Source organism: Paramacrobiotus metropolitanus, unplaced genomic scaffold (assembly GCF_019649055.1).
Source record: "Paramacrobiotus metropolitanus isolate TYO unplaced genomic scaffold, Prichtersi_v1.0 Parri_scaffold0000170, whole genome shotgun sequence".
NCBI classification, from domain to species: Eukaryota; Metazoa; Tardigrada; class Eutardigrada; order Parachela; family Macrobiotidae; genus Paramacrobiotus; species Paramacrobiotus metropolitanus.
In genome coordinates this window covers 113,401-182,593 of record NW_026570390.1, presented here as the reverse complement: position 1 = coordinate 182,593, position 69,193 = coordinate 113,401, and the positions used below count along the sequence as shown (strand labels likewise).

The following is a 69,193-nucleotide window of genomic DNA, read 5'->3' as shown; positions in this document are numbered from 1 at the left end:
TCTGGATGTGGATTCGCAATTTCGGACGAGTAGGCAAGTCGCTGCAGTCCTGTTTTATTGAGTTACTGTAATTGAAATCCATTTAGGGTTGTTTTGTGTGCAGTTTGCGTCCGTTCTGAATCCCTGGATAATGAAATCTCTCAAAGCTAGAGCTTTAGGAAATAAGGTAGTCTTTTCTTTGGCCATCAGGCTTTTTTACTATCTGATCAAAACCGCGAAAATTGACCAAAATGCCTGGGAAGGAGGGGTGGAAAATTTTACAATTTTTCTGAATTCTTTCGATTCAAACTATTATCTTTTCGAATCTCTTCCCATCCTACAATTCCTTATGCCGGCTTAGAATGAAATTTATGTTTCCTAGAGTCTGTGCGTTATGGAGTTTGATTTCTCGCGAATCCATAAACCACCGGCATATACTGTTCGATTTGTGCACAAACTGCGACCGACAACCAGAAGACTTGCCAGAACGGCATGCAAATGACGTTGTGGATACAAGCGTAAGAGGGGAATACGAGGAGTATCTCGCGTACAAACTGGTAGCCGCGCTAGACCGAGCAATCTCGGCACAAACGCAGACGCTGGCGTTGAGAGATGACGGGGATCACTGCCACGAGTTCGATCTCGCCTCAAGAATGAAAACCACCGCAGCTGTGCTAGCCAGCAAAGGTGTCCGTCTGCGTAAAATCATGCTTAAAAATGCTGCTCTGGGGTCGCGCTCCCACTTTCTGGAGGTCGATCGTTTTTTTGACAGTTTTGACGATGCCAATAAACTGATAGAATGCGACGGGTTGTCGGAGGTGATGGCGGTGTGTGAGCAGCTGGTGCTGGTCAACTGTACATTCAGCCATTTTATCCGACGCACAGTGATGAAGTTAGTGGGACGCGCTATACCACGTTTGCCCGATTCCGAGGTTGAACTAATGCGCTGGAATGAACCGGATATTGATCCCAATCCAATTACCGTCCCGTGTCTACGCTTTCTCTCCGTAGAAACAGCCACCCAGTATGCCGATATACGCATCATTCTAGCGGCGATCAACGACCATTGCCCCGTCGTCAGTCAGCGGGTGTTCGAAAAGGTCAAAGCCATATATGCGCGCTGGGTAGAAACGGTACCCTATGAAAACGATCGATGGGATAGCATCGACATTTTCCTGTACTTGTACGTGTAGTAGCTGCGTAGGACCTCCGATCCTTAAAACAGATTAGGTAGATAATTTCAGTATGATTAGTATAACTCCGAGTAGTCTAACTTGATTTGATAATTTGGCACTGTTGTTTTAATTTTAGCTGCCTTTAATTGACAAAAGGGTCTTTTTTGCTTTTGAATATTCGCTGCCCAGTGATGCATGACGTAAAAAGAAGCGTATGCTAGGAGGTGCGGACTTACTGTTGAGTCGTGTTACACTCCCCTGTTCTCATTCCTTGTTCCTTTTCTTTCGGTGTGTTTGGCAGGTTCAGGAAAACGTGCTTTTGTGTCGTACTTTGAATCGGTTGAATCATTTTTTTGGATACCTGTTTTTGTTGCGAACTCGAACACTCGAAACCGAGTGTTGCCTCAGTTACTGTCAGACCCGAAACCGAGGTGTTTCCATGCCCATCAGCATCGCTATCGCTTAACGTACTGTTTTTTTTATTTTCATTAGTGTGCCTACACAAGAAGGGATAAGTTTACTATAAGCGAACAATATCCGTACGAGTATACCAAGTCAGGTTCATACCTGTCCAGCCGCCAGCTATTTGGTTTACCTATTTGGTTACACGCCGTAAAACTTGCTTATTAGGTTCAATTATCTTCGCCCCGGTGACGCGCCAAAGGACTGGGATACAATGGATCTGCGCCAGCTGGACGTCGCTACGTGGACTCCTATCACCTTCGCAGCTCTGGATGAATGCTACAAAGACCAGCTAGAGTAGGATTTAGAAAAAATAGATTTCTGGAGTTTTTCACTGCATTAGTTGTTGTAATTCTGCCATATATAGATGCGGATGTATTTGAAATAAAGGGTGATCCGAAAAGATAAATCTTTGGGCCTTTTTTCCCTCGTAATAGTTAGTTGTTTATATTTTGCCATAATAATAAAGAATTTACAGTACTGTCTTCGAGCGAGGGCCGTGCCCCTTCACAGAGTGGACAGTAAAATAAATACATACTAAATATAACATGATGGAATGTGAACACAAATACAGACAACAGCACAAAACGAAACTGGCAAACACGCTTGTTGAATGAGGTGTAGTGCTATGCTGGATGAAGTGCTAAGCAGTTAGTAGCGAGTGTAACGATTTTGTAATGACTGTGTGAAACTTAAGGGAGGGATGGTTAAAGGCGATCGTACCGCTGCCTTTGCATGAAACCAAAATCCCAGTTAAAAGTTTAAAAAATTTCAAAAATTGACGAATTTATTCGTTTCAAGAGTTCAATAGCAAAGTGTTCTGTCTTGAGTGGAAGGAAGTGTTGTTCACTACAATACTTGCAGCAATTGCTTCGAGCACGGAGTTGTTGCTACTCGTACCCATTATAATTTATCGTAATTTGTTATCGTAATTTTTCCATTTCAAGCGGTCATAATGAATTTGCAGTTGTGTTCGACAAACACAGCTGGTTCTTAACGTTAAAGATTGGTCAGCGGCGATACGTGCAGTATTTGTGCTTAATACTGATAGCGTAAACTGAAAAAGAAGTACGAGAAGTGCAGATTCACTCAGAAAAAGTAAGTTAACTCACTATCACCTACAAACCAGCACGAGAAATGAGAAATGCGGGGATGGAACCCTTCGAGCCGCTCCCACCAAAATCGTTAGTGCTCAAGATGAGACGGTATTCACGGCAAAAACAAACTGGGCACCTAAGAAAAGCTTGGAAATTCTAAAAAATCCGAGAAAAATTAATAAGAATGATAATAATAAAAAGTAAAAAAAGCCGTGTATTAGCCGACCGAAGCTCAAATTGTGACAAAAACGAAGAGGATATTGTGACCCAGTGTGCGGTTAAATAGTGAAAGGCTATTTTGCGGCAAAATAGCCATCGTCCATATTGCCGTAATGGGTATGCCCTAAGCGGAACTGGCTCCTTCCGTAAAACCCTGTTTCCGGACCGATTTCCAGGCGCATCAGCCGCTGCACATGGATCTATGTTTTAGTAAAACTCGGACGTGTGTTCTGACGTGCAACCGAAGGTCACAAAAAGATAACATGTTTAAAGATGTTTATTTCTAATTCGTTTTCTCCAAATTATTTTAGAAGTTCTATAAGAAAGTGCTTCTTCAGCTACCTCCTCCTCTTAGCAATAAAACAGTAGATTACTGCTTATTTTAGAAACTAACGACACGAGCATAAGTATCGGAAATGCTTTAGTTTAAAATGGTGCTGTATGTTCTGCACATTGATCCCAAAGCCCATGACGACACGGCTGAGTGGTAGAACAAGGAAATCGATCCTTGTACATCTGTGGTGAATGAGTAATGAGATGAAAGTGCAGTCGCGCGCGTGGATGTGGACATGCTGCGCTATATAAGTACTGTAAATGCTGTGTACACTCCCTGTGTGGCAAAATGCTTACAGCCCATCCACCATCCTGCTTGGCTCCCTGAATTTTGCCATGCTGGATGGAGTTTCGATTTTTCCGGGAATATCGCCTGGATGTTTTATCGTGTTCATGCTTGCCATATATCCGCCCGTCTTGTTTTCGGATAATCGGCTTTATTCCGTCACAGGATACTATGCATTAAAATCGCATTTATTTGTGTGATCTTTTGATTTACTCGCCAACTTCAGTGAAGTGTGGATAAATACTTTTGGCTATTTTACATCATGAATGCGACATCACGGTACTTTCGCAAGTTGTTCACGGGTTTGCCTGAGTTGAACTACGGGAACACGGTGCTGGTACAGCGTGATAACGACCAGTGGTGGTTAGGATACGTTCAAGACATTGACGGTCCTAACTTCTACGTTGACTTCGATGCCAGCAGCATCAGCGCTCAGTGGATCCATTCCAGTCATCTTTGGCCGCATCATTTTTTACAGCCACCTCTTCAAAGCTCGTCGGTGCACATAGCGCTGCGGAGGACTAATGCTGACCCAATGGTTTTCTGGCCAGGGACTCTCGTGGACACTTATATTATCAGTCCTTTCCATTGTGTACTTTTGACTGGTAACATTCCTGACGGGATGCATGGTCAGCATATCGTGCATTGGAACCATTGCACCGAAAAGCTGCCGATTCATAAGAAAAGTTTCTTCGAACTAACAGTGGGATTTTTGTACAGCAAGCTCTTCATGCCGGAAGAGGAGAAAAGTTTCTTTGAACGAAGAGCGGCATTCTTGTACAAAAAACATGTTATCCGCTTTCCCAAAGCACAAGTGCTACCAGATGTTGATTTCATTCCCCAATTATTAGCCCGTAGTTGCCGATGGGTGCTTCCTCGTGCCCGCGGTAATCATCTTTGTGACGGGAACTGTTCCTCCGTTCGACTCATTTCAATGGACGAGATGCTCCATTACTGCAATGCTGACCTTAAGACGGAATGTGCCATCGGGGTCGGGTGTCGAATGTTCGTGCGAGTGGGATTGGATGACATCACATTTATCTGCGCCGAAATGAAGGATTATAAAGACGATTTCAGAAAGAGAATTACTTCAATCTTTTGGGATGAAGAATCACTGAGACAAGCTTGCGATGACTATCTCACCCTGAAGCTGAAAACACATCCAGTTGATACGCACACGACTTCCGGGTACGCGCTTAACGAAGGTCAGTGTAACAGTGTTCCCATCAATGGCCATGCGCTAATTTAAACTTGATAGTATTTCAAGGTTTATCTTGCTTTTTGGCAGGATGTATATAAATTTTGCAGATTTTGAAGAAATGTCCATCAGTGAACTTGCACATCCGATCGTGGCTTCTGTACACTCCTATTTGGATGTGGAATCACAATTTTGGGCGCGCAGGCAAGTCGTTGCTGTCGTGTTCTATCGAAATAATCTACCTGGAATCTTATTTACGCTTGTTCTGCGTCCAGTTTGTCCTTTCTGAAGCTTTGCATAATGAAATCTCTCGACAATACAATTTCGACCGGTATGGTGGTATTTTCTCCTGGCCGTCAGGCCATGAAACCTTCTGACCCAAAATGAATTATTTTTACTTTTTTCTGAATCTTTTTATTCAGAACTCTATCTAAGTATTTCCCTCATCTAGAAATTCTTTGTTCCGGTCTTGAGTGACACGTGCATTTTAATTTTTATAGAGTATGCGCCCTGTGGAGTTTGCTTTCTTGCGAGCACGCAAACGACCGACACATCCTGTTCGATCTTTGTACCAACTGCGAACGACAGCCACAAGACCTGCCAAAAGGGAATGCAAAAGACGTTCTCGATGCTAGCGTAAGATCAGAATATGCTGAGTATCTCGCGTACAAACTGGTAACGACACTAGACCGCGTAATCTCGGTGCGCACGCAGACACTGGCGTTGACAGAGGATGGGAACCATCTCCACGACGGATTCGATCTCGATGAACGGATGAGGCTGACCGCAGCTGTATTAGCCATCAAAGGTGTTCGCCCGCGTGCAATCTTTATTAAGAATGGCATTGGCCGGAATACACTTTCGAAGCTCTATCCGTTCCTGGACATCCTCTGCAGTAATCGCAGAGGAATATTAGAGTGCAACGGGTTGTATGACCTGATGGCGGTGTGTGAACAGCTGGTGCTAATCAACTTCAAGTTTTCCGATTTTATCAGGCGGGCAGCGGTGGAACTGTTAGGATGGGGTGGTCATCCGTTTTTGCCCCTTTCGGAGAGCAAATTGCTGCGCAGGCATGATCCGGATATTGATCCTAGTCCAGTTATCATTCCGTGTCTACGTTTTCACTCCGTAGAAACTGCCACCCAACATGCGGATATTCGCATCGTTCTAGCGGCGCTCAATGTCCACTGTCCGGCCGTTAGTCAGCGGGTGTTCGAAAAGGTCACAAACATTCAGGCGCGCTGGGTACGAACGGTAGCCTATCCGGACCAGTGGAACAGCATTGGCATCTTTCTGTACCTGTACGTACTAGCTGCGTAAGACCAAAAACCCGATTAGTTAAGTTCGAATCGTTTTTAGTAACAGCACGCGAATGCACCCTAAAACAATTTTTTTTACTTCTGTTATTTCGTTTTTAGTTGTCTTGGACTGTCTAGAGGTTTGCTTTTATTTGAATCTACAGTATCTTCCTCGTATAATGTCAATGAAACGGCATGGTAAGAGGTAGGGATTCAGCGACAACTAGTGGGTTATGAGAACACCTGGTCTTTTCGAATTCCTTGTCACATTTTCTTCCAGTGTTCTTTACCAGTTAAGGATTCTACTCTTTTTTTAAGTTTGAATTCATTAAGCATTTTTTTGGATATTTGCGTCGTAGAAAACAGTGACACTGCAGTCACGCCGCGTGAGCCACTGCACTTGATTAAACTAATTTCATTTTTGCCCTTCTCGGCGCGACAGTATCCTGCACTTGCAGACGCTTGCAGCCGCAAATGTGTACTGGTGACTGTTGCTACGTGGTTTGGTAGTGTTGGATTTTCACAGCGCTTATACCACGGTAATTAATTTTTTAAAGTACGACAAAAAGAGCTTGGTCTTCCTGGGCACTGCAAAAAAAAATTAACACAGTTTTATTACCCGTCCGGCCGTATTCTATCTGTGCAACCACAGCAGGTGTAATAAGCAAAGGTCGGTATGATATTCGTGTTACTGTGTAATGTGTACCAACTTAAGAAAACTGTACCAAGTTCGTTATTATTTTTTGTACTGATTTTCTAATTTTTTCCATGTTTATTTTCTGCATATGTTCTGTACCTTGTGCAGAATAATCATTGGGACTACGAAGTACGAAATTATGTTATAGTTAAGAAAACCATTAAGTACTTACATAACCCCGTCCGCCAGCTACTTGCTTCCTAATATAACTACAAACATTTAACCTTGTTTTGCAGGTTCAACCATCTGCGCCCTGGTGATGCGCCTAAGGAATGGGATACGATGGATCTTCGCCAGCTGGACATCGCTGCACTGAGTCCTATCACCTTCGCAGCTTTGGATGCATGCTACAAGGATAACGACGATAATGATGACGTCAATGGCGATGAGTAAAGCAGGATAGAAGACAGGCTTTCCGATTTTCCATTAGTGGTTTCTTAGTTAGTTGGTTTTCTTAGGTTTTCTCCCGTTTAACTATGCCTACTGCGACACTGTCATAGCCCAGTGTCTGAATACACAGATTCCGGTAAAAAGCATTGTCAACATTCACAAAATTTCAATACATTGTCAACATTCACAAAATTTTTAAATAGTAATTTTCAATGCTTTACGACTCGTAGACTCCATAGACTGCTACTGTAAACGGATCAGTATACGAGTATTCGCCCTTATTGCGCTAATAGCTGATGAAGTTACAATTACACAGTTTTGTATTCTGCAGTATTGCAAGTGTTGCTTAATAAAAAGCGGAAGTTCCGTCCGATGGGAGGATGATTTATACATGAAGAAAGGCAGCGAGGTTTCTAAGGCCATTAGACGCTGCTGTTAAAATCACAATCAGGTATTCTTAGGACAACGAACGTTACACAATTGTGTTAGAGTATACATTGTCAGTATTTACTAAACATTTTCGTCAGAAAATATACAAATAGCCATGCCCGGATGAAGAGGTAAACCTAAATCACGAAGTATCTGTAAGTCAAAAGTAAAAGATTTTTGCTCGGCCGCTGCAGCTTCTTCGAACGAAAGGCGGGATTTATATACAGAAACACGTCATCCGCTTTCCAAAAGCATATGCGCTACCAGATGTTGATTTTATTCATCATTTATTAGCCCATACTTACCGATGCGATTTACGTCCCGCCCGCGATAATAATGTTTTTGAAAGGAGCTTTCCCTTCGTTCGATTTGTTTCGGTTAACGAGATGCTGTACTATTGCATTTCTGACCATAAGACGCAATAATTATGTCATCTGGGTCGGCTGTCAGATGTTTGTGCGATTTGGAGTGCATCAGGTGGCTTTTATCTGCGCCGAAATAAAAAGTTTAAGCAGACGGTAAAGTAGCGAGCGCACGAAGTCGACCGGCACGAGGGTGACAGCTAAGAACGTTCTTGGTCCGCAGTTTCTTTTTCGATGTTTTGGCTTTCGATGTGGCTGAATTACATTCTCCTGGCCGGTTTTGCAACTACTCTTGCGAATGCGACGCACTCTGAATTTGCGTGCGCTGTAGGTGTGGATGTTGATTTTTCGCAAATACATTTTACCGTATACCTGGGATTTCTACACAATGTGCGAAAGAAAACCATTCCATTGTTGATTTTTGGAAACATTCCTACGATGTCCGGTGATGATTTCTCAACGACAACCCCTTACCAAGTTGGCGAACTCTGGCACTTCTTTTGATGTCTGCAGTTTGAATATCTTCTTATCGGCTTTAATGGTTGCTGTCTTAGCGAGTTTTTGTTGTATGGATGACAATGGACAATTTAATACCAGTCTGTCAATGGGTCCTGCACTTTTGGTTGTATGCATAGAAGTATTTTAAGCCTTTAGCTGTCACCAGACAGTCTACAATTTGGAATTAAACCTAGCGCTAATGCGCTATTGCCACTGTAATGTTAATGGTTGCTACTGTAATATTAATGGTTGCTGTAACGAATAGATACCGATGTACTTTGGCCATAATAACATTTATCCATCAAGTTTTGAGTTGTTTTGATCACTGGCAAAGTGATTGGCAATATGAAAGCACTTGAAATAGGCACATGTTCCATAAATGCCACGCTGCGCACAACCCAGCCCGAATGCTGGAAATTATGAGCGCAGTTCGGGAAAAAATGCAATCAGCCACTTGAAACGTGTACCATGTGCAGTTCAGCGAAATGCCAATATTTTACCGTCTAGCGGGATAACCGGAAGACTGGCCGCGATATGAATTGGCTGGCTGCTGAATCGGTATCCGGCTAACTATCTTACACGATGATTCAGGCTTCATACATATCGATGCCAAGTTTAAACTGCACTACCGTAAGTTGACGTTGTAGAGAGGAACCCAGTTTTCATGCCCACCACGTTTTCTGCTAAAACAGTCTCACGCATAACATTATCCCTAAAAATTCAAAGCTGGAGAGTAACAAATTAGGTATAATATCATATTAAGTATAATACTGTAAGAATACCGTAACAACAGTAAGAATTACAGTAAAAATAGCTTTGGAGCAAGGTGCAAGAAAGTGCATCAGGTATAGGTAAATCATACGTAAATCTGTTGTAAAATCATAGGTAAAATTATACGTAAATCAGGTATAGCACTAGCAGTTGTGCAGGGGATTTTGCTTGATTCGTGCAATTCATTAACTCATTTAACAGATTTACTGTAGTTGTTTTTTAATATTCAGATCTTAACTATGAAGTACAGAGAGTGTGGCCGAGCTTGCAACTTTTTTATTATTTTAATGACCATTACCTGTTAAAAGATTCACTAACAGAAAAACTGGGCAGAATCAGTCTCTCTTCTGATCGTGTTTGCCCATGACTGCCTTTTTTTGCTGACTCAGATGAACGATGCTGAATAAAACAAAGTTAAACTAGTAGACCCGCGCAAACTGCGCGGCATAAACCGACAGTAGCCAGTAGACCATCCACAGCCAAATTACTTTAAGTAAAACCTTTAAGTTACGGCCACGGATAGGTTTCTAGTGTGAGACGTGTACTGTGTAGCTTAACGCTAAATTCACTTCACCAAAATAATAAGACAAGCAGCTAAAAGACCGGTCTGCAAAATGAGCAGTACATAATCCCCGGCGTGCGCTTGTGTTTCTCGATATAAATCTTTCTCTCATACTGAATTTAGAGTAGTCTGACGTACGTTATCAAAGTACGTAGTACAGACAGTTAGAGACGTCAAACGTATTCACGACCCAGTTGGAGGCCATTTCCGCCAGGAAGGGCAGATCATTTCTACCGCATAAAGAGTCAATAACCAAGTTGTATGAATGTTTTCCCGTCGAGTAAACATAACACAGAAATTATGAAATTGTTTTTGCCGGAAACGAGGCATTTTTATCTGCAGTTTTGGAACTTCTGCTTCATTTCTCTAAATAACCATCACAGTAATCAAACTAAATTCTTTTAGATGCAGAACCGCAATCTGCAGCGCTGCAGTTACTACAATACTTCTTCAGAATTTTTTTTACCTTGTTATCGACCGAAGCGAAGCGAAGGTCCTCTATGTTCAAGAAAAACAGAAATTTTGTCGGTCACGTCGGTCATGTCGGTCACGCCTCCGGCTTCAATAATTTTAACTAAAATACGGACAAGCACACCGAAAAATACGGAATAAAAAAATATTTTTTAAATATAAAATTGTTTTTAAAACAGTTTTAAAACAAACTCAGCAAACAGTTTATTAACCTTGGTTTCCCGCTTCGCTTCGGTCTTTTAGTGCAAGCCAACAGCGGTGCACTTTCCTAGTTTCTATTTTTCTTTCGCTATGTGGCATTTTAAACATCGCTCTATACTTTTTCAGCTTTACTCTTTCTATCTACCCATCTTTTTTAAACACCACGCTATCATTAATCTATCACCTTCTTTGTAAAATCTGCGGAGCCGAGCATTGGTGTTGCCGATGTCACTGCGTATCAATCGGTCATAGAATGTCCAAGTTAGGACATTAGTGGTTCTATGGGAATGAACCTATAGGCCAGGACACGAGTGGTTCATTTGGTTTTGAACCAATAGAACCAAGTAAACAAAAACTCCAACGTTAAATAGATTCACGTGAACCTATAGAACCACACAGAACGACCATAGAACCACTACAGAACCACAACTGAACCACATATACAGCAATTATCCTATGGGGTGACAGCACGCCGCTGTCATAAATACAATAATTATAGCTCCTGCTCAGTGAACATACAGAGTCTTTAAATACTGCAACACCTGCTGATCTAAAGTAATTTTGTGTAACGTAATACTGAATACTTCGACATATCACAAGTTCAGGCTTTCTTTGCAAATCGGTTACTTGTCTCGGCTTCCGGCTACATCAAAATGATCTCTTATTTGGATTTACTAACATACACAGTACACAACACACCGCTAGCACAGCCACGGCGGCGCAATTACTAAAATCGGCGCGTAATTACGTCTTGAACGGAAAGCTTGTATGAATACAAGGTATGCCCTACAAGGGCCCTACACGCAGTACCCTCTTGGACGGCTACTATGATTTGACTCCCCACGGTTTTTTTAACTTCCTGTGACCACTGCCTACTTTTTAACTTTTATCATTAAATAAACAACTTTTTGGCGTTATACCGTAGGACTGCACAGCACGAAGTATATTTAAACCTTGCGCAACGATCATACATACAGGGCCATGACAGGCTACAGCTCGATGGTTAGAGTAATTTTTTACTTTACTAAAAGGTACCGTGCGGCTGAACAAAATAGCGGTTTGTTTTACCAGAGTGCGCTGAGTCTGTCTGATGCCTCACTGACATCGTTTCAGCTTCGTTCGAAAGAGCAATGTTTTCGGCATATCAAAGTCAAATTTAACGGGCGTTACGCAAAGGTCTGACGTTTTTAAAAATTGTTTTGCAAAAGTAGGTGGGATTACGGTTGGCCTGGGACAGAAACTTTGAGTTCACCAATTTTCAAACAAACAATTGCCGCTTCTCACTTAAGGATATTCAGGTTGCTTCCTGTAACGTGGGGCCTAATGGGCGCCCACGTACCTTCGACGGCGAATCGGGCGAAACAGCGGCGAACCCGGACTGAGGCTTTAATGCCAAAATCTAACTCGCGCACCGTGGCGCAGCAAGCACCAGACTAATCAGGAAGGATTCTGCAGTCAGTACAACTGTGCTGCAGATCCGTAAAAACACGGAAGAAATGTATGGGGTAGAAATCCCCAGAACAGCAAAACACAACGGCGAATGGCCAATCCTGAAGGCGGAGCTATCGGCTTTCACATTCCGTTACTATTTCGAATAGAAGGCTTGTTTTTGAGCTTTTTACCGTAGGGAACTGCAACATTTTAGCAACCGTGTTTGGCCAATACAGGGAATAACCGAGAGTCCCCCCGAGTAATTCTTGTGAAATCCGCAAGCAGAATTCATTGTTTTTCTGACCAATGTTTTATTCATATCCCATTCACGCGTCCGATCACTTCGGCCAACGTTCATTTCGGCCGAGGTTCACTTGGGCCAGCACTCATTTCGGCCACCGCTCAATCGGCAATAGGACATTTGGCCATATTAAATTCCTTAAGTTTTTCTAGTTTTCAGTTTTTTTATTTTTTTCAGTTTTCAGTTTTTTTTATTATGTTGTTTCAGTTTTCTTAGGTTATTCAGTTATTCTTAGGCTATTTAGGTTTTCTTCTTAGGTTTCTTGGGTTATTTTTAGGCTATTTAGGTTTTCCTAGTTTTCTTAGGTTTCTTAGGTTGTTTTCGGTCTATTGGCTTTCGTGGGTTTCTTATGGTTTATTTAGTTTTGTTAGGTTTTTTAGGGTATTTTTGGGTTATTCTTAGGTTTTCTTACGTTTTCTTAGGTTTTTCTTAGATTAATCTCTAGTTATTCTTAGGTTATTCGAAAGATTATGGTACTGTACCATCGAAACGTAGTTTCTTCGAAAGTAACGTTTTCTTGCCCATGTGAGACCAAAATAAGCGTCGGCCGAAAGGAACTGCGGCCAAAGTGATCGGCGGCTGAAGTGAATGCCGTCCGAAAAAGTTTGGCCGAAATGAATACGGCCGAAATGAAAACGGCCGAAGTGATCGGTAGCCTCCAATTCCGCGTCAGTCTTATTTCTGCAAGGGAAATGTATTAGCTACATATAAACTTAACCCGTCATTTTTTGCTGCGACCTGTCATGCGGCCAAAAATTTTATCAAGAAATGCTGATACAAGTCAAACAAAAGTCGGCATTTTTTTGAAATGTCAAAACGTGCGCTAGCGAATAACTCGTCCAGCGCATGCAGCATGTCGAAAACGTTTTTTACTATTGAAAGAAGATGTGTTTTTCTAGACGAAACAGTTGAAATATACAAAAGTCTCTGACTCTCTACCGGAAAGAAATGCCCCAAGATTCTAAGTTTTGCGAGTTGGCCAAAATATATTTCGACACACTTTGGTAGCCACCAGTTAAAAGGAATACTTCGCATGGGGCCTTAAGTTTTCCCCACCTACAGTACGGGAAATTTCGTTTTCCCCCGCACATGGGCCGCTTAGTCGCTTACGACTGCAGTTTAAAGCCGCGTGAGCTGCGGCAACACGTTTGCCGTTATCTGAGCTTTCTCTTCTCTGTTGTTCTGTTGCGCAACCGGATATGCCGAGTTGGCCAGAAACCGGTTTTTAGCTGCAGCCAACTTTAGGCTGCATTCGTAGCTTTAAGCGTGTAAGCAAGCGACTAAGCAGCACATATGTGCGGGGGAAAACAAAATTTCCCGTACTGTATGAGAGGAAAAATTAAGGCCCCATGCGAAGTACTGCTAATTTTTTTTAAAACGTTTTGCTGTTTCTGTTAGTCAGTTTGATTGTCTGTCCCAACGAGCCTACGCAGTATCACGGTGGGGCAAACAGTTTACGAAATATGGACTAAAAGCGGAAACCGCCCTTTTGTTCACCCACCCGTTACGTACTGTAAAATTTAAAGATTCTGCAACAACTCTGTATCCATTTAAGGTCGTCTATAAACTTCACGCTGACATTATCGCAGAAACATTTATCTGTCCCACGTGTGAACCCACACTCGGTATTTATTTATCTTGCTCCATACATTTTCCTATAATTAGGACCCGGAACAACAATGTGTTTGGAAGTGCGCGAAAGTTTAAGTTTTTGTGTATGTACAGGAATTTGGTACCATGTGCCGGCCCAGTCCCTTAATACTTCTACAGCGTCAAGATATAACGTGGTCGTCAATTTAAATTTGCTGATTGAGACAGCCAATCTCGCCGCATTGTGAACGTTTGTCACCTTAAAAGTAGCCTCGATCTGGAGTAGATTATCTCCCGCAAACCCTGCATTTTAACTTTTCGGCAAAACGTTAAAAGCACGAGTACCCATGTAATAGTTCATGTCTAAACGTTCTCGCGCAATGAAATATAGTGCCCTTGCTGCCAGTGCTACAGCTGCCGGATGATGGCAATGACATAATTTTACAGTCGGTCAAAACCATGACTTCAAGCGATAATCACAGATCTAGGAGAGAACAGGATATACTCCGGATATGAGAAACTAGGGATTATCATTTATGTATAGCTTTATTTAAGTAAAAGGTGCGTGACCCCGAAACTGGAACAAGCTATCTTCTCCCTGACTGCGCATACTCCCAATGATTCTAATTCTTGATCTTCTGAGTCTTTGAGCAACAGCAAAAGATCTTGCTAGTCATTTCCGGAAACAACCAGTCATGCTAAATTTTAGGTGCCTATTAAGGGTTATTACAATTCCGAGTAGTTTAATGTACAATGCATTCTTTGCCATGTGTACGCTACGAAAAACTAAGGAGTCGAGTTTTAAGACGAGCTGTAACGTAATACTCGTATTTTGTTTAGCGGCAGAATTTTGTTTACCCTCCCATCGAGCGGCATTTCCGCTTCTTATTTAGTAACGCTTGTAATACAGAGTACAAACGCTCCCAATGTCTAATACAAAATCATGTAATTTCCTTTTCATTAGATATCAAAGTTAGACAGATGGGCGAACACTTGTACAGTCAATGCTACGTATACTAACAAGTAAGAAGGGAAGCGCTCCGCTTTATGCTACCACTAGAATACTGAAGCGAAGCTAAGAAGCATTTGCCAATTTACAGTGATCACCTGTTTAAATCACCTTTCACCACCGTACAGTATTATGATATCCTAAATAAAAGTTAAACCACCTCTACCACGCCTTAATCCAAGGGTTCATCGGGGATCCCAGCGAACAGTTGTAAGCTGAACTGAAATCCACGTTATTCATGTACGGTCCCATCACCCGGTATCTGTTTGGTGCGTGCATTGTGCCAAGCGATGTTGGATGACGGGAGCAATATGTCTAAAAATAAATCCCGCTGTAACAATGTCCTGTTCTAACCGCCAACAAATGTCACCTGAGCTCCTATTAACCAGAACAGTTGCTCCTCGTTGATGGATTCCAAACCCGGCAGTTTGATGTGGAATCTCGTGCGACGCATAAAATTATGAAAAGCCTGCAGAATAATCATTTTTTGAACACCATAAATCAATATTAAATTAATAAATTATTAGTAGACCAAGTAAGCAGCGCGGTATCCGCCGTTGTCGGCAATATTTTCGTCGAGAGTTTGCAGTCCATCGACACTGTCCGTCTTCGTGCTCATATTGTTGTAGAAATTCACTAAAGTGTGCTTCCTTGTATTGTAATTGTTCTGTGTCACATTAGTCCACCAGCTAAACGGTTTGCCATCATTGCCAAATTCTTTCCCTAAACATAACATGTATTTGGAGAAAATGTTTTCTGTGAAGAGAAATCATACTCGCCTACGATATCAAAACCATGGGTGAATTCGTGCCCAATGATATAGCCCAAGCGAGCGTAGTTAATAATGTCCATGTCGCTCGCGTAAAACATTGGTGGCTGCAAATATGCCGCCGGAATCACTGCAAAGCCAACCAGCGATAATATTGAAGTGCTTATCTACCGACTACCGGTATTGACTAAATTCAAAACGAGAAACTAAAACCTGTAACAGACAAAAGGAAAATAATAAAAAAGCACACATACAAAATTAAAAAAAGTTGTAAGATATTTGATCAGAAGCAAAAATGTAAGATTAAAAATGAATGGATCATAATTAAAAAGAAGGATTTTAATCTTCTCTTGATGGATCTCAATAAAAATGTATAATATTTATTCAGAAGGCTGCATTAATTATCGTTTACTCATTTTTGAACGGCAAAGTCTGTGAAACAGCAGTTAACGTATCGAAAACAAGCAACTATATCAAGGGTAGTTATAATAAAACAACAGTCAGAAATAAACCAGCTTACTAGTTACCAATACGATTGAACTCTGGTAGCATCTCGGCGCTTAGCAAGGTCACATCGGTCGGATAAAACGGATCATCGCGAGCGGCTGTGTGGGAGAGTTTTCGCAGGTTAATCCAACCGTTGCTTCGATCGATAGTACGCAGTGTGCCGAACAATGATACTTCCACTTGAACCTGCAAACTGGATAAGGTTCGCACCGGTTGATTATATGACCGTCGTTATACTCATCGATGACCGTGCGCTTCTACTAATGATCCCAAGCCATACCAAAGCACAGATTTTACTGAGGAGATTTCAGCTTACTTTTTTGCAATACTCCACCCTTTAAAGTATTTATAAGCAATTACCAGTACACCATGCAAGTTTGACTAGCCTTTGCATAGAGTTCATCAATGAGTGTCGAATTGTGCAAGAACTCTTCGGGGTAACCGATCATCCGCAGTGTATGATTTAGCTTATCCAGGGCGGCATTCTGCGTTGCCCGGTCCATCCAGGCCGCTTTGAGAAGGACAGCGTCGCGAACTCCGTTAGCAATTTCGGATGTCAGCACTTTTGCCTGTTGGACGCAAAAAGCCGTTAATTACTTCTTCATCTGGCTTTTTGCCTTGACTCCATATTCTGCACAAAAAATTTCTGGAGAAGTTTGTTTCGTAATAAAAACCCGTATGTGCTTGACCTTTTCAACGGCGTTGCTCGGTATATATGTCTTGAAGAACATTCTCGACACGGCCAGCGGCATGGCCGCTTTTACCAACCGCACGCAGGTGCCCTTCCCTCGGTATGAAAGGTGATAGTGATAAACGGCAGTCCACCACAGCCAGTCAGCCAGTGCCGTCTGTCCGGCATCCCCGTCCCATTCCAGCTGCGACATCATCTGATCCAACGTCATAAGATACTCCAAGCCGGGGGCGCCAAACGTCGTGGTAGGAGTGGCTTGAAACTTCACTGAAGATGCTTTGAGCATGGTGTTAAACAGCGACAAAAAGGACGCTAGGAACTGCGAACGGTATGGTGGTCTAGACAAGTCACCGAACGTTAAGCGCTTTTGAAGGTCTTTATAAGTCCAAACTGTACCAATCTAGAAAAACGAAACAAGCATGGAAGAAACGAAAATGCTGACGAAATATGTAAAAAAAACAAAAAATAAATAATGTTAAACAAATACGAAATTGAAAATAAAGCAAAGCAATAACTTACAGAAAATTTAAATGCAATTAAAAGGAAAAATATTGGAAAAAATAAAATACAACGGAGAAAAAGAATGAGAAATATTTAAATATTTTTCCAAAATATTACTGTCAAAGAAAGACCGGAACGCATTTTTTGACAATAGGTACCAAAATATCCGTTAAAGATTCAATAGATTTTTGTAACACACCTCAATCCGCCCCACAGCCAGCCTGACATCCAGTCTAATAGCTTTCTCCAGTCGATTTTTTACAGTTGACCAGTTTGCACTTGCATTGGTAGCTTTCAGTAAACGTTGCACGATCGGCGTCCATTTGTTCATCAGCTGCGCAGTTAAATTGCTTACAGTGAGGTTGCCATGTCCATTGATCAATGCATCCATTTCCCACAGCCACTTGAGGCGGTAAGGCTTCGAAAAAAACAGGATATTCTCGTTTCCGGATAGAACGTTTCGGGATACGGAAAGAGAGCCGAAAGTCACAATGTTGTTCAGCTGCAACCGAACGAGAGCGTCGTCCAAGCGAAATGCGGACACACTGCGGTGGCGTTTCAATAGCGACCATCCACCTAACAACGCGTCAATAGCGCGCACAAGACTGCGGTCATCGAATGGTCGGTCTATTAACAAAATCGGAAGATGGTGGACATTCTGTGTTTTTGGCAATAGGAAGCTTTTGCTCGACTCATATGCAGATCCTTGTTTCACAATTATTTTCTTACCAATGTGCTACTTAATTCTAATGCGAGAAACAGGAAAGCATACTTTGCAGCTATGATTATGCGAAGTAAAACGAAGTTAGCCTCAAATACCATCAGCTTGGCGGATGCACTGCTTGTATATATTTGTGGCTTTTTTCTCGGTGGGATTGGTGTAATTTCCATTGTCAAACAGTTCTAAAAGACACAAAAATGCGAACGACATACGGGCACGGATCACAAAATGCAGCTCTGCATCCGTGGTGTGTAGGCGGCTAAATTTCTGTCTAAGATTAACGATTGAAGTTGTAAGAGCACATGGACTGATGCTTCACCTCCGTCACCCGTGACAGCCCGATTTGCCGCGGGACATTCCGTCGTGGGACATTTCGTCTCACTTATTCCGTAGCACAGTAACAATTTGTTTTGGGGCAACTCGTCGCGCAGCCGTTTCGGAACGTGACATTTGGCTGCCCGCTTTTTGGGAGTCAAAATATTCTGACACGGTTTATGACAATGAACATTCATATCGCCATTTGCCACAAAAAACCATATGTTTTACGCAATGTCCGTAAAACACAGTGTCCTGTTGCTAACTGTCTCACGTCTAATAGTCCTCGTGGCCGATTATTTATGACGAATTATCCCAGTACCAAATGTTCCGCGGCAACCTGTCGCGCAGCCCAAAGTTGCGCGAAAAACGCGCCAGACACCAAGGGCGGAAAGTGGAAAATTTCGGTTAGTAGCGTTAACGAGTGACTGGGTGCCCGAAATCCAATCAGCGAATGCTTTTGGCACATACCTGGAAGCTGCACGGAAATCTTGGCTTTCAAGACGCCAGCCTGACCCTGATCGCTGACGTTCCAACGGCCACATGCGTAAGCGTAGAAATCCGTGCAGGGATCGATGGTGTCATCCATGTTGGAGACGATGTCATGGGCTAAGAAAATCATCACACTAAATCCCTGAAAAACGTCCTATCGGTGTTTTATAGGGCCAGCTGGCACAGAGCTCACAACTGTGACCGGCAAAAATGTCCGGGGGGCATTTTTGCCGTGTTCCCACCATCGCCAAAACGGTAACTCTTTGGCCAGAATAGTGATATGGGGGACTAACAACGGAAAGCTAATTTTCAGGTCGATCGGTGACCTCGTTTCAAAAACTGCTACCAGCATTGCCGGAGCGTTACCCCGTAAAATCAACTCGGAAAACCAGTAACAATAAGGATGTCATAAGCGAAATCTATTTAGATATATCAGGATATTTCAGACGTCAAACAAACTAAGTAGTCAGTACATCTAGCGTTGCAGACAGCGGGAACTGCTTTTCCGCTTTTACCTTTTTTCACGTGATCGCTGAAAAGCGGTGGCAGCTGGTCTGTTGACAACCACTAAATCCAGTTTATTGCGTAGTTTTTTTCAGCTATCTTCGATAAAGTATTTTTCCGTACATATGATAAATTAATCTCATATTCAGTCAAATTCAGTTCAGCACTGATCTACGTACCAACGCTTTGGCATAAATCGGATCTGCAGACTGGCGTTGATAAAAGCTGCCTGCCGGTAATTTGAGCTAGGCTAGCAGCACTAGCAGTAAGCATAAGTCTAACTGCATCCATGAGAAACATTGCTGGCTTAGTTCCTCGTAAAGGCAAAAAGTATCCTCACCAGACCGTTCTAACTGCCTTCGAAAATTATTGTTTTAAGACCACCAGTTTTTAAGATCGAGATGATTCCTGTAAAATGAAAGAAACAGTCTTGCCGCACTGTCGCATTCAATACCAGTTTCTCCAGACGGCGTTATAGGAAAATTAAACGGTACTCACGTTAAGGAAATTAAACAGTCTGAATGCAGAAAGTACCGCCAGCACCGGTTTTCAGCCTTGCGGGTTTATTCTGCCATTGACTATCTAATGTCATAGCTGTCTGTTTTTATGCGCCATTTGTAGTAGTCATGGCTGATGACAAAACGTAGAAAATTAATTACTAAGCCGATCAAGGTAAACGCCCAGTGTCTAATAAGCCTAGTCACTAGTATTCACCGGAGAGCGATAACGCTCAACACTTATTTATTTTAGGACAGTACGTACTGAATGGATTAACTAAGGGTGACGACTGCTGAACAGCACCAAACCCTCATATACCGCCATCCCCGTCTGACTACTCGTTTGCTTTCCCAAACTGCACTGTAAAAATTGCGGCGAATGCCGAGGTTGCGCGACGGCCCTGCAGCGGTATCGCGGCCACTCTTGATGATGATTGCGGCAGACGAATGGTTTTGCTGGCAAAATGTAAGGTAAGGACCGTAAGGTTATTGTTTTTGTCGGTAAAAGGTTTGTAATTGTTATCGTTCTTGTGGTTAGATCGCCGCCATCGTGGAAATGATTTTCACACGCGATTAAATATGCTTGCCAATTTGCACCCAAGATATTCAGCGTATTCGTGTTTTATGTTCGGATGGAGTTGTCCATCGTCAGCGTACTGCTCTGGCAAATTAAGTGGTTTTCTTTCGCCCAATGTGCAGAGATCGAACAGGAAGTGCAGATGTATGGCACACGTACTCTGCATTTGCAAAATCAACCTCCACAGCGCACACAAAATCGAAAGATTCAGAACAAGCATACGGTAGCTGCACAAATAGCCAGGATAATGTAATTTAGCCACCTCGAAAGCCATAAATCTCGAAAAAGAAACTGCGGACCAAGAAGGGTCTTAGCCGACACCCTCGTGCAGGTCGACTTCGTGCGATCGCTACTTTACCGTCTGCATAATCTTTTTATTTCGGCGCAAATAAAAGCCACCTGATCCCCTCCAACTCGCGCAAACATTCGACAGCCGACCCCGATGATATATTGCGTCTTGTGGTCAGAACTGCAATAGTATAGCATCTCGTTCACAGAAACCAGTCGAACGAAGGGGCAGCTCCCATCAAAAACATCATTATCGCGGGCGTGACCTAAATCCCACCGGTAAGTACGGACTAACAAATGAGAAATAAAATCAACATCTGGTAGCGCAATTGATTCTGGAAAGCGGATGACGTGTTTCTGTACAGGAGTTTCGAAGAAACTGCAGCGCGAGCAACGGCCAAGCAAGAATCTTTTACTTTTACTTCATGATTTATGTTTACTTGCTCATCCGAGTTCACAAACATCTGTATTTATATATCTGTATCTCTGCTGACGAAGATGTCAGTAAATACTGACAGCTTGTGCTCTGACACAATTGTGTAACATTTGTTTTCGTGAAGGAATACGGACAATCAATAATGTTATTAACAGCAGCGTATAATCACCTTCTTGAAAACTTTGCTGCGTTTCTTCATGTATAAATCATCCTCCCATCGGACGGCACTTCCGCTTTATGTTAAGCAGCGCTTGCAGTACAAGATACCAGACGTAATACGTAACACAATACGTAATACAAAATATGTTATTGTAACTTTATTAATTTTGCTATCAACGCTAGAAGGGCAAATACGCATAATATGAGTATGATTATTATACTAATCCATTCACAATAGTAGTCTATGGAGCCCACGATTCTTAAAGCATTGAAAATTACTACTTAATTAAAAATTATGTGAATGTGGACAATGTGTGCTTCTGGTACCGGTATGTAACTGTGCAGACTAGGTATTCTTGCACTCAGGACAAACAGGCACTGGGTAAGGACAGTGACACAGTACGCATAAACCACGGGAGTAAACACAAGAAAACCAATCAACTAAAAGTCCACTTTAATGAAAAATCAGGAAACTTGTCTTCTAAGCGTCTTCTGGAAGCTTTAAAAACAGAAAGCTTGTCCATGCCTGCTTTAACCATCGCCATTGGCGTCATCGTTATCGTCGACCGGGAGGCCGGGGCGTAGTATAGATCATTTTCTAAAAAGCGTTTGCGTATCGAATAAACGATTGGGTTGACCAGCCAAATTATTACTTTACCGTAATACTATGTAAGATAACATCCTTCTGTAAGCACAGTATGTAACACAATATGTGGCTGTTATACCTTGCGAACTACGTGTATATCCGATAAAACAATTCCTGAGTTTACTTCAGCTTATAACTTCCGTCTGAAATCATGTGCGGATGTAATGTGTTTTGCTCAGTACTGACGACGACGTTGCATTGTCTCATTTAACGAACTGCCTGCGGATTCTTTACAGATTTTATTACGACACGTAACAAAGCAGGGAAACCATGGGGTACACTGCCCTATGGGGGAAACCCGCCCACTATTCTGTACACCAAAAAACTAAAACGATAACGTTCATGCAATCAGCTAACGGCAAACGGAACAAACACACATTCTTTCCGGCTTTGCATCCAACGTTTTCAAATGTATGCCTTATTTACAATGTTTCCAAAACTTTTCCACGGCGTGTGCCTACAGTGAACAAAAGGCGTATTATGGTATACGTACAGATACAATAGAATCTACATAGCACAATCGAATTAACTGGTCTACTAATCAAAATGTCCGACAGAAAGGACATAAAGAATGATAAACCTTAGTTGCATATGTGCTCACAGGACAGATGTACAACACATTACATTACATTATATTACTATGGTTCAGACTTTCCATCAAGAAAACCGGTAAGAAGTGTCACTGTATAGACAAAATGCACATACGTCAGGTAACCTTTACAATTTCGGTTAGCCAGTATAACAAATTAACTGATCGACGAACTTTAACTGGTGTCCTAAATTTGTTGGCTTCGAATGGAAACGACTGATTTTTGAATATGTTCATTTTAAATATCACTCACCGGAAGCGTGGAAATCTGCCATGGGGCCAGACGGAGGTGTTATGTCCTCGATCACAAATCTTCGCTGGAAAATAAACACCCCACGTTTACGTCAAAACGGGAGTCGTAAAAGCGCTTTATTGAGATTTTATCAAAGCATTTTACTCCCGTATTTCAGCCTCAACGATTTTCAACTAAAGGGCACACAGCTAAGGAGAAACAACTTAGAACAAAGCCAAATTAACTCACGTCAGCAGTCACGGGTGGGTCGTTATCTGTCTCAGGTGGGGGTTGACGCGCAATGATTATTTGCTCTGGGTCTGCGTTTTGAGCAAACACATTCTGGAGAATAACGCTCATAATGATGCATGGCATACAAAATTTGATCAGGAAGCTCATTCTATAATTATGATGCCGTAAAACACGTTCAAAAAGAGTTAAAAATTTGCAATAGTGAATTTATGAAATAATGGACTGATGAAATTTAAACCTGTGTTATAAATCCTTATATACCAACAGCGCTTACAGAACCATTCAAATACAACGCGCTTTCCGCAGACTCAGCTTGCATTTTGTAGGTTCTTTGAAAAGCGCTGCAAAGTATTTTTATTTTTGGGTATGATTATGATACAGCTGTTTGAGCAGCGGTACCACTTGAGCAGCAATAAAACGGTACTGGCTGTTCTGACTAGTGGCGCATGTGAGTAACATCATCCGGGAATTTTGCAAACCTAGCAAGCTTAAACATTGGAAACTGCAGTCAGTTTTCCACAAAACACTTGTGGCAGCATCCGTACCGTAAGCTGCCGACCACGTATCGCTTCTTCAGCGGCTTCTAACTCAAGAGCTACGGAATGGAGCATATCTACCTTACTTCTGTTCAGTTGGTGTTAGTGGCGAACTTAACAAATATGAAAATTTTGGAAGTCTTATTCTTGTGACAGGTAAACGATCGCTTTAACAAAGCTTTAACAACTAAAATATTTGATCGGATTAAGAAACAGATTTTAAAAATCGCTCTGTAACATTTGGTCACAATTTCACAATTTCAGTTTTACAGCGCATTGAAACTAAAATAACTTATCACCTGCGTAATCGAATTTCCTGATTAAGGAAAGATTTTAAAATCGCACTGTAACACTTGACACAATTTCACTCAATTTCCACTGTCTTGGAAGCGCAATTGCAATGGGTCGCTTTAACAAGTGCATCTCGAAATGCGGCGGTGAAATTTCCTTCATTGGCTTGTATTTCTGGCAATTTCGTTTCCTGTAGATAGTGATATCACACAATGAACTCAAAATTAAACGTTTTGAGGAAACAAATTTTAGTGACACCCGGTAAGCAATGCAAATGCAAAGACCAGTCATGGCACCTTAACTTAAATAAAATTTTGAAAGTTTTTGAGATTTCTTTTTTTTATTGCCGATCTTCGTCCGAAACAGTGGTTTGCAAATAATTGGGTGTATTTACCACCACCTTTAACAAAATTTGCGCAAACCGAAGGATTCTCCATGCGCGACGCACAATAAAATGCAGCGCAGATCAAACATGTTCATGCACTTTTGATTGTATGATGCATCCATAGGACTGGAGTATTTCAAGCCATAAGCTGTCACCAGAGAATCCACAACTTACTATTAAAACTAGCGTAATATATTGCCACTTAAAGGTTGTTGTCAAATAAATATCCTTGTACGTGGGCCATAATAATACTGTAGCGGCTCGATTAAGTGGCACAACAGAGTTTGTGTACGGGAAAACAGCGCACATGCAGCGTGTGCATGGCCATGCGTTCACATGCACGATCAATGGACACTATGCAAGTGCTGATTTCCCGTACTTCTACGCAAACTTCGTGGTGCCACTTGATCAACTTTTAATTACATAATTATAATTATCAACTTTTAAGCCGTTTTGGCCACTGGCAAAGTGGCTGGTAATAGTAAAGCATTTGAAATAAGTGCACGTTGCAAATGCCACGCTGAACCAGGCCCGAATGCTGGAAATTATGTATGAGCGCAATTCGGGAAAATATGCAATCACCCACTTGAAACGGGTACAATGATACAATTCAGCGAAATGCCCATATTTTACCGCCTTGCTGGATAACAGGAAGACTGGCCGCCATGTGACTTGGCTGGTTGCTGAATCGGTATTCGGCTGACTATCTGACACGATGGTTCTGGTTTCATGCAATATACTGTAGTGAGTTATACGCTAAGTGGATCCGACTCACTGTAAAAAAAGGTGCCAAGTTGACTCGACAACACAGTACATACAAATCGATTCCAAGTTTAAGCGAAGGTGGGACGATAAAAAAGAATGCAGTTTTCATGCCCACCACCTCTTCTGCTCAGTCTAAACTTAATATTCTAGTCAAGATATATAAGAAGATAAGCCTCGGGTAACGACGTTCGCTAAAATTTTCTGCCATCGAGCGGCACTTCCGCTTCTTATTTAGCAGCGCTTGTAATACAGAGTACGAAAGCTCGTAATGCATAATACAAAGTCTTATTATAATTGTTTTTTTTATTAACTATCTAAGCTAGATGGGCAAATACTCGAAGCTGTTTACGAGGGAAGCGCACCGCTTCAGGCTAGCACTACAGGACTGAGAAAAGCCAGGAAGAATTTGCCGATTTGTAGTGATCATCTTTCTCACTACTGTACAGTTGTATTGATATCGTCAGTAAAAGTTGAAACCATCTCTACCATCCCTTGATCCTCGGGTTCATCGGGGATCCCAGCGAACAGTTGTAAGCTGCACCGAAATCCACATTATTCATGTACGATCCCATCACACGGTATCTGTTCGGTGCGTGCGCTGTGTCAAGCGACGCTGGATGACGGGTGCAATATGTCTGAAAACAACTCCCGTTGTAACAATTCCCCGTTCTAACCCCAAAAAATTGTCACCTGTGCTTCTATTAACCAGAACAGTTGCTCCTCATTCAAGGCTTCCAAACCCGGCAGTTTGATGCGGAATTTCGTGCGGCGCAGAAAATTACGAAAAGCCTACAGACAAATCATTCTTTGCGCACCATAAATTCGTACTGAATTATTATAAATATTGGAATACCAAGTAAGAAGCGCGGTATCCACTGATGTCGGCAATATTTTCGCCGAGAGTTTGCAGTCCATCGACGCTGTCGTTCTTCGGGCTAATATTGTTGTAGAAATCCACTAAAGTGTGCTTTTTTGTATTGTAGTTGTTCTGTGTCGCATTAGTCCACAAGCTAAACAGTTTGCCGTCTTTTCCGAATTCTTTCCCTAAACATAACATGTATTTGGAGAAAATGTTTTCTGTGAAGAAAAAACATACCTGCCTAAGATATCAAAGCCATGGGTGAATTCGTGGCCAATCATAGAACCGAAGCGAGCGTAGTTAATAATGTCCATGTTGCTCGCATAGAACGTTGGTGGCTGCAAATAGGCCGCCGGAATAACTGCAAAGGCAACCAGCGATGATTTTGGAGTGCTTATCAATTAACCTTTGGCATGCACAAAGCAAAAATGTAATAACGAAATTTAAAATAAGAAACTGTAACAGACAAACAAAAATAATCAACCATACATAAAAAAAATTAAAAACGGAAGATATTTATTCAGAAAACTGTGTTAAAAATCGTATAATAATTATTAACGTCAAATTCTGTAAAAGTCTTTTAGGTATCGAACAGAAGTAATTGTATCAAGGGTAGTAGAACCAGGACGCTATCCACTGGAAACCGAGATACGGATGAAAAAGGCGCCGATGGGGGAATCGAACCCCGGCTACGACGTTAGATCAGCGTAGGCAATACCACTGCCCCACGACGCAATACGTTGAAATCCTTTGAAAGATGTTGTCGCTTTACGTGAGCCGCTTCTCTCCTCACAGTGGTTATAATAAAAAAACTCAAAAAAAAACAAGCTAACAAGGTACCAATACGATTGCTCTCGGGTAGCATTACGGCGCTAAGCAAGGTCAGGTCAGTCGGATAAAATGGGTCATCGCTGGCGGCAGTGTGGGAGAGTTTTCGCAGGTTAATCCAACTGTTGCTTCGATCTATAGTGCGCAGAGTGTCGAAGAACGATACTTCCACATGAACCTGCAAACGGGATATGATTCGCACCGGTTGATTACATAAGCTTCGATGTATTTATTAATGACCGTGTCCTGCTTTCGAAGCCATACCAAAGCAAAGGTCTTACTGAGGGTATCTCCTCGTACTTTCTTGCGAATTGCAATAGTCCACTTTTTAAAGTATTTTAAACAATCAATAGTATACCAAGAATTAAGATTGACTAGCCTTTGCATAGAGGTCATCGATGAGTGTCGAATCGTGCAAGAACTCTTCAGGGTAACCGATCACCAGCAGTGTATGATTTAGCTTATCCACGGCGGCATCCTGCGTTGCCCGGTCCATCCATGTTGCTTTGAGAAGGACAGCGTCGCGAACCCCGTTCGCAATTTCGAACGCCAGCACTTTGGCCTGCTGGACGCAAACAGCCGTTAATTACTTCTTCATCTGGCTTTTTGCCTTGACTCCATATTCTGCACAAAACATTTCTGGAGAAAGCTTTTACGTAATAAAGGACGTGTGTGCTTGACCTTTTCAACAGCTTCACTCGGTATGTATGTCTTGAAGAACATTCCCGACACGGTCAACGGCATGGCCGCTTTCACCAACTTCACGCATGTGCCCTTTCCTCGATATGCAAGATGATAGTGATAAACGGAAATCCACCACAGCCAGTCCGCCAGTACCGTCCGTCCCGCATCGCCGTCCCATTCCAGCTGCGCCATCTTCCGGTCCAGCTGGATGATATACTCTGAGTTGGGGGCGCCAAACGTCGTGGTAGTCGTGGCTTGAAACTTCACTGAAGATGCTTTGAGCATGGTGTTAAACAGCGACAAAAAGGACGCTAGAAACCGCGAACGGTATGGTGGTCTAGACAGGTCACCAAACGTCAAGCGCATCTGAATGTCTTTAGAAGTCCGTACTGTGTTAAACTGAAAGGCCAAACAAATACCTCTAAAAAAAACAGAACAGGCAGGCAAAATTTCAAATCTGATGAAATAATATAAATAAATACGAAGACAAAAAATTAGTTGCATTAAATAATAGAATAAAGCATTAATACCTTCCGTCTAATTAAAATACAACGGAAAATGCTGAAAAAAGTGATACAATGGACAAAAACAATGTGGAAACATTTAACTGCCGTATATTTCAAATTACTGTCCAAGGAAGGCAGGAATGGATTTTTATTTAATGACTTTAACAATAGATGCCACAACAGCCGCAGGTTCAGTAGATTTTTGCAACACACCTCAACTCGCCCCACCGCCAGACTGACATCCAGTCTAATAGCTTGCTCCAGTCGGTTTTTTACAGTAGACCAGTCTGCACTTGCATTGGTTGCTTTCAGTAAACGCTGCACGATCGGCGTCCATTTGTTCATGAGCTGAGCAGTTAAATAGCTTACAGTGAGGTTGCCATGTCCATTGATCAGTGCTTCCATTTCCCACAGCCATGAGAGGCGGTAAGGCTTCACAAAAAACAAGATATTCTCGTCGCTGGAAAACACGTTTCGGGATACGGGCAGAGAGCCATAGACCACAATGTTATTGAGCTGCAACCGAACGAGAGCGTCGTCCAAACGAAATGCGGACACATTGCGGTGGTGTTCCAATAGTGACCATCCACCTAACAAGTCGTCCACAGCGCCCACAAGACTGCGGTCATCGAATGGTTGGTCTATTTACAAAATCAAATAATGGTGGACATTCTGTGTTTTCGCATCAGGAAAGGTGTTTCTCCAATCGTTATTATTTTCACAACTATTTTCTTACCGATATGCTGCTTAATTCTAAAGCGAGAACATGAAAGCATACTTTGCAGCTATGATTATGCGAATACCATTAGCTTGGCGGATGCACTGGTTGTATATATCTGAGGCTTTTTTCTCGGTGGGATTGGTATAACTTCCATTGTCAAACAGTTCTAAAAGACACAAAAATGCCGGTGAACACGAGCACGAATCATAAATGCAGCAGGGCATCCTTGATTTGTACTTTGTAGGCGGTTAAATTTGTGTCTAAGATTAACTGTTCAAATTATAAAAACCCGTTCAACTGATGCTTCGCTTCCGTGACAGCCCAATTCGCCGCAGGACATTCCGTCGCAGTGACAATTCGTTTTGGGGTACCTCGTCGCGCAGCCGTTTTGTAACGCGACATTTGACCGCGCAACGTTTGGGAGGGAGTTAAAAAATTCGCAAGATAGTCTGGCCACAGCTGCTCTGGCATCCGGTTTGGGGAACTGGCTCCGGCTGCATAATTTACGGCCAAATATGGCATGGGTGGGGTCGATTATATTCGCTCTCCTCTCATCGAAAACACAATTTGTGTTGTGCAGAAAACCATCATTAAGAAATTTAATATCACATAAGGAAAATTTAGCGTAATATAATCCTTCTCAAATCTTTCATGAGCGTTGAATACTACTCTGTGCATCTGCACGCCGATCGGTGATGTATCAAAGGAGCATACTGCTGTTTACTTGATCGTGAACTTAAATACAACAACAGACAAACAAGTAATCATACAACTTCATGGGGGTGTGCTGGCAATGGAATACGTTGCCATGCATCCTGACAGCCACGCTGCTAACTGTCCCACAGCTAATAGGGTTCGCGGCCGATTGACGAATTGTCCCAACACCAAATGTTCCGCGGTGTACTGTCGCGCAGCCCAAAGTTGCGCGGAATATGTGCCAGTCAGTGGCAGTCACCAACGGCGGTAAATGGGAAATTTCGGTTAATAGTGCTCATGAATTACTGGGTGCCCAATATCCAGTCAGCGAATGCTTTTGGCACGTACCTTGAAGCTGAACGGAAATCTTGGCTTTTAAGACGCCAGACTGATCCCGGTCATACGGATCGCTGACGTTCCAACGACCACATGCGTAAGCGTAGAAGTCTGTGCAGGGATCGATGGTGTCATCCATGCTGGAGACGATCTCATGGGCTAAGAAAATCATCACACTAATTTCTCGGTTTCCGCTAAAACTAAAAAACACTAAACCGTCCTATCGGTTTCTTATAGACCAGTTGACACTGAGTTCACCAGGCAATGAACCGGAAAAATGCCGCACCGTGGCCAAACCGACAACAAATTTGGTGGTTGGTACGTAACTAACGGCAAAATGCATGCATTTTCGGACGGAAGTGCAAGACTGCAACATCTAAACAGGAGGTTTGCTTATGGTCGTAACTCAGTAGCGAAAAAAGTTTCGTTTCCAAACTGCTTTTATGCAAATACCTCTTCACACCCTTCTTTTAATACCATCAGCTCAGAAAATCTCACCTTTAACGTGAGTAAAGGACGTCAAACAAACTCAGAACAACTAGCGACCAATTCCCGTTGTCTACAACGCTAGCCTAGCGTTGTAGATAACGGGAACTGCATTTCCGCTCCTAAATTTTTTTCACGTGATCGCTGATAACCTGTGGCAACTGGTCTATTAATACATATACTGTATATCCGTTATATCCAGTTTAAGGGAAGTGAGCCGGGACATGGTACCGAATTCGTGTACATGCACGAAAACTTACACTTTCGCGCACTCCCAAACACTTTTTTGTTTCGGTTTATGACGTTTTGCAGCCAGAAGATTTTTATACACTGGCGTGAAAACCGTATGTGCGCGCCACATCCGGTTCGGGAGTTATGGCTGTTACAAAATTCCAAAAAGTTTAAATCCGTTCAGGTGTACCAGAAGTCTCATTATGGACCGATCCCCTCAAATTTTCCACGTAAATGCACATAACTACAAAGAACGTTTTTACACCGATCCACTGTTCTAGCATGTTTTTCAAATTTTAAAATGAATTTCAAAAATTTTAAAATTCATTTTAAAATTTGAAAAAAATCATGAAAGTCTGGATCGGTGTAAAAACGATCTTCATGGACATGCGCATTTACGTGCAAAATTTGAGAGAGATCGGTCTATAATGAGACTTTTGGTACACCTGAACGCATTTAAACTTTTTGGAATTTTGCAGCAGCCATAACTCCCGAACCGGATGTTGCGCGCACAAACTGTTTTCACGCCAGTGTATACAAATCTTCTGGCTACAAAACTTCATAAACCGAAACAAAAATGTGTTTGGGAGTGCGCGAAAGTGCAAGTTTTCGTGCATGTACACGAATTTGGTACCATGTACCGGCCCACTTCCCTTTAACAGATGATTTTTTCAGCTATCATCGATATTCCTAATGTATTTTTCATTACATAAATTATTCTGTTATTCAGTTAAACTCAGTTCAGCACTGAACTACGTACGTACCAACGTTTTGGCATAAATCAGATCTGCAGGCTGGCGTTGATAACGGTTGCCTGCCGGTAACTTGAGCTATTCTGATAGCACTAGCAGTAAGCAGAAGTCTAACAGCATCCCAGAGAAACATGGCTGACTTATTTCCTCGTTAAGGAAAAAAGTGTCCTCCACAGCCAGTTGTCACTGCCTTAGAAAATAGTTGTTTTAAAGACCACGGAACGAGACGATTTCTATAAAATAAAAGAAACAGTCTTGCCGCACTGTTGCATTTAATACCAGTTTCTCCAGACGGTAAAATTAAACGGTAACTGCGTTGGGGAAATTATACATTCTGAATGCAGGAAGTACCGACAGCACCGGTTTTTAGCCCTGGGGGTTTATTTTTCTATTTGACTAACTAACAGCTCAAGTCTCTGCTTATATGCGCCGTTTGTACAGTAGTAGTCCTGGCTGATGACAGAACGTAGAAAATTAATAACCATGCCGCTTGAGGTGGACCGGTCAAGATAAACTCGTTTTGCATATTCCTGTCTTAAACGAGGAGACAGTACCGAGCGCCAAACGATACCAACAATACAGTATTACCGACTACTGTGCGACGTAGTAGCTTTATTTCAAACGAACTAACCAACCGTGGATGATACCAAAAATTCGTAGTCAAACAGCCCAATCTACTTGTATGTACATTCCATCCTCAGTTGGATGTTATGTCACTTACTGCGCTCGTTTGGTGCTGTCTCCTCGTTTAAGACAGGAATAAGCAAAACGAGTCGCTGCAGAGTAGTCGGGTGTTCTCGCAGAGTAAATGTTGCATCGGTTGCACTTGAAACCTCCTCGTTCTGGTGGATGTGGACTATTGTGCTAAAGAATGGCTATGATGCGAAATTAAAGGCGTTGCCGAGGACGACAACCATTATCTCTACTATTGTACATATTATTAGCGTAAGCATCAGCGAAATTCCATGTGTATCCCTTTTTTTCGAATGATACACTGAACCAAACTTTGATGTCTATAGATCATTCAATAGCGTTGAAATAGCAGATTTGCAGAGAATGGTTGGTTTTACTATTTAAGGTTTGGAAGAAATCTTACAAAAGTTTAACGTATAAGATGTATGGTACGTACATAACATAGAGATGATGGATCAAGATGTTATGACGAGAATAACAGGCGATAATGCCTTGAGGCTATTTAGAGTACACACCATAAAAAAGCGTCCGTCGTAAACATATAAATGCAGACAGATAATATACTGTATGTAGACATATAAATGCAGTAATTTCAAGACCTGTGATCACAACGTGTTCTTCACATGACAGTCGAAGCGGTGGACGATGCTGCGTTAAATGAATCTCAATAGTGTCAGAGGGTTTTCTTGGACTTTTTTGCCTGTGAAGTCGAAACTGAAAAACTTTTGCAGGCATGGAAGACATTTCCATCACCGAACTTCCACATCCGATCATAGGCTTTGTATTTGTTCTATCTGGATGTGGATTCCCAGTTACGGGCGAGTCGCTGTAGTCCTGTTACATCGAAATGGTGAAATCCGTTTACCCTTGTTCTGTAAACAATTTGTTCTTGCTGTAGCTAATTGTATTATGAGATCTCTCGACATTACGACTACAGACAATAAGTTAATTTGTCGGACCGTCAGTCCATTAGCCATCTGAATGAAGCTGCCGGGTGGGGGCAATTCTTCCCTTTTTCTCAGTTGTTTTTATTCAAAATTTTATCGAAATATCCCGTCATTCAAAACTTGTTTGTGCCATCCTGGAGTGATATTTCTGTTTACTAGAGTCTGCGCGTTGTGGAAATTGGTATCTCGCGAGTCCGTCAACCACCGGCACATCATGTTCGATCTGTGTACGTACTGCGAAAGAATACCACAAGACCTGCCAGCAGGGCATACTAATGACTTGCTTACTACTGACGCAACAACGGAATATGCCGAGTATCTGTATCTCAAAGAGAAACTGGAAACCGCGCTCGACCGCGTAATCTCTATACGCACGCAGACGCTGGCGTTGATAGAGCACGCGAGTCATTCACACGAAAGATTCGGTCTTGCTTCAAAGATGAAAATGACATGCGCCGTATTAGCCAGGAAAGGCGCACAATCACGATTAAGAATGGCAGGAATGTTGATTTGGGGACGGATCGCTTCTTTCTGGATATCAGGCATTCTCAAAGTGGATTATCGAAGATGATGGCGGTGTGTGAGCAGCTGGTCCTGATTATTTCACGTTCAGCCATTTTTTCAAGCGCGCAGCGGAGCAGATGTTGCTATGGTTTGCTCACCCGCGTTTGCCCAGATCGGAGCGGAAACTGATCCGTTGGCGTGGTCCGGACCGTCCGGATAATGATCCCAGTCCAGTTATCATCCCGTGCCTATGCTTTCGGTCGTCACAGACACCCACTGAACACATGCGCATCCTGCTAGAGGCGCTCAACGACCAGTGTCCGGCCGTTAGTCAGCGGGTGTTCAAAAAGGTCAAAACTATACATGCGCGATGGGTGCAAACGGTAGCCTATCCGGATCAGTGGAACAGCATTGCCCTCTTTCTGTACCTGTACGTAGTGCTAGCAGTTGCGTAAGACCTGCTAAAACAATTAATTACAGTACGAAGAACGGGTACCTTCAGTTGGTAGATCGAGTTTGCATTAATCATTGGTAGACCGTTTGCGTTTGCATTGGTAGACCGAGTTTACCATTAATCAATACTTCGATAAACCTCTTATTCCGGCACCCCTTTCACTCCTGTACTATATGCCGGCAGCCGGCTAGTTGAAAATCCAGCATGAACAACCGCCCTTGTTGGCGACTGCAGGTTTACCAGTTGCACTCGATTCAAGTGCTTTTTCGGATTTTTCTATTGGTCGACGTACATCTGTACGTACAGATGCGGCCGGTTGTTCATGCTGCTGTTCTTCCTGCATTTTCAACTAGCCGGATGCCGGCATATAGTGCAAAAGTGAAAGGGATGCCGGAATGAGAGGTTAATACCGAAGTAGCCGTTGAGTACGAGTGTACGACTAGCTGCCTGGGAGATGTTCTGCTGTTTGGATTACCTTTCAACAGTGCATATTTCTACACCTTTTTAATTTGTGTTATTGTTTTAATGTGTAACGTTTGTTACAATTTTATGCTTAAAAGTCGCTGTCAGTTTGGACAGCTGATCATGTTGCACAAACACAGGCACGGCTATCGAGTGATGGTAACGCAAACTCGCTCTATCAAACGCTCCTCGTAGCTCGTTTGGTTTCAGTAGCCTAAGGTAACTCGATAATAATAATTTCGGATATTTTAATAATTTTATTTACTTAAACTGTTTAAAGGGTTTTTTTTAGCTCTTTGAGTATTCGCTATTGTGACATATGTAGCGCGGGTATGTTCTTTAATTTAATATTCGCTTACTTCGCTACATGACCAGAAACCAACAAAATCGTCCACATTACGACATCGTAGCTAGTGCTACTGTATGTCCTTAACAACAGACATTCACGACAATCATCAATACTAATACACCACAGCTGCCTTACGCGTTTAGGAAGGGCAATAATAGAAGTTAGCGATTATAACGCTAACTTAGGTTAACGCAGTTGAGAGAAACGCTGGCCCTCTAGAAAGTTCCTGAAATATCCGCAAAGGCATCAAAGCAAGTGATTGGCGGACCTCTTGCCGGACGCCATCTTGCCTTTGTTCATCGCGCTGTTGTGCACATGTCGCTCTTTATAGTAGAGTTGCATTCGGAAGTCATTTTTGTTGCGTCTGAAATTTGTGGTTTCTTTTCTTGTTACTGAAGACTTTGTGCGGTAAATTTCTTTTCTGTTTTCCACCTGCAATATTTGTGAGTGACCTTTGGTGTGTTTTCTTTACCCACCATCCCACCCTTTAGCAACTTGTATATTGATTAAAGGCACAACCCATCTCACTGCTCTCTCCCGCCACGGTACGCACGGAACCGCACCGGAAGGAAACGCAGCAAGCATTCGCATTCTCATATACACCCTGGCCACGAATCAGGGTTCCTGGAGCGAGCGCGCAGCAGGTGCATTCTGCATACCCTAAATCCGCATTCTTTACCAGCAAGCATTCCTTCCGGTGGTCGAGCATGTTCTGCAGCTACCTTGAGACCTTGCAGTTGAGCATTGGGTTGGCCAATGTCCCAACACCTCGTTAGCGTTTCTCGAGACATTAGCGTTAAACAGTATTGCAATGAGTATTTTAAGAGATAGGACTACTGGTGGTCGTGGAAAAATTCGTGTTTTCGGATTCCTCCACAGCATTTCTTCCAGTTTTAGTTACCAAGTTCAGAAAAATAATGGAAACCTACGCTTTCGGCCGTAATTTTAAATTTTGAATTGGTGGAATCGTCTGCATAAAACAGTATGCGCGCAGTAAAAAAAGCACAGACAAAACTCCGAAGGCACGCCACGGGAGCCACTTCAAAAAGACTGGACTACTGGCATTCGTGCTCATCTCGGCACGGTAGCGCCACCTGGCGCGTTATTGAGACATTGCGCCGCAGGGCCACGCTGATGCGTCTTCACCACCGCAGATATCTTTTATCCCTCACTTTTAAAGTTAGCATGCTGTTGTGTAGCTCAATAGCCTCTACCTGTACGAGTAGATGTATTAGACGAACGCGAACGATATTTGTGTGCAAAGTTAGATACCTGGTCCATGCACCAGCTGTCGCTTCCTATTTTGACTACGTGCGGTAAATCTTGTTTTTAGGTTCAACCATCTGCGCCCTGGTGATGCACCAAAGGAATGGGATACGCTAGATCTTCGCCAGTTGGACATCGCTGAACTGAGCCCAATCACATTTGCAGCTCTGGATGGATGCTTCAACGATGAGCCGGATGACGACTTTGGTCATGACGAGGATGGCGGTTTATTGCAGTGGCTATTTAGTTAGCTTGTTTAATAATGCGCACTGTGCGCCGCGGCAGACCAGCGTCAGCTCAACAAGCAACCGTATCGAAAAGTTCTGTGTATGTATTGGAATAATATGTATTCCAGCGCTTTACGGTAGGTGTTCTGTCCTGAGTTCAGCTCTTAATTACAGCTGAACGGTAGTTTTAATGCCTGTGAGACTCGTATATTTTCACTACTAACGTTGATAATTAATGAAGGCAAAATTAAATATATTATTATATACTTTATAAACTAGCGTTTTTCAACAAGAAGCGCAAGGGCCGTAGGAAGGAGCATCGCTCATACTGAAAAGAAGGCAGCTAACAATTGTAAGATTGTAAAAAGGGTCGCCCTTCTTGACGAAAACAAACTCAAGTCAATTGTATGAAACTAAAATAATGTTGTCGGTATTAATTCAACAATGCCGCCAATACACGCCGAAGTAGAGTATTCGTTTCTGACTCTGCTGCTGAAATGGCTCAAAAAGGCGCCGCTTCGGTTCGCTTGGAGGTGGAAAGCTTGACGCCGATAATGACCTCTGATGGGCGGTTTTTACTCCATAGAATACGCAAGTTGGGACAATGCTTTTTTATAAACGCAAAAACCGAGTTGGACAGCATAGACCTAATAAACATTTAACTTTAGCACGGGTCATGAACACGAAACAGGAAACGCTAGGCGCTAGTAAATATGGACAAGTGAAGCAGTAAAACATGAAACACTGAAAAATGAAGTAATATACAGGAAACAATGAAACATTAAACGTTTCGTGTTTCGTGACTTGTTTGTAGGTTTCGATTATTTGTGATTAGTGTTTGTTATATGTGATGTGTTTGATTGTTTCATGTTTCCTTTCTTGTTCGGTTTCTTAAGTTTTAACTTCGTGCTTCCTGTTTCCTGTTATTGTGATTAGTGTTTGATTGTTTCATGTTTCCTTTCTTGTTCGGTTTCTTAAGTTTTAACTTCGTGCTTCCTGTTTCCTGTTATTGTGATTAGTGTTTGATTGTTTCATGTTTCCTTTCTTGTTCGGTTTCTTAAGTTTTAACTTCGTGCTTCCTGTTTCCTTGTTATTGTGATTAGTGTTTGATTGTTTCATGTTTCCTTTCTTGTTCGGTTTCTTAAGTTTTAACTTCGTGCTTCCTGTTTCCTGTTATTGTGATTAGTGTTTGATTGTTTCATGTTTCCTTTCTTGTTCGGTTTCTTAAGTTTTAACTTCGTGCTTCCTGTTTCCTGTTTCGTGTTTCATCACTTAAGTGTCTCGTTTTCCATGTTCCATGTCTCTGTTTCAGGTTTCTGTTCTTGTTACTTGTTAGGTTTTCATAGGTTCCTTCTCCATGCTTTGCGTTTCACGTTTCATGTTTCACGGGCTTCGCGCCTTCATGCGTATGTGTTTCATGTGTTTCATGTGTTTCATGTGTTTCATGCGTTTCCTGCGTTTCCAGCGTTTCCTGTGTTTCATGTATTTCGTGTGTTTCCCGTGTTTTATGCGTTTCATGCATTCCTGTATTTCATGTATTTCGTGTATTTTCATTGTTGTATTTTTTAGGATGCTTAAGCCGCTCAAGTTTTCTGAGGTTAAAGGTTTCACCTTTGTGCTTAAGACGTCAAACTGATCATTGTCCCAAATCAAACATTCTCTCTTATGCAAAAGAAACATGCCTTGCAACGGCGTCAAACTGATCTTGGGCGGGTCGGGTTCCGCAAAGACAGCGCTAATGAATCGCTGCTTCTCCTCGTGGGTGCAGTCGCGGTGTACGACGCGCAGCATCTCTTCCACCTGGTTGGTATTTGCCAGCAGTAAAGTCCCCGGTCAATCCGCTCGCGAAAAACCAGCGCCAAGTGTGGCGGGTATACCGTGCGGATTGCTTAATTAGTCGCTCTGAAGGTGCTCCGCTCTTCATTTATGCCCATCGCGTTCAACAGCCCGATAACCGTCGAGCTTTTTTCCCTTTACGGCCGTCCCGGTCTACTTCTACCATTGTCTTGCTTGCCTCCGACCGCTGTTGGCTAAGTCAAACCGAAACGTAGAAATCCCCCAATCTGCTGAATCTGGTAAGAAAATTTGGTACTTAACTTGAGTTGCGGACTACCGGATTAATAGGTGTTCACATTCATGCAGTGTACCACTGGTCCGTTCGACTGCTAAAAACCTGATTATTGATTATTTCTGGGGATGCTGCGCGCGACGCAGTCCGCTGATCCCCGTCCATCGACGCATTACCGCGGGAAGAAATGGCGCGTGAATGGCCTGTGAAATTCATACTTGACAGCTCGAGAAACTGTCGCCAATCAGCACTCATTTTCTATTCCACTAATGGCAATGATGGATGGTCAGGTCATGGAGATGTAGCACTTGGTAACGGCCTGGCAATACTGTTCTCTGCGTCTGCGACGTCGGAATCGCACAGATTTTCAAATCTCATTAGCAGAGTGGGGCGATCATTTCCGGAGACATTGCCACATCTATTATATAACTTTTTTGGGTTTGATGCTTCAGCTATTTTTAAATTTCTCTGTTTGGTTGAGGAGATCGCGATACAGTTTGCGCACGGTATTTTTTTACGTCGAGTGCCCTTAGAGAATTCAAGTAGCTGTAACATAGTACGATATTAGCAGAGGTGACCTTTACTTTAAAGAAGGCAGTGCTGTTGTTTAGTAACATGGTAGTGGTAGGGGGTTGGCTGTCTTATGGCAGAGGTACATTCAGTCTGTACTTGCTTTGTACCGTATTGAATTGTTCTGAGCTCCTCTGAGTTACGAGGAACGGGGGAATGGCCCTTCGAGCCGCTTCCACTAAATCGTCACTATAGTGCGAGGTAAGACAGTATTAACGACAAAAACAACTGGGCATCTAGATACAGAGTAGAAACCTTAAAAAAACTTCGAAAATATAATAATTTTAGAAAACATTAATTAGAAAGCTAATAAAAAGAAAAGTGAGAAAAGCCTTGTAACAGAGAACTGAAGTTCAAACTGTGGGAAAACAAAAAGATTATTTCGATGCAGTGTGCGGCTACATAATGAAAGGCTAATAGACACAGAACTATCGGATATCAGAGAAAAGAAATTAAAAGATATTCTAGACGGACTAATATTTGGCATGCAAAATTTATTCTTTTGCAGAATTGCGTCTTGATCAGCATGGTTACTAATATATTCTGGTATACGATTCGTCAACAATGATGACTGCTACAAAAGGCGAGCGTAGACAAAAATTAACCACGTGAGTCAATGGGAAAATGATGCCCCATGGCCATAGCTGGAAACCGGTCCTAGCGGAACTTCCTGTCAATCAAACTGATTAATTTTCCGAACACCGTCTGGACTCTGGAGTAACTGGTAATAGTTGCAACAGTGCGGCAAGATTGCTTTTTTTACTTTGTATAAATCATGTCCATTCTGTGTTCTTGAAAACAGTAAATTTCTGAGACCGCGACGAGACGTCCGTTTCTCGCGGTATTGGTGAGGTTTGCCGAGCTGATGGTGTCAAAAGAAAGATGTGAAGAGGTATCTAGATAAGAGCAGTTTTGAAACAAAGATTTTCTCGCTACTGAGTTGTGGTCAGAACTATCTGTACAGTATAAGCGAATCATTCAGCATCGCTTTGACACAGTGCACGCACCGAACAGATACCGTGTGATGGGATCGTACATGAATAATGTGGATTCGGTGCAACTTAAAACTTTTCGCGGGGATCCCCGCTGAACCCGTGGATTAAGGCGTGGTAGAGATGATTAATTTTTAACTTTTATTTAGGATATCAATACTACTGTGCAGTGGTGAGAGCAGATGATCACTGTAAATCGGCAAATTCTTCCTAGTTTCGTTTCAGTCTTATAGCGCTAGCGTGAAACGGTCAGCTTCCTTCGTAAACAGCATCTGTATGAGTGTCTGGCTTTGATAGTTGATAAAAAAACAATTACAGAATTCTGTATTGCGCATCACGAGCGTTTGTACGCTGTAGCTGTAAGTATTACAAGAAACAGCCTCGGCTTCGCCTCTGCGTTTCTTGTGGTCCATGGCCATTTTATTTGAATTTGAATGAATATTTATTAGAATAACATCAGTCTATTCGTCGAAACATGATCGGTACATGCAATAGGGCAAACACGAACTTTCTATGAAAATCAGTTCATCATTCTCTCAATCTTGAAAGCATTCCCTTTCGCTGTACATACAGATAATTTTACGATATCCCCTACCCGAAAAGAAAGCCGAAATATCAGTCTATAAGGTGTGAAATTCGAAACAGTGATAGTGCACTGGATCACTAGTTCGGAAACTCATCACTTCACTGGCTCTTTTAACTGGAAGTTGGTGTGGGCCCAGTGGTGTATGTCCGGTCAGTAGTGGTGGCTCGATTACTTGCTTAGCTAACCGGTTCCGTTCGCCGGACAGTAGTGGTAGCTCGGTCACTAATGTACACGTAACAATAATGACAGCTCGGTCACCCGCTCACCTCCCGGGCTTTCTGCGCCGGACAGCAGTGGTAGCTCGGTGACCCGCTCACCTAACGGGCTTTGTACGTACACTGGACAGTAGTGACAGGCTGTCACTGACAGCTCGGTCACCCGCTCACCTCCCGGGCTTTCTGCGCCGGACAGCAGTGGCAGCTCGGTCACCTGCTCACCTCCCGGGCTTTCTGCGCCGGACAGCAGTGGTAGCTCGGTCACCCGCTCATCTAACGGGCTTTGTACACTGGACAGTAGTGACAGCTCGGTCACCCGCTCACCTCCCGGGCTTTCTGCGCCGGACATTAGGGACAGCGCGGTCACCCGCTCTCCTACCGGGCTCTGTGCACCGGACAGTAGTGGTAACTCGGTCACTCGTTTCCTAACGGGGTTTTTACACGGACAGTAATGACAATTCGGTCAACCGCTAACATAGCTATCCATAGTGGCAGCTCAGCCACTCACTGGCTTAGCGGGCTATTTTAACTAGAATGTAGTGGTATTTCGGTCAACTAACGGGCTTGTGCACTTAACAGTGGTGGTAGTTCTGTCTATCGCTGCTTGGCCGGCTTTTGTTTAGAAATTGTCCTCGATGACAGCGTTGGATATGTAGTCGTTCTTGTAGCAATAACGCCAACGCCCAACGGTCTGCTAATTAAACTGATTCTGATATTTTATATTTTAATTTTTTTTTTATTTTTTTATAAATTTTTTTTTATTTTATATTTTAATTAGTGGAAAATACATTCATTTTTTAATGTATAATTAAATCATTGTATTTAATTATGGTTAATTTCCATGAGCGGAAGTTGTATAGAAGTACTGCATATATACAATCCCGGTGCCTGTCACCTTAGCAACAGTTACCTCGCTGGTGATATCAGAAATGTCTCACTATACAAGCGATTGGTTTTCAAAGTTTCTTCAAGCTGCGGCTGCATTTGTCATTTTGTTGCTTAAACTGAATTGTTCTGAATTGTTCTGAATTGTTCTGAATTGTTCTGAATTGTGAATTGTTTACAATTACAAATCGGACTTCTTTCGATAATCAGTTCACTTTTGACCACCTTTTTTCGCGCATTTTGCACTGTGTTACCGCCAATCATGGGACCGGAGCCGATACGTGGCAGTTCGAATCGTGCACGTGGACGCGGACGACCTCGAGGAACCAGCCGTGTCAGTTCCAGCAGACCGGGCGCTAACACTCGGAGCGCACCTACTAACGCCGGTGTATCCAAAAAGAAATCGGTGGCAGACGAACTCGCTCAGTTGAAGAAACAGATTGCAGATCTCTCGGCTTCTGTGGCTACTGTAATCCCCGCGACAGATAAAAGTATTCGTTCATTTTCGCCATCAACGCGCCGGATTCGAATTCGAGATGCCGGCAAATCCGACTTACCACATTCACAAGACCGGGACCTTTCCCCAGTTTCAGAGCCAGGTAAAGATTTCGCTTTAGACGGCACTAAAGGCATTGACTTTAGTAGTAATAATACTACTGCCGCTCTTAACCGTAAGGCCATTGTTATCCTGGAATCGTTGCCGGAAAACGTTAAGACTTTATTGCCACCGGTTGACGATAATGCGCTCCTGTTCAAGTTATTCAGTAAAAAGGAATTCGTGAACCTTAACGACCTTTTACCGAACAACCGCACCCCGCATGCTTCCTCTAGTTCCAAGAGCAATGCCTCAAAAATTGAGCAGATTCGCGATCACCACCAGTGGTCAAGAGCTTTTAATGTGCTGAAGATGTACCGTTGCGCCATATACCCGGAACTGTGGCTACCGATGACTAAGTATATGGACCACATCGCCCAAATTGCGGCTCTTAAAGGAATTACACCTGAACAGTGGCTCGCTTACGACCGCCAGTTCCGTTTAGCGATTTGTCGCAACCCAGACGACGCCATGCAGTGGTCTCGTAAAAACGATGACGCTTATGCTGAGTACTTGTCTCAACCACTTGGGCTTGATTCTGATCAACCTGCAGTCGGTGTGGGCAAAAATATTATTCAGTGTTTTCACTGCCTTGAATATGGACACATCCGGCCGGAATGTCCATTGCTGCGTAGTGCTACCAGCAGTCGTCGGACTTCATGGGTTGGGCAGTCGTTTCTTAACTTCCCCGCCGGCAACGGGGGATCAAAACCAGACGAAATTTGCCAGTTGTGGAATAAAGGCCAATGTACTACCGGCTTGCTCTGTCGATACGGCCGTCAACATCGGTGTGCAAACTGCGGTCAACGCGAACATCGAGAGCCACAGTGCAAAGCGAAAGTGCGCAGCAGTAATTCCTAAAGATATCGCAACCCCGTTGAAGGCACATGCATTCGCCCACTTCCTTAAAGAACATCCCGATCAACAGTTCGTATCATATTTACTGAACATTTTACGATATGGCGCTGACATTGGTTATCGTGGTCCGAAGCGTAGTATGCGCACACCAAATGCAGCATCTGCTCGTATTTACGCAAAGCATCTTCAGTCGCAGATTGATGCAGAAGTGTCGCTAACACACTCTGTCGGTCCATTCAGCAGCCCCCCTTTTCCTACATTTGTTATAAATTCGCTCGGAGTAAGACCTAAACCGGATGGAAAATTTCGCATTCTCATGGATATGTCCCGCCCAACCGGACACAGTGTCAATGATTATATTAGTAAAGAGGATTATTCCTTAGCATTCTGCAATGTCGACGATGCTGTGAATATTCTCCTGCAACTGGGTAAAGGTGCTCTTATGTCTAAATTTGATATTCAGCATGCGTTTCGTCTTGTGCCAGTCAGACCGGCTGACTGGTATCTGCTTGGCTACCAATGTAATGGCCTTTTCTACTTCGACATTGTTCTACCTTTCGGCTCGCGCTCTTCACCTTTTTTATTCTGTTTAATTTCCGATGCAGTGCATTGGGTGTTTGTGCATGTTACTGGGCATAAGTTCATGTTACACTATGTTGATGATTTTTTCCTTGCAACACAATCTAATCAGAAGCTTTGCTCTGATTTAATGGATAAATTCTCGGAACTTTGCGCTTCGCTAGGAGTTCCGCTTGCTACTAAAAAAACAGAAGGCCCGTCAACAAAACTAAAATTTCTCGGCATTGTACTTGATTCAGTTGCTCAGACTTTAAGCTTACCGCATGGCAAGTAGAATGATATCATTTTGCTACTCGGTGTGTGGAAACAAAAGACTGTTTGCAACCGTACTGAACTTCAAAGTTTGATTGGTTCCCTTATGTTCGCATCTAAATGTGTACCTGTCGGACGACTTTTTACAAGACGGTTAATCGCAAATTTATCTCTGAGTAAGAGTACCATCGACTTTGAGATTGACCTCGACGATGATTTCCAAAAAGATATTGACTGGTGGCTGGAATTTCTTCCTAAATGGAATGGTACTGCACAGTTTTTAGAAATTAACTGGACACGCTGTGATGCGATCCAGTTGTTTACCGATGCATCAGCCACGCGCGGGTGTGGGGGCTATTTTAATGGTCACTGGTTTCAGTTACGCTGGCCAGTTTACATTAATGATGCACACCTTTCCATTGAGTGCTTAGAAATGATACCCATACTTGTCGCGTTGACATTATGGGGAGCACAATTGGTCGGTAAAAAAGTTATCTTTCATTGCGATAACCTCGGTGCTTCACAAGCTTGGGAAAGCTACAGGTCACGCAGCAGGATTGTTTTGGAATTAATGCGGCGCATGGTGGCCATTGCAGCACGGCTTAATTTTACTATGACAATTAAGCACATATCGGGTATCAACAATACTATCGCTGACGCTTTATCGCGTTTTCAGATGGAGCGGTTTATCAGTCTAGCGCCGAATGCAGATTCCGTGCCGCAACTGGTATCCGAAAGTGTGCTTCTAGATCTGTACAATTATCACATCATGCATCCTTAGCATCTCTTGATATTGTTGTTGACAATTTGCGCTTTAATCATATAGCGCCTTCGTCGAGGAAAACTTATCGAAGTGGAATAAATAAATTCTTTGAGTTTTGTGTAAAATTCCGTTTATCCCTTTCTTGTATAACTCAGTCTACAGTCTCACGTTATATTGCGTATATGTTCGAGAGAGGTCTGTCTTACTCATCCGCGAAAGTTTATTTGTCAGCGGTTCTTAATTTACTTAAAGAACGTGATTCGACTTTTGACTCTAATTCACTTAATCTGAGACAATGTCTAACTGGATATAAGCGTCTACGAGGTACAACAATAGACCGCAGATTGCCAATCACCATTGACCACATGCGAATCATTAAATTTAATATCGCTAATTCTCAGACGCTATCATCCTATGATAGGCGACTTTACTGGAGCATGTTTACCCTGTGCTTCTTTGGTTTCTTACGCATTGGTGAAATTATCCCGACAACTAGCAGCCATTTTTTATTTTTATCCGATGTCTCACTGTTCAGAGGGTAAGTGATCATTAATCTGCGATCATCGAAATGCGACCAATTTCATGAAGGATGCCGAATTTCTCTGCTAGCCACCGGGCGATCAGTCTGCGCAGTACGGGCATTGCGACACTATTTAGCACTGAGAAAAAGTCTAAAATATTCGCACACTGCTTTGTATGTTTCCTCAACCGGTTTGCCTGTATCCCGATCAGCTTTTGTTCGCATGCTGACTTCTATTTTAAGTGGAGTTCCGAACATCCATTTATACACGCCGCACAGTTTTAGGATCGGAGCAGCCTCTTGCGCAGCTGCTAACGCTACTTCGCTTGACGATATTCAGCGTGCTGGTCGCTGGACATCGAATGCATACGCATCGTACATTCGCACGGACGTTCCTTTGAATGGCATACCCCTTTATCCCAAGGATTAATTTGGGGCCGTTGTTTGGGGAGGTTCGGCTTGCACGGGATCGGTCTGCTAGCCAGCTCCCGCACACCCGGCCGCGGGCATTCGGGGCTGCTACTCAGAAAGGCTGAGTGCACGGGATGCACCTCAGTGACCGCTTCCCATACAACCGGCATCTCAAAACGCCCAAAAGTCGTTTCCTTTACCTGGTTCACTATTAGCGAAAAGGAAATTAACTATATTTTATTTGGTTTACGTGGCAACATTTCCTGGTTAAAAATACCACGATGATAATTATTATTATATTAATTTAGTTACATTTGGTGAAGGTAGTCAAAACTCTTCCGCTGTGGCGCTCGAAGCGGGAGAGGTTTTAAAAGAAATGAATACCATCTGGCCGGGTTTTCGACTACGGGCTTTTAGAATATAATATTGGTTTTGGTCAGTCTTTTCTGGTTTGCCGGCTGTGGTGTATCCCATTCGTGGCAATATAGATCTGAATCTTGATAAGCATCGCTGAACAAGGAGCGGAAGTGCCGCTCGGTGGAAGGATAAAGTATACATAAACAGAGGCAGCGCAGCTTCTAAAAAGATCATTAGACGCTGCTGTTAAAAACATGATTCGGTATTCCTGACGAAAACAAACATTACAAACTGTGTTAGAGCAAATGATGTCGGTATCTATTACAGAGATGCCGCACACATATGTCAACATTGTCAAGTACCTATCTCGGGTGAACAGACAAACAGAAATCATTTAAGTATCTCAACCCATGTCTATAAGTCAAAAGTAGAGGATTTTGCTCGCGTTATTGTTCAAAAACGTGCGGTTTCGGGTTCGTCTGGAGGTGGAAAATCTGCAAAACAAATAATCATGCTCGAGAGTACTTATTCGATATGCCGGTCGGTGGATTTCAAACCGAATTATGGCAGTCGATGCAGTCCGTTCAAATTTACTCTGCACTGTAATTACAAAGGACGTACCAAAAGTAAGTTTCCCTATTTTGCCTCCTCGCCATCTGAAGTAATACACAACTGATATATTTTTTGTTACATAAGCAATTATGTAAACTACCCAGGAAAACTAAAAATCAAATGGTTTGATGAGAAACGGGAGAAAGGAGAAATAGAATGGCTTGTACCACTTTTTCAGATTTTCCACGGACTTTTTAGAAACCCATTCATCCTTGTATCACGTCCGCTCCAGTCAAGTTTCTGGCCGTAAAATAAAAGTGTTAACTGCAAAAAGTGTGCTTAATATTTCTGTAGTAGCAGATCTTTTTGAGAAGTTCAGGGGCTTGAGCAAAAATTTCCTTCCTCACGATACCAAATTTTGTCTTGTTCAGCCTTCTCGGATCTATGAATTCAAGATTCTTTGCATCAATGAAAAGAACATTTTATGCGCAGTTATGCGCATCTGAGATACCAATGGCCTTTAAGTTACAGCAAGGCCAGTATTTTTTTCATGAAATTTTGATTTTTTCACCGTCTAGAAGTAAGGCCGGTCTTTGTTTTTTGCACCTGGTCATCGATAGTTTCTATTTTCCCAGAAAAACAGTATAAGTGAATTTTTTTGTTTATTAATTGAGATCAGAAGAGAGAAGAATACGTAACTTGTAGACGCTTTGATTGTTACAAAAAGTTTACAGGATGTTTGAGAAAAATTGCAAAAACTGTCCTGGTAAAATCCGTGGCAAACTGCGAAAAAGTGGTCGATGGATATTTTGGCAATTCTTCTCCATTTGATTGTTCTTAGACAAAGTTTTATTTTACTTCTTTTCCTTAGTGAACGGCATTTGTATCTGCATGGATAATAAAAGCTAAAGGCATTTGCGCTGGAAGAGGCAAAATAGGGAAACTTACTTTTGGTACGTCCTTTGTATATTGCGAGTAATTATGCTTACCAGCTACTGCGCAGCATGGACACACCAGCGAGGACATCGGCCGGGCGGTTTTTGTGGAGAAGGAATAAGCCCTGCAGCTGCGCCAGGCTGACCTTTGGCCGGTCGGGTTCCGCAAAGACCGCGCTGACGAATCGCTGCACCTCCTCGTGGGTGCAGTCAGGGTGGAAGCGGCGCAGCATCTGCTCTACCTGGTACTCGCTGGCGTAGTCGAACAGCTGACGCCGGTCGATGCGGCCGGGACGAATCAGTGCCGCGTCCAGTCTGTGCAAATACAAGCCAATGTCGTACTTGTACCACAATTGATACAAAGGGGTGATTTTATTAGGTGATGGGCATCAGTTACTATAAAAGTGCAGACGGGGACATACTTTAACGTTAAAATTCTAGATATGGCAAAAACCACAGGATTCTCTACCCTCCCTTCAGCTAAAAGATAACGCACTTACTTAAAACAGCCCTAGCCTTTTTTTTAAAAAAGGCCGTCATACGAATGTCACTGCAATGGTTGGTACAGAAAGCAATTTTTAAGTTTCAATGCAGAATCGAACCTCGAAGCACACCAAACAATTGCAGGCATACAGTACTTGATGATATATACATGTAGGTGTATATAAAGCATACGCTTATTTGTACATAGATATGTGCTACGTTAACGTTATCACGTTACCTGGTATCTGTATTGTACATACATGCAGCTGCAATGCAATTTTTTAGGTACGCTTGATATAAGAATAAACTGGTTGTGATGCGCTACTTTGAATGGACTGCTTACTAGGGTCGTGTATGAGAGCGTAGAATCTGACATACCGTTCGACATAGTTGGTGGTCATGAAGATAATCCGTCCCTCCGCCGAACCCCCCCCCCCCATCCACCGCGTTCAACAGCCCACTCAGTGTCTGATTTTTATTCGTCTTTGCGGCCGTCGTGGTCTTTTTGTCCCCATTGTCCGTCGTCGCTGGGGCCACCGCCGCCCGGTCCCCGAACGCCGCATCCACATCCTCCAACAGAATGACAGATTGCGCCGGCGCCGCGTACATTAGCCGAAGTAGCTGATCATCCGTCATCAGTGCATCGCTCAGATTCAGCGCGCAGATAGACAGATCAAAGTGGCCGGCCAGCGCCGTGATGAAGCTGGTCTTGCCGGTGCCGGGCGGGCCGTAGAAGAGGTAGCCGCGACGGTAAGGGACGCCGTACTTCGTGTACCATTCCGCCGTGTCGAAGAACTCCTGCACCTCCGGCGTGATGGCTCGGCCACGCCCTGCGGCAGGACGATGGAGTCTAGGGGGCGCTTGCGGCGGCCGGTGCGGTTGGTGTGCACCCAGGCGCCGTGGCTGACGGTGTACAGGTAGGTGCGGCTCTGGTGTTTGCTGCCGATGTACATTGTCACGTCGGCCAGGACGCGACGGAAGATGTCGGTGCTTGCGCCCTTGGCGGTCAGCATTAGGCTCTCATCCTTCTGGCTGCTGAAGCCTGTTTTCCCGCTTGCGTTCGATGGTAATCTTCTGGTCTTCGTAACTGGACAGGCAAAAGAAAAAAACATTTTCCAGAAATAGTCTTATTAAAAGCGTTGCAAAATATCCTTCTTAAAAGCGTTGCAAATATATTTCACAAATTTGTAGTTGTTAATTAAAATAAGTACACTTCGATCGTGAAAGCAATCGCAAAATTCACACAATTGACGATTCTCGCCAGGATGGCGCCCCGTGGCGGTTGGGAGCCGTACGCCCACGCTACGCCCAGAAGTCATCGTAGGCCCATAACAACACGTGCTTTTCTAGGCATTGTTTAAACAGCGCGAGTTCGCACATTATTCTGCTTACTAACGCGGCAATCACATAAAAATTAATAGAACACTAAGCTCTACCAATTGGGCGACACATGCCTGATAAAAAACTGTAATGTGCCCCGTTAATTTTGCGCCGATGCCGATGGCCGTGGTATTACAGAACGCCTCACGTGCGACCGTTTTCGCGTGTTACATGGCGCATGCTCATTTCCCCTTTTGGCGCACTGCGAAATTCCTGTAGTTAGTGACGTCAAAATGACACACTGCCAGTCTGCAGTCCCGGCGAGAATCACGAATAAGGGAAGCCTGATGAAAAAAATTCCCTATGAAAGGTTTACGGAAAAAATAGTGACCATGGGATCACTAACTGATGCATACTTATAGACGTTTTATTTTTCAGTAAAATTTATTTCCGTGACCGTTTCAGCCCGACGCTACCGGCTTGCTGCTTTGAAATCAGATCAGGATGATAAATTATTATAATAATTTTGTAGATTATTGAGAAATTTATAATATTCTGAACCTGTATAGTATTTTAAATTATTTTTAAAATACATATACATATTCAAAAATAGTTTATTACTTTTAGATTATTTTTAAATTATGCTTATTATATTTAATTGCAGTACATATGTTATCGTACAGTTAACCGGCGCAAACCGAACCCTTACCGGAACACATGGATCCCGACACTGGGCAGGAACTGGTGCACGGTCTCCCAGCGCCCGGTGGCGGGCGTCTGCCGGTAGTCGCTGCGCAGGCTGACATGTCGCGGCCGCAACTGTTTGGCATTGATCCACTCCAGCATCTGCTCGTACATGGCTTGATTGCTGAGGATTTCGATGGAGGTCCCGAAGTGCCGTCCATAGAGCGCCCAGCCGTAGTTCCACAGCTGCTGCAGCGCCGCCACTAGCGCCCCGGCGCTGACGATCCCGAAGGTGGTGCCCAGGACGCTGTTGCCGCCGAAGATATGCCCGAGATAGTCGCTGATGTGGATGTTGAAGAGGTAGGCGATCATGCGTTCAATGTACGGGAACAGGACGCTCAGCAAGCCGGCCAATCCCAGACCGCCGCCAATGTTGACCCCGCCCGGCAAACCCAACATGGTCAGCACCATGATGCCAACGGGAACAACACGCAACAGTTATTTTCGTAAATAAATAAATTTTGCAAATTAAAAATTTCGTTAATCGAAAAGCAATGGGAAATGTGAGCACGGTCCGGAATACAGGGTGACCTTTCCGCAGTTAGTTGATGGTTGTAAGTTTTAACGAGCTAACTAGTTAAAATTAAAGTAACGCGACGACTGACGGCGTTCTACTGCTGTTTGTGATCCGGAATACGCTGGAGAAGTGTGCCGAATCGTATCCTGAATATGCCAACAGCGTTGAATGGACTGGGGCAAGGAGGATCTTTCAATGACCCCGTTTTGGACGACAGGCACCAGTGCTTCTTTATATGTGCATCACAATCAGCAGTACTGACCATGCTTGGTGTGACCATTTGACCCTCTTTTTATTTTCCACTTGACCGATGGACAAGCGACAGTTTGATACTGGCAAGTATGAGTTAATACGTAATGAAGCATTCAGCGGTTGGTTTACATATATGCTACCACAATGCCAGTGACGCTACTCATTGTCAGTGAAACCCAGTGTACGGACGTCCGGTTTTTTGTTAGAAAGCAATATCCAATGGACGATATTTACAGTATTACAGACTTCGGCCTGGCACAATACTTCCGGTAAGAAGATCGATTTTTTAATCCATGTAAAAATCACTGCAGATGTCATTCATGGTTCCGAATCTGGCTATTTGTACGTCATGAAAAATCACCGATTAAATGTAATTTTTCTTTAAAGAATAATATTATTTATCTCCCCGTATAAAGTGCACAGTTAGTTACCTGCGTATGAATATTATTACGAATTTATTTATTTTTTTTCCACATACATGTACGTCGTTATATTACTACTTCTGTTTTGTTCACACATTTATTATAGAAAAAAGATTGTTAATATTTACAATTTATTATTGGTTTAAAACAGGCCCGTCGCGAGACCCCCGTTAGTTTTTCAAAACGCTACTCCTCCCGGGGTTTTCGTCGCACATTTTTTCTGAATATACCGCGAGAACCGCCGTGAAATTCTGAACAAAATGGTTGAGGCCGAATTTCAAAATTCGTTTGTCCCCAAAATTCGACATTCACGGGCGGTCGCCAATGCGACACCTTCCTTTTGGGGAGTTTTCCCCTACAAAATTCAAAAATCTACTCCTCCAACAGTTTTCATCCTAGATTTTTTCTGAATACATCAATAAACTCACCGGAAAACTCTGAACAAAATGGTTGTAACCGATTTTCGAAATTCGTTTCTCCCCAGAACCAAGTTACAGGGAGGTCGACCGTACGACAGTTTAATTTTCGAGGGTTTCCCCCTAATCTGGGGTGGTCAAGGGGGAAACCCCAAATTGTAGCGTGTCGCATTGGCGACCGCCCCGTCAGGTCGACTTTGGGGAAAAGCGAATTTCGAAAATCGGCCTCAACCATTTTGTTCAGAATTTCACGGCGGTTCCAACGGTATATTCAGAAAAAATGTGCGATGAAAACCCCGGGAGGAGTAGCGTTTTGAAAAACTAACGGGGGTCTCGCGACGGGCCTGGTTTAAAACAATCATGAACAATTTAATATTATTTTAAGAAATGGATAGCCCATGCCGCAGTGATTTTCTAACTTTGTTCTCCATTCATCACCGCAAAATAACTGATATTATCCCAGTTTATTTCATCCGCCTCAACTGTCGCATACTCTTTGTGTTACGTCCATATACAAACAAAAATGGTTAAAATAAGAGAGAAAACAAAAATCCTAAACACATCGCTTGCATCCATGCGGCTGGCTCATCCCGCAGCAGATTCCCAGAACGGTAAACACGGTAAGAAACAACAAAAAAACGCCCCATTAAACAAGCTAATCCCTCCCGCATCGTCTGCGCACGGTTGTCCCGTCCCTTCTCCCCAGATTAACAAAAGAATACCTTAGCAAGCGACACAGGGGCGCCATTTTCTCCAAAATAACACACAAATCGCAAACACAAGCCGGCTGGCGTACCCCATGGGCAAATTAGAAAAAAGACAAACATTATATCCCAGCCAAAACCACGTCCTGGAACAGGGTGAGGAAACTCTCCACGCAGAAACTGCAAACAAACAACAGAAACTATTAAAATCAAAAGCCCCAGATAATTACCTAAGAAAATAAAAACTGAAAATTCGTATTCGTAAAATTCGCATGTCTAAAATGCAGATTCGTATTTATAAAACACGATTTAGTACTTATGATTCAAACTTATATAATATTAACTGCCTGATTATTATTTTTCAATATTATTTCATTTTTTACTAGTACTCATATTGATTTCATTACAAAGACAAAAGCACCGATAAACGAAAACCATCGCAACATTTTGGAAAATTCAATGACAAAAAACTCTATAAACCGATAAAATAAACAGCAGCAGTAAAGTAAAAACAAACCCAATAAATCTTTTCGGAAAAAATATAAAAAACAACGACCGAACTGAAGATAATAATTATACGAAAAAAAACGAAATACTACCGTATTATTTCTTACCAACAGAAGGATAGATGAATTTCAAAATCAGCGCTATAATAGGCGAAAAAGGACAACGCACAAGAACAGCCCAGATACAGCACATCTAATTCTAAAAAAACCGAAAATAATTCATTTATTATTAATAACCGAAGTAAGGAATTAATCCTTACGAACTTGAAAATAATCAATTCCTTTGTATAAAAATTGAAATAATCAAATATTTTTAACAAAACTAAAAATAGTTACTTAATTTACAGCGAAATCTTACCCGCTCAAGCCTGCGAGTAGGCCGCACCGCCGCCGCGTGCATGATAGCCGTTGTAGCGCTGCCCGCCACCGCGGCCACCCCGCTGATACCCGTAGCCGCCGCGCTGTCCATACCCGCCTTCGGAGTACCCTCCGCCGCCGTATCCGCCACGCCCACCACGATAACCACCACCCATGCCGCCGCGGCCGTACCCACCACCGCCGCCGCCCCGTCCGCGGTGGTTCTGGTTCTCGTACACGCGCGAATTCGGTCCGGACAGCCCGAAGGTCTCCGCGTTCACCTGCCGCTCACGGCGCCAATCCGTACGATTGGGCCTGCGCGAAGGAATACGATAAATTTCCTAATTATTCGCGAACATGTTATTTAATTTATTATAATTTATTTATTATTACTATTCTCCGATTCGCAACAGTAACTGTCTGTATTCACCTCATTAAAAACAATTTATACAATTACCGACGCTTCAATTACGAAACCACACTTATTCAATTAATAATCACACCAGAACAGCCGATTAATATGGTAAAGAAACATATATTCGGCTTAAAAGTAAAATTCCAAAATTGTTTAAAATGATGCGGAAATTGTCCTAACAAATTTTTAAAAAAAATTAATTACTTATATCATTCCGTACGGAAAACATTTCGAAAGTATGTATGCTGCTGTGGAGCAATCACGTACAACGGTACAAGCGATCATGCCACTGAACTACGCCACTCTTATCCCTACACCAGCATTTTTGTCCACACCAACACAATTACACACAAGCGTTGGGAAAAATAATAAATCCATAAGTAAACGATACGCGCGTAGCCGATATCGCCGTACCCTTTGCTCTTCTCCAGCGCGTCACAACTGATGTTATCAAAGAAATTGGCCGGATCGTAGCTGGCCTTGGCGTCCTTGTTCTCATCCTGCACCGGCTCCTCGTGGTGGTTTTCATCCGTCTCACTGCCCTCCGCCGTATCTGTCGGGGGAAGTCATTTTAAAATTAATCGAATAACATTCTAGATGTTTTTAATTATATTTCCGATTACTGTACATTATCGCTACAGATTCAACGCAACCCTATATTCATCACGTTTACCGAATTCAGCGAATGGCATAATTGCCTACGGTGGGTAATACCTGTGTCAGAAACTATTTCTTATCTCAAAATTTACTGTCCTTATTCTCAGTATACGCGTCTATCAATGACGACGAACATCACTCACAAAAGAGCATTTCAAAGATCGAATAACATAAAAAAAATACTGAATAAACATTGTATAAATACTGCATAAATATTGCAAAATATACTGCATAAATACTGTATAAATACACATACAACACACTTACAATAATATTCTATCAGATGTTTATCATCTTTACATCTGCTCTGCGACAACACAGAATTGTTGGAAAATTTTCATACCGTTAACGCTGACATGCCGCATCTGCTCCTCAATCTGCTGGAACGCCATGTTGGCCGAATCGAAGTCGAACTCGGGCAGATTCCGCGGCGCTGTCCCGGACTGCTGCGGCGGGCCGCGGTGCGCCTGCTGCTGCCGCTCCCCGCCCTGGTGCCCGGCGGCCAGATGCACACTCTGGTATTCATTGCGCAAACCACCTGTACAAGGAAATCCAGTTCATCAAAAATTACAAAAATGAGACAATATTATTCAGCGGTTTCTGGCGCCTTTAAAACAACCTCCAGCCTTTATCCTTCAAAATGTAAAGCAATAACCGCGTTTGCTAGTCTAGCTCCACTTGTTAAATGCGTGCTTTCCACAGAATACGAAATCCATAGCTTTCAAAGCATTTTAGTACCATACGAAGTATACATGCAGTATTTCACATTTTTTATATAAGAAAATATTGATCGACCGGACAGAACATTAAATCGTCACCCATTAATTAAATTCAGAAGAGAAAATAAATCGCAAAATGACATAAAAGTCTGGAAAAAGAAAGACAAAACATACAAAAGAAGGAAAACATACACACCGAGGCACTGACATATGGCACGAAATATAAAATCTTTTTAAAAAACCAAAACAAATTAAAATAACATCCGAGGAAGAAAAATTATCATGGAAAAAATTATTAAAGAAAACTGCGGTATGTTTTTAAGCAAAATTAAAACCACTTAGGAAACAAACTACTGAATTAAACAAAGAAAAATTACCAAGAAAATCAAATTAATTTTAAAAGAGGAAATATTAGCAGAAAATTCACTGGAACTCGGGATAGCAAACAGCAATTATGGTAAACCCAGCGCATCCACATACCTGACTGGTAGCCACCGCCCTGGTTATACCCTCCAGCACCGCCACCACGTCCTCCATACCCCGGATACCCACCCCGGGAAGGTCCCTGCGCCCCGCCACCTCCACCACGCGCGTATCCAGCCGTCTGTCCACCCCCACGGCCTCCGTATCCATGTCCCCCGCCGCGACGGTTCTCGTAACCACCGCCCCGGCCGCCGCGGTTGAAGGTGCGCGTCTCGCCCTGGTAGCCGCCGGGTTCGCGATCCTGCTGGCGCTCCTCGCGGCGCTGCTGATTGACGGCAATGTACTGCTGCGGATTCAACGCGAATGGATCACTGTACATGGCTTCACGGGCCTGCGCGGCGGTGCTGCTGGCCGACGGCAGGCCGGCCGAACGACTGGGCAGCTCGGCGGCGGCCACGGGGGCTGCGGCGAAGTGGGGCGGGGCGTGCGACACCAGCGGAGGTGCGCTGCCGCCTGCAGAAGGTCCAGCATAACTTTGACCGATGTTAGAAAATAACGGAATTAAATGCTACCGACGCCTCGTATCAAACATCATCCACATTAAACAGCCAATAAATCAATAATAATACTGCGATAATCATAATGCAATAACCGATAAATCAATACTGTTACCCGAGTATCATAATAATAATTCCGAGAAAATCCGACGAATAAATTTACAAATTATTTTTACTAACATTTCAAAGCAAAATCATATCCTGCACATTTCTATCCAGGGTACGTGGTGAAATGTTTTTCCTACTAAATTATTCCGAATTTCAAAGACATGCAGAATCTTTTCGAATCGCTGTGCAAGATACAAAATCGAAAAAAATTCCAAACGTAAAAAACTGTGAATAAAATGGCATAATCAAGCGGATGCGCACGATTTACGCCGTTTCAATTTGATTTTTGTCAGCAGAGTACACAGGTAGGTATTATACGGATTTAAAATACGTTACAAAATTTGTATTAACTCCGTACTGCTAAACGAACGCTAGTCCGCTCCCGTGAAAGATTTTATAGAATAACACGATAATTCTAAATGCTTGTAGTAAAAGAAATCAAGTACCTGATGGTGGCAAAGACAGTGGCGTGTTGATAGTCGGTTGGGATGTGACGGGCGATGGCTGGAATCCCAGCAGCGGCTGGGCATGACCCAGGGCCGCGTAGGCCGGCTGACTGGGAGCGGCTGTGCCGGGCAGGGGCGCCGTGTTGATGCTGCCTTTCACCTGGACAGCGCCACAATTAAAATTCAATAAAAACAACCAAAAACATCCGAATATAAACACCGCAGCTGCCAATCAAACTCCAGAACGCGATTTACGCCACACAAAAACTTTTATAATCGAAATTCATAATTTATATATACGTTATTACGCAATGGTAAGAATTTTACAGGCCAGTTATTGGTGAAAAAAGAATGCCACAGAAAAATCCAGAAAAAACACCCAAAAAATCCGAACAAACGCCGAAGTTTGCAGTAAAATTCAGATCGCACCTTCCGCCGCACATAAAATTTTATCATCTAAATTCATAATTTCTACATATGTTATTCCGCAGTGGTTAGAATTAAAAAAGCCAATAATTTGCCTAAACAAAATGCCAAACAAAAATCCAGAAAAAATACCCAAGAAAATTCGAATAAACACAGATTTGTTTACGCAAGTTACGATCCGGACTGAATACTTAGACGGAGAAATTTCTGAATAAAATTCATGGCTAAATATTTTGCCGCAGGGATAAATATTTTAAGGCATAAATTACGGTGAGTAGTTTAGAGAAAACTGGAATTTTTAACGAATTTAACGTACCTCGAGGATGGCCGGATCGTGGCCCATTTCGTGCTGGCGCGGCGCACTGGACACGAAGAGATCCTTAATGTCGGACGTTTTGAATACAACATACTCGTAGACATCGTTGCGCGGCGGGACAAACTGATCAGCACGCCGATCCTCCGTTCCAAATGAGCGAACTACACAGGAAAAAAATGACGAAAATTAATTTAGAAAATAAACCAGGCGGAAATTGCTGAAATTTTCGAGTAAAATTAACTATATTGTCGAATCGAACTATATTGTCGAATTTCGATGCGATTTAAATTAGAATAATTTATTCCCAAGAAATTCCCTTATGCACAGATGGAACTGAGGATAAAGCAAAGAACAACGGGCTCAATCGCTTCGTCACTTCCAGGAAAAGTCAAGAAATTAGAATGTCAAGTTCACGCATGCAGCTGTTTACAGCTACCACTTGTAACAGGCACCACGTTTACCATGCACGGGTACACTAATCTAATCAGATGCGCCGTATTTAACCAGCTACTTGAAATATTAATAATTCTTTCTTACATTATTTTCTCTGTGATTTGGTCAATTGATGCAAAAGGAATTCCCAACATATCATGCATTCAAAATAGCGAAATACGAATTTCAAAATTTGAAAAACCTTAATAACCGAGGTTGATAGCCAATGGAAAGATGGAATTTGCAGATAACGGCGCTCCTTACCTCCGCCAAGGGAAATGGATCCTTCGTTCAAATCGATCAGCGTGCCTTCATAGCGAATATCCGATTTGGACACCAGACTGATTTTACATCCAATATAACTCTGTGCCGATGAGGGTTGTTGGCCAGCCATGATTATTCAATAAAACAGAATACTGAAATAAGTAATTTCAAGGTTGTTCTAATACTGACAGTTTGCAACTGTAATCTCGGGACCCGCGACAGTCCCTGCAAAAACCACGCAGATCGTAGAAGTCCCTTATTGTGATATGTACAATAATCTCCCGTTCCCGCTACAAAACTTTTAGCAATTTATTACACCGTAGGAAAACTGGAAAATATAAATTTCCGTCGGGTCATGAGACTACAAAACAAAGAAAGGAAAAGACAAAGTGAGAAATTTCAAATGCCCGATAAACAGCAACAGTGCAACACAGAAATTTTATCGAGAAACCGAGGCCAACGAACTGAGTGGAGCGGAGCGCGCCGAGGCTCTTTAAGGGCTGAGTGGCTGCGTCACCGTTTGCTTGATCGCCTCACAACTCACTGATCAGAACGTTGAAACTGACTGAGTCAGCTTCACGACTCACATATCAGATCGATTGAGTCGGATTCAGAACTGTGGCTTGAACACCAGTGCCAATAACATTTTGTGGCCCTTCCTGTTCAATCACGAATCAGATCGTGAAAATCGCCAGCTTCCAGTTGTATTGATTTTATTTCCTCATACTTAGTAGGCATTTTGACCATTCTGATATCGCCAAAATTTGGACGCTCCTTCCTACATTGCATCAGTGTTTTTTTCGGGAATTTCTCCATCATGGTGCTGAGCCTGATGGGCCTTCCGGGTACGGGGATGAATCTGAGCGGCGGTCTGGGATTGGCCGGTCTGCTGACCGTCCTCTTCCCGTATTTTGAGCGCCTGCTGGCCTACCTCTTCAACATCCGCATCAGCGACTACTTCGGCCATCTCTTCGGCCACAACAGCATCCTGGGCACCACCTTCGGGATCGTCGGCGCCGGGGCCCTGGTGGCGGCGCTGCAGCAGCTGTGGAACTCCGCCTGGACGCTGTACAGCAGCTACTTCGCCACGTCCCTGGAGGTGTCCGGCCATGATCCCGTGTACGCGCAGATGCTGGACTGGATCAACAGCAAGGTGCTGCAGCCGCGGCATGTCAGTCTGCAGAGCGACTATCGCCAGGCCAGTAAGGGCCGCTGGGACACGGCCCATGAGTTCGTGCCCAGTGTCGGCGTACATCGATTCCGGTAAGACAGCTGGAGCATACCTCACGTACGTAGTGCTATACAGTGTGTTAATTTAGAATATTTTAGAATTTTTTGATACTTAATATATTGTTTATCGAATATTGTTTAGAATCAAATTAAATGTACTGAGGAATAAATATTGATTTCGAGTTTTCCAGCGTAGTTTCGCATGAAAATGTGACGTCAACTCACTGCCTGTGCTGATTAAATCAGTCTAGACTCGCAACAGCGAGCGGTCAGACAGCCCTGCACTGTCAGCGCATTTTACATAATTTATTTTTTTTAAAAACCTGGAATCTGATTTTGCTGAAAGATAGTGTACAACTATACATTAACGGATAAACAGACTGATATTGATGCAATTTGATTGACTGATTAAATATTTGTTGTTAATTCCCCTCGTATCTGTATCTGTATGTATCTGTAATTATGATAAATTTGTTAAAAAATTAATTTTAGAATTCAAGAAACTATAAATTTAAATTTAATTAAATCGCTACTCAATATGTGATTTGAAAATTGCTGTTTTACTGCTGAAATAATTCAAAGTAAAATTTTAAAAAAATAGTTTTAAAGAATAACTCAGTTTTAATGTTATAAGTACTACTGAAATAATTCAAAGTAAAATTTAAAAAAAAATTGATTTAAGGAACAACTCAGTTTCAAATTAAAATTTGAAAACGGCTGTTTCTTAATTAGAATTCAGTTCTGAACTACTAATCACAACTACTCGGGCGACGTTAATTTAACGCTGCTCTTAATTCCTGGATGTCTGACTTTAGCTGGAAAGCCTGTAATTGCTGTCGATTATACAGGTATCAAGGAAAGAAGATGACCTTGGAGCGCCGGCGCCAGGAAAGCCAGATGGACGCCTTCACCGGGCAGAAGCCGCAGGAGAGCCTGGTCCTCTCCACCCAGGGCACCACCACGGCCATCTTCCGGCACATCCTGGCCACCGTCAAGGAGTACCAGCGCGCCAAACGCCAGGCCCGCACCTACCTGTACACCGTCAGCCACGGCGTGTGGATGCCCACCAACGTCAACGGCCGCTGCAAGCGCCCCCTGGACTCCATCATCCTCAACGCCGGCGTGGTCGAGGCCATCACGGAGGAGCTGCAGGAGTTCTTCGACACGGCGGAATGGTACACGAAGTACGGCGTCCCCTACCGCCGCGGCTACCTCTTCTACGGCCCGCCCGGCACCGGCAAGACTAGCTTCATCACGGCGCTGGCCGGCCACTTTGATCTGTCCATCTGCACGCTGAACCTGAGTGACGCCCAGATGACGGATGAGCAGCTGCTGCGGCTGATGTACTCGGCGCCGGAGAACGCGGTGATCCTGTTGGAGGATGTGGACGCGGCATTCGGGGATCGGGCGGCCAGTGTCGAGGAGGAGAAGAAGATTCCCGCCGCCGCTAAGATTCGATCGGCCGGCCGGATGCTGACGTTCAGTGGGCTGCTGAACGCGGTGGACGGGGTGGGTTCGGCGGAAGGACGGATTATCTTCATGACCACCAACTACATTGAACGGTAACCAGTTTATCGCTACTTCAGAAGTATTGGAAAATCATCCCGTTATTGCTGTACAGTGTACATGCGCGCATTCTAGGTCCTTATTTCCGTTTTTTTCTCTCTATTTCGTCATCTAAATTCCGCAAAATTACCTACTAAATAACTGATATTTATGTTTGAATATTAGTAAATAATTATTCGGGTAACGGGGTTAAATCTGGTGATCAAGATTAAAATGTTTTCAGCAACTAACACTCCTCTTTGGCCACCCATGGTTTATTATTTATCTGCAGGAGTCAGATCGATAGTTGCACGACTAAAATATATTTCCTGATTAATGCATATATATGAATATTAATTGAATTTATGCTTATTTAATTTTAGTGTTTGATGTGTTTTGGATAAATGTTTTTTTTTTGCCACGTACGCGCACGCAGTTTAAGTGGGCTTTCGTTTTCCTCGTAATTTCACAATTCCTGTTTTTAAAGGAGGTATCATGTGGCTATATTGGACATATTTTTATTAGAACATGTACACCGCCGTTTTGCCATGGTATTTAAACTGCTTGGAATTTTTATGATTTATGTAGAGATTTATCTTGTTGTTAACGGAACAGAAGTGTATTTGTATTTTGTACAACATCTGATGGCATTGCTTAAACGGTGCAGACTGGATTCGGCACTGATTCGTCCCGGCCGCATCGACCGCCGTCAGCTGTTCGACTTCGCCAGCGAGTACCAAGTGGAGATGATGCTGCGCCGCTTCTACCCGGCCTGCACCGCGGAGGAGGTGCAGCAGTTCGTCCGCGCCGTCTTCGAGCATCCGGACGGACGCCGCGTCACCATGGCGCAGCTGCAGGGCGTCTTCCTCGTGCATAAACGCCGTCCGGCCGACGTCATCGCCGGCGTCTCCATGCTGCACGACTGGTAGGCGGATGCCGCAACGGGGATTATATAAGAAATGGGAATTTTGTTGTTGTTGTTTTTTCAATATGAAATTGCAGTTTCTTGGTCGGGATTACCTAGTTTTCCTTATCGGTGTCGACACATGTCATCGCTTAAAGTAGCTTACTGGCAGAGTAATTTGTTCCTAACGGCATAATATAGTTTCTTTCGTAATTCGATCCACTTACATGCGCGACCGAGTGGCTGTCTCACTATACTGTTTCCTATGTTTTAACTGCAGTGTGTGTGTGTGTGTGTTTTTTTTGCTGAACTAACAAATACAGTTGAATTTGTCGTCATTCTCGTAGAATAGATCGTAATAACATATTAATAAAAACAAAATTAAATGCTTAAATACATATGTACATTTGTAATTAAATACTGAGTAATCAGATAATACAGAATATGCGTTGCCAAAATAAATATTGTAACTACACTAGGAAAACGAAATAGTAAAACAATATTCAGTAGATAAACTCACAATTTTCGATATATAAACAAATGTGGAAACTAAATGTATAAGGGTTTTCGACTCGGTCCCGCTGATCTGGTACTGCGTATTGTGACAACTGTTATCCCATGCTAATTTATTTAATCCTAATTCATTATAGGATTCACCAGGAAGAAAAGATACGCCAGGAAACCGGTGGAAAGCGGGCCACGGGACGCCAGCCGATCAGCATCGGAATCCCACCCGGCAATGCGGCATCTATCCTGGGAACGGGACTGATTGGGGCAGATTTAGATCAGATGTTCTCTGTGCTTAGATCGCGTGGTTTAGTTGATGCTGACTACTAATGATGTCCTCTTTATGGCTCTGTGGGATTAAGAAATGTGCGGTTGTGAACCAAAAAAAACATATTTACAAATTTATTATTATCACGACGTATTTGAGGGACAAAACATTGCCGCGCACAAATGACGTAATTTTTAGATTCAGTATTGTCCGTATTCTACCGGTACTCTTTACATATACAATATAATATTGTATAGCACCGTATTGTACATGTATTCGCTACCGGTAACCGATAGGTTAATCGACGACAAACAATAAATAACATATAAATACACAAGCTGTGTTCATAATTTACGCTTATGTGCGACATTTGCGGTAAGTACCGCATTTCGGCATTTTTCGATAGGAAAGATCTAATAATTAAATTGGCGAATATACAAAAACGGTAGCAGTGTTAATGTATGCGGAAAAATGCTACTCATAGTTGTACGAGTACTGTACATTGACGCCGCTTTGCATTAGTAATTTATTACACGCGTAATAAAGTTAATAATGCAAAGCGGCGACATGTGCGTATACACGCACACAAAATTAATGTAATAATACAAATTAATTTCCAGTAATTACTTCCGTTCGTTTTGGCAATAGAGGATAAAAGAGTACTGTTATATGTGATAATGAACAGTGAATATACAGTACATGTACTGTACATGCATTATTGTAACATAACTGTAACATAAACCTTCTCAAATGTTCGTAAAAGATAAGTACCTGTACAGCACATACGTAATATAGTGGCAGTATTTTATTTCAAACCATTACGACAACCCGTGTTAAACAAAAGCAATTAGAAAAACAAGAGCTCATTAAACCGTCTCTAGAGACAAACGCTGTGGTAGATATTCATGTGAGCGGGCTCCTCCTGAATGAACCCCTAATCTCCTTCCCAATTCTATTAGTATTTTTGGTGTTAAACCGTTGTTTTAGTTTACAGCTGCTTAATGTTGCTCTTCAGTCATTTATTTAATAATCTCAACAATCCGTCAACAGACATATACTCACAGTCACAGCTGCGCATAAATAACTGTGCAGCAAATGGTCAGTGTAACCAGTTGGACAGGACGGAAAATAGTAGTGCGTTTATACAAAAAAAAATGAATGATAAATGTCCATCAACTAATATCTCCGTTTTGACCACGTACAAATCATTACACCAAAGAGACATAACCGCCATTGTAAACTCCGGACGCGCCACCGGGCGTCCCGGTGCCGGAACCGGACACGGCGACGGGCACGTACGGCAGGACGCCGGTAATGGCCACGGGGGGCTTATAATCCACGGCGGTGGGCGGATACGGCTTGGGACTGTAAAGATACTGCGCGATGACCTCGTGGGCGTTGTTGGGGAAGTTCTTGTTGATCACCGGGACGAAGGCGGCGCGGTCATACCCCACTTGTACCAGGTAACCGATCAGGGTCTGCGCGTTCAACGGAATACCGCCGTATGTGCTTAGTCCGGGCCCTCCTCCCGCGGGGACGGCATACTGCGCCGTTATACAGGGTACCAGGAAAAAAATGAACAAAACATTCGGCGACATTTTTAACAGGGTCACATTAATCCTCCGCGTTGACGTATGGATACACGGAATTATTGTATATTGTTATATATATGTATAATGTATATATACGGCAATGCTAATTTTTATGGCGCTTCCTGCACTTTAAAAATTAGCAGTTGCAGATCGTAAAAAAATGCCGTATGGGTGGATTTCGAAAGTTTTTTGTTCATTTTCTCAGTTTAAAGCGATCGCGTGGGCTGATAATCGGCGTGAATCATGCAACGCGGTTATAGCCGGTGTTTTGTTGGTGATTTACGGCGTTCGTGTATTGGTAATATAAATCATAATTGATCGGGTATCCGCTAATATTCGACAGATGTTTTTACCAGTTAACTTGTGCATTGACCGGACGCTTGCGTAACGCGTAATTAAATGCCCATGTTCGTCGATTGTTTTTCCAAATTAAACGGCAAAACTTAAGCGTTATTAACGAGCAGACTGCGACCTTGGCTGCTTTATCGAAATTATCATTGTTTTAACAGTACTGTAGCTGTACTGCGTTACTGCATCGGGCCTCTGATTCAGGTGTACGCGACGTGGCTACCGGTGGTACGCCAAAGTGAATGCACAGCCGCCTCCCAGCGTTGGTCATAGAACACTGTAACGGACACGCCCGAACCGCAAAATAAGTAGTACACTGATGTATCCTAGCGTTACGCTAATGCTCGATACTGAAAGGAATTCTAGCATGGTAGCCGTGTAAATACAACAGCAGCATCTGGCATGGTGAGCCATTTATTGCGCATTTAATTGGTAAACGTACGGTACTAACGAAAGTATGAATGTGATTATGATGAGAGCCAATATGAGTATGAATTCTGAATTAGGAATAGGATATGAGTACGAGTACCGTTATCAGTATTAGGCACATACTAGCCCCAATTAACACTTATTTTTGCCATTTCTGTATAATCATGTCGAGAAACGGAGGGCGTAAATGTGCTTACAGGAAGTGCCCCCTGAGGGCAATATGGGCATGTGACGATGGCCACAGCACTAGTACTCCAGTTTTCGCAATAATAAAATTAATATTTTAATGCAGTACCTGCAATATTAAATTCTACTTCTGCAGTAAGTGTATTACGAGTAAAAACAACAAAAAAAAATTTAAAAATATGGATGTACTGTACAAAGATCTGACTATGTGCTCCAGCCATAATTTATTCATGTAACGCGTAAACAATGTGGCATGGGGCGCCATGCATGGTATGGATGTTAGCACTTAGCGTAACCCATAAACGTGCATTCTTCGCTGTATTTGTGCGCCCATAATTTCTCGACAAGCTCGTAGATACTGTACTTGTTCTTGTTAACACCGCCAACGGGCACGTCGGATGACATTTGGTTGCGATAGGTGTGAAACCGAACTCGTATTACCTAGATGAAGGAAAGCGGCAATGGACAATCCGGAAGTGCGTACTACATTAGCCAAAACAATTGTACCGATGCACGCTTGTTTTTGAACAGAAATTTTAAACTGGATGGACTATCTATCCATAATATATCCTGCGTTGGCACGAGCTGCGCAGCAGAGTTGGTTCACAAGGAAATAGAACGTAAAGCATGGACGTATGTGTATACGATGCCGATTACCAATATTGTTTGTTTACGCATCGGAGAAGAACTAGGGATCCTCCTTAGTTCTCCCCATGCGGTATGTGTACAAGTTTGTCGAAAAGTTGCGGTCGAATAAAGAAGCGAAGAATGCATATTTAATTTTATGGGTTACACCAACCTCCAAGTCGTCCATATCACGGCGCGCCACGCCTCATTGCTTAAATATTACATGAACCGTTTTAATATCACACTGTTTAAATATTACATGATTTATTATATCACGCTAAAACTTTCGCTTTCGCGCACTCCGAATCGGGTTTTTATGTCATTCTAAAGCTAAATGGTTTGTACAACAACGCATTTAAACTTTTCGCCCATTTTAATTCGCCATATTTCGGCAACCGGATGATGCGCGCTCAAACGGTTTGCAGAACAATTTACGTATAACAGTGCACGTATAACAGTGTACGTATAACAAAATTTGCTTTAGAACGACATAAAGTGTTACAAACGTGATTCGGAGTGTGCGAAAACAAAAATTTTAGTGTATATATACCATTTTTGACACCATGTACCGGGTCGAAAAACTATTCTGTATATCACCGAAAAAGTATTTTCGCCGGTGAAACCGCAGCGATTCGTTATCTTTCCTCAAAATAAGCAAATAGTCATTACTGGCCAACCTGTCTCGGTGGGACTGCGACGCCGGTAGGTCATCACTGATTTTTTGTTGCTTATTTCAGTTTTCTTATTTTCAGTGTTCTTCTGTCAAAATACGGCAATTCGCAGCGCAACCTTCAACGATTCGTATTACAGTGTCTCAAAAATTAGGTAATCCGTCGCACAGTGGATTCCGTTATTTGGTTTTCGAATTTCGATACATGAACCTTGATAGGGCATTTCTTGCAAGAAATAATGGAGCACAGCAACGTCCGGTGGAGAAACCAACTTGAAAACTCAGTTGAGTATTCAGTTTTATTTCTCAACCGGAAATTATTCCATAGTATGCAGGCCGAACACACATGACCCATCGTACCATCGAATAACCTGCTTCTCTGCACCAGTCGATCCTGTTGCGGTTTTTACCTGACTCAATATATTAGCTGTGCAGCAGCTGTTTTAGGTACTCGTAAAGTATACATGAATGCAAGATCTCCATTACGACATTATGACGTGGGTTCCTGGCTGCCGAAATCTGGGAAATCATATGTTGAACGCAATGGAAATCATAAACCTGGTTCCCTGCACAGATCGCAGAAAACGTTTCAAATTTAATGGACCATGTTTTTGAAATTTACCGAAATTAATGAGATATTGATAAAAGAATGGAAGGATGGTGATGGTGACGCCGACGCAAGAAAGTATGTAGATCATCCCGCAGCCGTAGGGCAGTAAATTTATAGCGCTGCAGAATACAATGCCGCCCACCTTTTCTCTCAGTTGTAAAGGCGACAACGTAACCCAGCAACTGCCGTTGTGCAGCGCGGCTCTCACTGTACTGAAGAATATCGTTATTTCTGACAGGATTCTGATACATCCGAGAGAAGAGCTAAAAAGTTATCTGATTGAGGGTCTGTTACTTTACGAAAAAGGCTGTGTGAGATACTACTGGCATCTTGCTGCTTATCTCCGGCGATCTGGAACTGAACTGTTGAATTCAATTTGACCATGTCTGCGTTAGCTCGGTTGGGCACCATCCGTAGCTTAAAAAGGACCGTTTCATTCGCCTCCTTATATTATGTGATTGATGTGCTTCACCGTCGTATGGCACCGCGCTGATCCTTAGGTTTTTTTGCGGATCGCTTTTGTATTAGCCGTCACAAGTCCAGGAAGCTTCATTGGCCAGCTCAGTAACAGACATTTGGCCATCACTCCTTATGGATTCAAACACGACAACAACGCAAAATCTATCCGCTTTCTCGGTGCCCTTCGTCAACACTACGCTATCCTTCTCCCGGCCGAACATCACAACATTTGAGCAGTCGGTATCAGTCAGTCGCATTAGCATCGAGATACTAACCATAATGTTCAATTCTTTGGCGCTGCTCTTAACGCTATCGAAGACCTCACTGCGCACACCTTTCAACATGTACGTTGTAGCCCTAATGTGTAGCAATTTGGCGTATGCCTGTGTGAACTCGACACTTATCATAATCGCGGACGCATATGGGACTTACTGGCTAGGCAGTTTTCATTGCACCGTTCGCATGTATTTCTTATATGTCGTCGTCCCCATGATTTATCACTACCATCTGCTGATCACGCTGAATCGCGCCTGGGCACTCTTCGGGCCCATCTCCTACCGTGCTCGGCATAACCACGCTGTCGCCGGCATATTATGCGGCGCGGTGGCGGTTTACGCGCATGTGTTCTTGTTGCCGCAAGTGATATTGGATCACGTATACTATCGCCTTCCGCTGGAGCAAGGCTGCCGACTGAATCTCGCCAGACAGTTTGCACTGACCGAATTCACGAGTATTTGGATGTTCGATGTACCTACTGTGGTTATTTACGTCGCATATCCGTTCTTACTGTGGAAAATGTTATTGCGACGGCAAACACGACCGGGTACTGTTACAGCTAAGCAGGCAACTTTCAACCGTTCCTTCACACTGCTGACATTGTACACATGCAGTACCCTGGTGTGCTGGCTGCCGAGTATGTGTTACTATACTATCCTCAGCAATTACCCATCTGTACGAATGGGACCCGTCGTATTGCAAGTCACGTCGAGTCTGTATAACCTGCAGCCGATCCTGGATCCGCTGTTTTTCTGTCTGACCTTCGGCAACGTGCGACATTATGCACTTCGACTGTGGAAACGAAAGGATAATAATCAAGTCCAGAGCACTGCACACGCATCCTAAGGTCAACAAACCAAATTGCCTATTTTTTCGGTGTTTAAATTGGGATCATTTTATTTTTAATGACCGCAAGCATTTTGATATGCGTGCTAGTGCTGACCTTGGTCGCACAAAATAAATCCAGTCCGGATTTCGAGCTTGAATACTAAACGACTCCGCTTCCCGTTGCTCAAGCGGAAATTTGGAATATTTAAATTAACCCCGAGATACGCGTGACCTTTGATCTGATGCAATTAAATTAGAGTGACATTAGTTTCTTGTTAAGTTGTCTAACTATTTCTGCGATAAAAGCGTTTAGAAGTAACGCGCTGCGTTTGGGGTCTGGACCTGCCATTTTAGGAAGATCTGTATTTTGTTCCACTAGCTATGTACGGGAAAGTTTGTCGAGGGTAGGTATGCCAGTACGAAGTATCATAAATACACTACAATTTAGCGAACCATCCCTTTGCAAAACCTAATAACTGTGCTCACATAGGATTTCTAGATCCGAGGTAAAATAGAAGCGGTGCTTTTTTATTCGCTGTAAGGTTGTAACCATGCCTCATATTTCAAACAATCACCTGGAAAGAATGATCTACATGCATCCTCAGAGAAAGAATTCCCAGAAAGCCGCACCATTACATATTTGACCATTACGTATTTACGATTTTATAACATTCAATGCATACAGGCTTCTGACAGCCGAAACCTACCAAAGCAATTTCATGCAAAATAGAAATGATCAGCCGGGTTCGTTCGGTTGTTCGCAGAAAATCGTTTTACTTTTTAATCGAAAAACGTTACATGAATTCGACGAACTGGTAAAAAGACGGATGATGCACATGCAAGAAAGGGATGATCCCGCAAATGTAGGACTGTTTAATTTATAATATTGAACTGCATAATGCCGCCCACGTTTTTCTCACCTTGGGCAAAAGCGAAAATTTTAACCCAGCCGTTGCAATCATGCAGAACAACCTCTGCACTCTGTACTGAAATTCAATGAATTATGGCTACCGCTTCAACTGACAAGGTTTATGTATATGCGCACGGTTTGGTTTGGCGTAGAAAAAAATTTAACCAAGTTATTTACATATAACTGGAAGGCCATTGGTTAGAAATTCTAGTGTAATGAGTGTAATGAGAACATAAGTTTGCTTGTAAGCCGGCAAAACTGTCCGCCAG

General features: G+C 42.9%; 8 protein-coding genes, 1 long non-coding RNA gene and 1 pseudogene across 13 annotated transcripts in view; 5 read left to right on the top strand and 5 right to left on the bottom strand.

Annotated features, from left to right (window-relative positions):
- The window catches only part of LOC129600293 (uncharacterized), a 3,388-nt gene extending 1,368 nt beyond the window's left edge, over window positions 1-2,020 (top strand). Inside the window, exons 2-4 of the mRNA XM_055498772.1 lie at window positions 1-33; window positions 362-1,162; window positions 1,785-2,020. The exon at window positions 1-33 is cut by the window's left edge and continues 61 nt beyond it. Of these exons, the coding sequence (XP_055354747.1) occupies window positions 1-33; window positions 362-1,162; window positions 1,785-1,917 (967 nt within the window). The 3' untranslated portion in view covers window positions 1,918-2,020. The remainder of the gene's footprint in view (window positions 34-361; window positions 1,163-1,784) is intronic.
- Window positions 2,021-3,559: 1,539 nt separating this feature from the next.
- Window positions 3,560-7,434, top strand: LOC129600292 (uncharacterized). Its single transcript, XM_055498771.1, has 4 exons — window positions 3,560-4,756; window positions 4,860-4,953; window positions 5,250-6,050; window positions 6,981-7,434. Exons 1-4 carry the CDS (start codon window positions 3,814-3,816, stop codon window positions 7,135-7,137), a joined length of 1,995 nt encoding a protein of 664 aa, XP_055354746.1. The 5' UTR covers window positions 3,560-3,813; the 3' UTR covers window positions 7,138-7,434.
- A 7,316-nt stretch (window positions 7,435-14,750) lies between these two features.
- On the bottom strand, window positions 14,751-19,299 carry LOC129600297 (membrane metallo-endopeptidase-like 1). Its single transcript, XM_055498781.1, has 11 exons — window positions 19,271-19,299; window positions 18,735-18,872; window positions 18,047-18,130; window positions 17,427-17,854; window positions 16,725-17,126; window positions 16,422-16,604; window positions 16,056-16,221; window positions 15,539-15,658; window positions 15,292-15,482; window positions 15,130-15,228; window positions 14,751-15,074 (listed from the first exon to the last, which is right to left on the bottom strand). The coding sequence occupies exons 2-11, from the start codon at window positions 18,850-18,852 to the stop codon at window positions 14,922-14,924; spliced, it is 1,944 nt and encodes a 647-aa protein (XP_055354756.1). The 5' UTR covers window positions 18,853-18,872; window positions 19,271-19,299; the 3' UTR covers window positions 14,751-14,921.
- A 2,978-nt stretch (window positions 19,300-22,277) lies between these two features.
- On the bottom strand, window positions 22,278-23,134 carry LOC129600312 (uncharacterized). The gene is made up of 3 exons (XR_008692037.1): window positions 22,933-23,134; window positions 22,705-22,768; window positions 22,278-22,319 (listed from the first exon to the last, which is right to left on the bottom strand). It is a non-coding gene; the product is annotated as an uncharacterized LOC129600312 (long non-coding RNA).
- A 2,109-nt stretch (window positions 23,135-25,243) lies between these two features.
- Window positions 25,244-32,056, bottom strand: LOC129600295 (endothelin-converting enzyme 1-like). Of its 5 annotated transcripts, XM_055498774.1 has the most exons (12): window positions 31,946-32,056; window positions 31,024-31,244; window positions 29,555-29,701; window positions 28,593-28,676; window positions 28,003-28,430; window positions 27,281-27,682; window positions 26,979-27,164; window positions 26,612-26,777; window positions 26,013-26,132; window positions 25,766-25,956; window positions 25,603-25,701; window positions 25,244-25,547 (listed from the first exon to the last, which is right to left on the bottom strand). In XM_055498774.1, the coding sequence occupies exons 2-12, from the start codon at window positions 31,142-31,144 to the stop codon at window positions 25,395-25,397; spliced, it is 2,097 nt and encodes a 698-aa protein (XP_055354749.1). In that variant the 5' UTR covers window positions 31,145-31,244; window positions 31,946-32,056; the 3' UTR covers window positions 25,244-25,394. The 5 variants fall into 5 exon arrangements, with proteins under 5 accessions (XP_055354749.1, XP_055354751.1, XP_055354748.1 ...); XM_055498776.1 differs by lacking the exon at window positions 31,946-32,056 and having other exon boundaries at window positions 27,281-27,620; window positions 28,001-28,430; window positions 31,024-31,287; XM_055498773.1 differs by lacking the exon at window positions 31,946-32,056 and having other exon boundaries at window positions 31,024-31,287.
- An 867-nt stretch (window positions 32,057-32,923) lies between these two features.
- Window positions 32,924-35,937, top strand: LOC129600311 (uncharacterized). The gene is made up of 2 exons (XM_055498796.1): window positions 32,924-33,585; window positions 35,754-35,937. The coding sequence occupies exons 1-2, from the start codon at window positions 33,293-33,295 to the stop codon at window positions 35,935-35,937; spliced, it is 477 nt and encodes a 158-aa protein (XP_055354771.1). The 5' UTR covers window positions 32,924-33,292.
- Window positions 35,938-42,422: 6,485 nt separating this feature from the next.
- On the top strand, window positions 42,423-44,294 carry LOC129600309 (uncharacterized). Its single transcript, XM_055498795.1, has 2 exons — window positions 42,423-43,307; window positions 44,190-44,294. The coding sequence occupies exons 1-2, from the start codon at window positions 42,423-42,425 to the stop codon at window positions 44,292-44,294; spliced, it is 990 nt and encodes a 329-aa protein (XP_055354770.1).
- A 2,807-nt stretch (window positions 44,295-47,101) lies between these two features.
- LOC129600308 (mitochondrial chaperone BCS1-like) lies at window positions 47,102-48,547 on the bottom strand (annotated as a pseudogene).
- Window positions 48,548-51,654: 3,107 nt separating this feature from the next.
- On the bottom strand, window positions 51,655-57,954 carry LOC129600291 (protein LSM14 homolog car-1-like). Its single transcript, XM_055498770.1, has 8 exons — window positions 57,536-57,954; window positions 56,840-57,000; window positions 56,098-56,257; window positions 55,044-55,499; window positions 54,188-54,382; window positions 53,602-53,740; window positions 52,774-53,087; window positions 51,655-52,089 (listed from the first exon to the last, which is right to left on the bottom strand). The coding sequence occupies exons 1-7, from the start codon at window positions 57,663-57,665 to the stop codon at window positions 52,778-52,780; spliced, it is 1,551 nt and encodes a 516-aa protein (XP_055354745.1). The 5' UTR covers window positions 57,666-57,954; the 3' UTR covers window positions 51,655-52,089; window positions 52,774-52,777.
- Window positions 57,955-58,162: 208 nt separating this feature from the next.
- LOC129600290 (mitochondrial chaperone BCS1-like) lies at window positions 58,163-62,087 on the top strand. The gene is made up of 4 exons (XM_055498769.1): window positions 58,163-58,798; window positions 59,614-60,327; window positions 60,978-61,235; window positions 61,865-62,087. Exons 1-4 carry the CDS (start codon window positions 58,353-58,355, stop codon window positions 62,049-62,051), a joined length of 1,605 nt encoding a protein of 534 aa, XP_055354744.1. The 5' UTR covers window positions 58,163-58,352; the 3' UTR covers window positions 62,052-62,087.
- Window positions 62,088-69,193: the final 7,106 nt, after the last annotated feature.

Bases quoted from the DNA above. Each gene is read 5' to 3' on its own strand.
- LOC129600292 (XM_055498771.1), top strand. From the start codon at position 3,814: ATGAATGCGACATCACGGTACTTTCGCAAGTTGTTCACGGGTTTGCCT. The intron at 4,954-5,249 runs GCAAGTCGTTGC...TAATTTTTATAG, and splicing joins TCACAATTTTGGGCGCGCAG to AGTATGCGCCCTGTGGAGTT. The intron at 6,051-6,980 runs GTACGTACTAGC...CTTGTTTTGCAG, and splicing joins ATTGGCATCTTTCTGTACCT to GTTCAACCATCTGCGCCCTG.
- LOC129600309 (XM_055498795.1), top strand. From the start codon at position 42,423: ATGGACACATCCGGCCGGAATGTCCATTGCTGCGTAGTGCTACCAGCA. The intron at 43,308-44,189 runs GTTACTGGGCAT...TCGCGTTTTCAG, and splicing joins TGCATTGGGTGTTTGTGCAT to ATGGAGCGGTTTATCAGTCT.
- LOC129600297 (XM_055498781.1), bottom strand. From the start codon at position 18,852: ATGGATGACACCATCGATCCCTGCACGGATTTCTACGCTTACGCATGT. The intron at 16,605-16,724 runs GTCAAGCACATA...TGCGTCCAACAG, and splicing joins CGAGCAACGCCGTTGAAAAG to GCAAAAGTGCTGACATCCGA. The intron at 16,222-16,421 runs GCTAGTCAAACT...TCCAGTTTGCAG, and splicing joins TTGATGAACTCTATGCAAAG to GTTCAAGTGGAAGTATCATT.
- LOC129600290 (XM_055498769.1), top strand. From the start codon at position 58,353: ATGGTGCTGAGCCTGATGGGCCTTCCGGGTACGGGGATGAATCTGAGC. The intron at 58,799-59,613 runs GTAAGACAGCTG...TCGATTATACAG, and splicing joins GTCGGCGTACATCGATTCCG to GTATCAAGGAAAGAAGATGA. The intron at 60,328-60,977 runs GTAACCAGTTTA...TAAACGGTGCAG, and splicing joins ACCACCAACTACATTGAACG to ACTGGATTCGGCACTGATTC.
- LOC129600291 (XM_055498770.1), bottom strand. From the start codon at position 57,665: ATGGCTGGCCAACAACCCTCATCGGCACAGAGTTATATTGGATGTAAA. The intron at 55,500-56,097 runs GTACTTGATTTC...GACCTTCTGCAG, and splicing joins ACTGTCTTTGCCACCATCAG to GCGGCAGCGCACCTCCGCTG. The intron at 53,741-54,187 runs GTATGAAAATTT...TTCCCCCGACAG, and splicing joins GCGGCATGTCAGCGTTAACG to ATACGGCGGAGGGCAGTGAG.
- LOC129600295 (XM_055498774.1), bottom strand. From the start codon at position 31,144: ATGTTTCTCTGGGATGCTGTTAGACTTCTGCTTACTGCTAGTGCTATC. The intron at 29,702-31,023 runs GTACGTACGTAG...TGATTTTCTTAG, and splicing joins TGATTTATGCCAAAACGTTG to CCCATGAGATCGTCTCCAGC. The intron at 26,133-26,611 runs GTACCTTGTTAG...TTGCCTTTGCAG, and splicing joins ACCCGAGAGCAATCGTATTG to TTATTCCGGCGGCCTATTTG.
- LOC129600311 (XM_055498796.1), top strand. From the start codon at position 33,293: ATGTTGCTATGGTTTGCTCACCCGCGTTTGCCCAGATCGGAGCGGAAA. The intron at 33,586-35,753 runs GTACGTAGTGCT...TCTTGTTTTTAG, and splicing joins ATTGCCCTCTTTCTGTACCT to GTTCAACCATCTGCGCCCTG.